General features: G+C 38.7%; 1 protein-coding gene across 1 annotated transcript; it reads right to left on the bottom strand.

Moving 5' to 3' along the window:
* Window positions 1–40,673: 40,673 nt before the first annotated feature.
* On the bottom strand, window positions 40,674–57,251 carry LOC308037372 (desmocollin-1-like; the record flags this gene model as incomplete). Its single annotated transcript, XM_080339103.1, has 13 exons — window positions 57,138–57,251; window positions 55,765–55,920; window positions 54,955–55,099; window positions 53,587–53,753; window positions 52,206–52,340; window positions 50,769–50,954; window positions 49,066–49,325; window positions 48,725–48,867; window positions 47,091–47,306; window positions 45,260–45,493; window positions 43,172–43,293; window positions 41,632–41,868; window positions 40,674–40,871 (listed from the first exon to the last, which is right to left on the bottom strand). Exons 1-13 carry the CDS (start codon window positions 57,180–57,182, stop codon window positions 40,674–40,676), a joined length of 2,244 nt encoding a protein of 747 aa, XP_080195229.1. The 5' UTR covers window positions 57,183–57,251.
* Window positions 57,252–72,089: the final 14,838 nt, after the last annotated feature.

Here is a 72,089-nt window from a genome sequence, read left to right as displayed (position 1 = left end):
AAACAGGAGTTCGCTGACAACTTCACAGGCCTTGCAAAGATAAAAATCCCTAGCTACATCATTGGGTGAACTAGATAAAGAATCTTGGGCACAGGACACAAGATATGCCAGTTCTAACCAACTCATCAGTTTGAGTCCCAGCCAACTCAGCACACAGGCCAGAGGTAAAAGTGTACAAAGATCTCATCCAGGAGACCCTGGCCCACGACCACCAGGTGGCATCGTGCAGGCGCAACCAGGAGGTGAAGACTATGGAGATGATTTCCCGGAACTCATTGTAATAAAAACTGCCTCCTCGGGGACAGGTTATGAACATGTATAGGCGTTCCTAGAACTGTCATGAATATATGATACTTTACAGCATTTAACCAAGCTCACAGCTGCTGGAAATTCACACGTCTTGGGCAGAGCTATCCCCCGTGTGTCCAGCGCTGAATAAACATACCTTCTTTATAACTTCACAGGTTGTAAAGTAATTTCTGTGCCTTAGTCTGACTCATCTTTCTACCAGTGACATGGCTGGGTGAGAGGCAGACTAAAGGCTAGGTTTACTCTGTGCATCTGATGGCTGGGCTGACATAGATAAAACACAAGTTTCTACTGACACTGATATTGTGATTAGGCCTATGTGCAGGGCTGATATCATCATCTCAGTCTATCAAAGTCTCCACCTAGGCTGATTATTCCATTATGTTTCTTATTTATTTGCAGTAACTTGAGTGTTGTCAAAGGCAAAATCTCTGGTATGTAATAGCATTCCTTACTTTCTCAGGGGAATCCATTCAAATAGTCCAGTGTCCTAGAAAACCTCTTGAATGTTGCTTCATTTTGAGTGATTTTGTCTCCACTTTCATAACTGATCATTGCTGGTGGTTTTAAAACTATTCCTGTAATAATTACCTGTACAACAAGGAATGTTTCCCTTGGGCTATTGCATGACACCATGCACTTAGTAGAAAGTGGAACAGGGGGATATAATTGCCCTATGATTGCTATGAGGCTTTATGTGGTATATCCCATCTTACTGTCTGGACAATTCATCTGGGCAAGTACCACTGCTCTTCATACACACGTGGTGCCTTGTGGACTAATAGGTTCAAGTCTCTGCTAATTTGGGCATCTCTGCAGTTTAACCCTTTGCAGAGTATCAAATCTATTGATAGAGCTAAGAGCTGTCAGATAACTGAAGAACAAGGCCTTACTTGTCATTCTCTAATGGGGACAGATCTTTGGAGGTGGTATATAAATGTCCATAAAACAAGTAGGCAAAATATGAAATGTGATGGGCTTCCCATTTAATTTGGAGCTAGCTTTCTTATCTGAAATGAATACTCTTCAGGTAAAGCTCTTCTTTCTGTACTGTTTTAAATACTACTAGCTCGGAACACCAGAGTCAGGCAACCTAATTACTGGGACATGATTGTGTTGCCTAAACTCAAGGGAAAAATCAAAAAAAAAAAAAAAAGTGTAATTTTTGGCAAAAGAATGATAGTGAGGTCAATGCATGCATGTTGTTCTCCACTCCGTGGCTGCTGAAAAGTACATGTCCCAGAATTTCTGTCCAGTAGACCAATATTGCTGTGTTTTCTGACTTGTTCAGTAGATTGAATTGGGTGACACTGATGAGTTCTTCCTATTATAACTGTGAGGCCTGCCTTTTATTTTTGTTAGCAAAATTGTTTAACAAGTAATAGAATGGAAGATCGAAAAAAATATATCCTCTTTAAAAGCATTGATTTTGTCTTTTCTTTGATAGTTTGCCTTTTCACCTCATTACTCTAAAACAAAACTCTCCTTTATTCTAAATTTAAGAGTATGCATATCCAGACATTTAGTCAACTGACCTCTACAGTGAAATAGAAGAGGCAAGAAAAGGTTCTTTATAGAAGAGGCATCTAAGTTCTGTTTTCACATCAGGATAGATTTATTTTACAATTTGGATGAATGTCAATAGAAATGTTTGTCTTTTCTGCAGAATTGTCTACATCTCTGTAAATAATTTAATTGAGCTGTGAATATGCAGTGATTGAAACCTAATTACTTTGTGGCTTAATTTGAGTACTGCCTGACTGCTCTGGAGTTGTGGGCAATTTAACAATGTAGATAGTACATGAACATAGAATGTTAAATAGTGACTGAGACAGTGTTAAAAATTAAAAAATAACTCCTACAGTTTAAAAGAATGCGACTGACTGGGCTGTTTATACCATCCAAGGGCTTTATGCAGACAGCTTTATGCACAGTGCTTTCTGAAATATATATGGGGATGTTTTTATACATCATTAAGTAATTGCTTTCCCCTCCCCATAGAATTTTGTAATCATTTTGCTCATAAAGATTAATGATGTAGCACAATGAATCGCATTCACTCCTGTGAGCTTCAGCTTTCAATTGTAATAGCAGGTTAGGCATCACGCAGTTATTTTTCCTATGAGTTTCTTTAAACATTTCCACCAACAGTCTCATTGTTTCTGGAGGGAATGTGAAGTCTGTGCTTTCCTTGAAGAGATATTTCAATCATATTAAATTGCAAAGCATGTAGTGCTTCTGCTTTGTGTGTTTCTGATACCTGTAAAATGCAGCCATCATTTCATATTTTTCCTATAGGACTTAAATCCCTATCTTCTGGGGTCACAACAAATCAAAACTGTTATTCCTCTTATGTATGATTCTATGCTTCTAGTTTTCATCTGACTTGTAATAGACTCCTAGTATGAATGCTTACTGTTAAATTATATATAGAGTTAATATTTAGCTGCCCAGAAAATAGTATACTTCTAAAGAACTCTGCATTTTAAATTGCATTCTCATTGTTTAGAAGTGATTGGGCAAAGTTCAGGGAATGTGTGAGAGAATTCATTTGCAAAAAAAATTGTGTACCATGGACTCTTCAGTGGAAAATATGGGAAACACCAATAACAGAAAAATGGAAGCACATGAATAAAGATGATGCACAATGCTTGTATTGTTCATCTATTCTATGAATCAGTCACCAATAGTGATGTAACCAATAATTTACTAGCAGTTTACTGAGACGAATAAATATGAATTCCCATTATTTTTTCAGCCTATTATCTAAGTTTCTGTTCTATGCCCATATATCCCAGGGAAAAAGTGTAAGAATAGTCAGAAGAATGGGTTTAAGAGCTATAAGGGTTTCATTACAATGACCTAAAAGAATTTAAAGACGCTACTCTACTGATGTAACTACTATCATGATAAAAATATTTGTTGAGTTTGGTTCACTTTCCCTAACTATGTGCTTACACGAGTCAAAAAAAAAAGTAGTTCTCATCTTCAGTAAATTAGCTAAAGGCATAAGGGGAAGCACCTTGCAGTTCAGGCAGGCCTTCAGAGTCAATATGTGTTAAGTATGTTAGATTACTGCATAGACGTTGCAAAACAAAACCTGTGAGCTTAGCCCGAGCAATTCCTGAAACAGGTCAGAGCCTGACTGTGCTCTTTTAAGAAGAGGCCTCTCTTTATTGGGCATCATATTACATCAGAGATGGGTCTTCTGCAATGCCAAACAGTGTTCAGTGCTGCCAGAGCATCAAGAGGTGTCCCTGTGGCGTAATAGGGTTAGTTCTTGGGAATGACTGTAACAATCATTATAGCCTGATGCAGAAATAGTCAACCAAGCTACAGGTGCAGCAGGGAATCCTTGATCTGTTAAAACAAACAAACAACCTCCACAGGCATTCTTGATTGACTGAGGTGTTTTGGTATTTTAATATTTGTTTTGTCCTATTTGCAAATCACTGCAATAACACTGCTTAGTTTACATTATTTCCTTACTTGGTTTTTAGTCTACCAAAAATGTTTCAGCAATATTAAGGAAAATTTCTCTTTCCTAGGTTTCTTGAAGCAGAAACTCAGGCATGCATTCTAGAAATTATTCTTAAATAAATAATTTGTTGGTAAGGAGCAACAAAGAGAGAAGTTTGAGCTGGGTGCCTTCAGAAGAGAGACCCAAGCAATTAAAACCCTAGGCAACTATCCATTTATGATCTAAGCTTCCCATCCATTGCATATTGGTTGGGGTCAATTGTAAAATCAGAGCCTGGGGTCTCCCTGTTTTTTGTTGGATCATTTCATTTTCATCAGATGGGGCATTTCTTATTTCTGTGGGTATTATTTTTTTTTCACCAACCGGACTAGGTGTTAATCTGAGTCCTGTCCCTCAGCTACTGTTTTGTACCTGCATCTGGGAAGAAAAATAAGACCTTGGCAACAGTCAAAACATTATTCTGCCTCTCATCTGCTTTAGACCTACCATTCTGCTTTTTTCACTTATTTCTAGGAATGCATCTCCTACTGATGATAGAAAGCTCCTTTATCTTCAAGCTTGTACCAAATCTAGGACCCTTCTAGGCAGAAAGTTCAGAAGTTCACAGCTTGTGGCCTAAGCAAACTTAGTTACTTATGCTAACTGGGTTATGCAAAGCAAGTTCTATATAAGCAGTTTCTGGCCATGTTCTATAAGAAGTATACTAAATAATTCAATAAGATAAGGCAGTCTGTATTTCCTAGCAGTGAGTATTCCCTAAATTTGTACCTTGGCTATATTTTTATTCTGCTCATACCTATGCAATCTGCAATCTGTCAAAATAAACTGTAAACTTTTTAATCTTTGTCACATTCCAAACAATTCACAGCATGTTTAGAAATTCATGTTCTCCCAGAAACTGCACTGCACAAAGGAGACCAGAGCAAAAGCTTGATCTTGGATCGAGGCTAGCTATTGTGACACTGCGCTTTGGCTAATACTCTCCTCTAAGAGTCCAAGCTTGTTTGGATAGATATGTACAGTTTAACTCCTGAACCAATGGCACTGCAGTGTATTGAAACAGCTTTGATAGTGTATCTTGCAGATTTTTCTGTTGTGATTTAGGTACTGTATAAGGGGTGGAGGATGGTGTGGTGTGGTGTGGTGTGGTGTGGTGTGGGTTGGTTTGGTTTGGTTTGGTTTGGTTTGGTTTGGTTTGGTTTGGTTTGGTTTGGTTTGGTTTGGTTGAGGCAGCCTACTTTGCCCCTGCTAAGAGAGGAGAAAGACCAGATTTTCTCTACTACTGTAGCTTGATGGGTGGAATTGGTGATTAAACTCACCTGGTGCAACAAAAGCTGGACCACTCTCCATCATCTTTGCCAAGTCTTGGGAGACAGAAGAGGTGCCTGAAGACTGGAGGAAAGCTAACATCACCCCAGTCTTCAAAAAGGGCAAGAAGGAAGACCCGGGTAATTATAGACTGGTCAGCCTCACCTCCATCCCTGGGGAAGTAATGGAATGACTTATCCTTGGTGCCATCTCAAGGCATATCAAGGATAAGAGGGTCATTAGGGGCAGTCAACATGGCTTCACCAAGGGGAAGTCGTGCTTGACCAACCTCATAGCCTTTTATGAAGATATAACGAGGTGGATGGATGATGGCAGGGTGGTGAATGTGGTCTACCTTGACTTCAGTAAAGCATTTGACACAGTCTCCTACAGCATTCTCATAGCTAAACTGAGGAAGTGTGGTCTGGACGATCAGGTAGTGGGGTGAACTGTGAACTGGCTGAAGGAAAGAAGCCAGAGAGTCGTGGTCAATGGGGCAGAGTCAGGTTGGAGGCCTAGAGTCAGGTTGGAGGCCTGTATCTAGTGGAGTGCCTCAAGGGTCGGTGCTGGGGCCAGTACTGTTCAATATATTCATTAATTACTTGGATGAGGGACTAGAGTGTACTACCAGCAAGTTTGCTGATGACACCAAGCTGGGAGGAGTGGCTGACATGCCAGAAGGCTGTGCTGCCTTCCAGTGTGACCTGGACAGGCTGGAGAGCTGGGTGGGGAAAAATTTAATGAAATATAACAAGGGCAAAAAGAGTCTTGCATCTGGCCAAGAACAACCCCAGGTTCCAGTATAAGTTGCGGAATGATCCATTAGAGAGCAGTGTAGGGGAAAGGGACCTGGGGATCCTGGTGGACAGCAAGATGACCATGAGTCAGCACTGTGCCCTTGTGGCCAAGAGGGCCAATGGCATCCTGGGGTGTGGTTAGTAGGTTGAGAGAGGTTCTCCTTCCTCTCTACTCTGCCCTGGTGAGACCACATCTGGAATATTGTGTCCGGTTCTGGGCGACTCAGTTCAAAAAGGACAGAGAACTGCTGGAGAGAGTCCAGTGTAGGGCAACAAAGATGATGGAGTGGAGCATCTCCCTTATGAGGAAAGGCTGAGGGAACTGGGGCTCTTTAGCTTGGAGAAGAGGAGACTGAGGGGTGACCTTATTAATGTTTACAAATATACAAAGGGTGAGTGTCACGAGGATGGAGCCAGGCTCTTCTCGGTGACAAACAATGGTAGGACAAAGGGTAATGGGTTTAAGCTGGAACATAAGAGGTTCCACTTAAACTTGAGAAGAAACTTCTTCTCAGTGAGAAACTTCTTCTCAGAGCACTGGAACAGACTTTCAGGGAAGTTGTAGAGTCTTCTACTCTAGAGACATTCAAAACCCACCTGGACACGTTCCTGTGTAACCTCATCTAAGTGTTCCTGCTCCGGCAGGGGGATTGGACTAGATGATCTTTCGAGGTCCCTTCCAATCCCTAGCATTCTATGATTCTATATGATTGTCTATTTGCAGCCTGATGGGATCCAGACCTCTAGTTGCTACTCCAGGCTGTGTCTACAGGGCAGTTCCCTAAAACCTCCTTCTGCTATAGAGCCCTGGAGGCATATTATAGCTTGTGGAACTGATTTTTACCAGAAAGGCTTCCTAGGAGCCTACATAGTCCTTCGGACAGTTGGATGTTACTCATCATCTCTCAAAGGGTGCAAAGCTCAGGGAAGGGGTCTAAGTGGGATAAGACTTCAATTGTGACTACCATTGCTTCTACTGAGAAGACAGGTTCACCATGTGCATCACCTTAAGGATTTGAACTGCATGAAAGAAGAGAGTTAAACTTATACTGATTCAGAGCAGTAACCACATTGGATGACAGGAAATAGAGTCAGTTATCAGAAACTGCTCCATGGAGTTTCTACAGTCTGTGCCTTCCAGCAAAGCTTTCTGGAGTTATTCTGTATGTCATAAAACAGGGACAGAGCACTCAACTCACCCATAATGCAGAGGAGAGAATAATTCATAACCTGAACAGTATCCTGAGGACTAATGTTTAAGCTCCCCAAGGAATGGTGATATTGCACTATCTTATTCAATAAAAAGCATGTAAGCTATTCCTGGATCAAGGATCTATCTATTTTTGTGGTATTCTTTTACTGCCCTATCTTATCAATCTTTCCAGTATGTCACAATATATATACAAAAAGCTCAGATTCTTTGAATCCTAAAACATTAATATCTGATCCCTGAAAATGTTCTGCACTCCAGAGGATGTGAATAGAATCTTTTTCTGCTTCTTCTCTCTTTCCTTCCTCCACAAAACTCGTTGTGGTGGTGTTCATGAGCAACATCTCTGGCATAAGGGGATCTGAACCTTTTCAGGGTATGCTTGCAAAAGTTTTAATCACTTAATGATGCAGTTTGCCACTTCAAAGAGAACCCAAGAAGTGCCTTTAATACAATTTATGATTCCAATTGTCTCTCCTGGGATTGTCTTCAATCTTGAGGATATTTTTCAGAAGTTGTGTATATCCAGAGGGTGGCCCCTTCAAACTTCCGAAATACTACAAAATGCAGTCCCTTTACTCCTGAAAACACTATTAAAACATCCTACTGGCCCAGCCACTTTTTCCTAAAAGTACTTTGCAACACTAGAGGTATACAGGGACCAGATTAAGTGTGGAGTTTTTTTAAACTGTAAAACTATGTAGGAACAAAATAACTTTCCAAATTCCATCGATGTAATGAACATTCTCTGGATTTTTTTTTTAAACACACGAGTGCTCTTACAATGGATACCAGTAAAGAAGGACTTCACAAATTCTACTTTTCAAGTAACCCATGAATTCAATCCAGATGAGGTGCCATAAGACAACTGTAAAACTTTATTGAAAAGTAGGACACGACAAAGGGTTTTGTTGTCCTATGTTTGAGAAGAAGGAAGGAAGAGGTTAGCCATGAAAAAAAAAAAAAAATCGCATATCTCAACTGCTTTTTGAGACAAGACATGATTATTTTCTAGTGCTGCTATTGCTGTTATTTAACTCCACCAGCAGCAGTAGGAAACGAGCTGCAACACTGGGAAGCACAGAGAATCCTGTGCATTCTGTGTCAGATGGATAACTGAGGAATGAGTCTGTGCCAGTGTGCTCTAAGTAATATGCTGCAAGTTATGCTGCAAAATGTAGAATTTTTGAGTGACTCAACAGATTTCTATACTCCCAATGAGCTAAAAGTTGAAGAACAAGATTATCCATCACTGTGGTTTACTTTGCTCTATGAAGAGCAAAGAGTTCAAGTGAAGTCCTAGTAGTGAATGGGAGCATCACAGTAGGTTTGCAGCAGTTGAAACATTTGTCACTACCAAAACAGGTTCAGTGACTCACCATAGCTTGAGTCCTTATACTGACTCTAGTCAGTAAATGCAGTGCAGGATACTTCAGACTTCCTTGTCAATTAGCACTTTTTTTCCACCCAATATTTTGTTCCTTAATTAAGTCAATCTTCTTAAAATGTGAAGTTAATAGTGGTATGTTGTCAAATGGAACAGGTGGAGAGAGAAACCATTTGTTTAATGGGAATGGTAACAGTGAAAGTGTGTGCTACAGGGTTCAGTGTTAATAGCATGTGATAAGAGGGAAAAGTATCATGAAATATGAAACTAACACTTTTATTGGAATCACAGAAAAAATAGGTTGGAAGGGACCTTCAGTCAAAGCAGGGGCAACTTTTAAGTGACATCAGACTGTTCATTCCAAACATAATTCAAAGTACCTCCTGGCAAGACAGTGTAGAAGATTCACATACGGATTTTTTTTTTGTTTCTTCCATGGCCCTGAGGAATCAGTCTATTGCATTCACAAGTTTCTTAAGGGTTTTGATCAATTGCTGTTTAAAAGTACAGGAGTAAAATGCAAGACACAGCTCCAAAATATTACATGCTGTGTTTCTACTCTCACTCTTCCCTGGGTCTTCTTTCCTTGATGCAATTCTACATAGCACAGGGTAGGTAACAAGAAAAGGTAGCAGAATTCATATAGGGAAACTACAGGTATCTGAAGTTAACCTGATCTCTTATGTTCTCCACAGAGAGGATTATGCAGAGCACCAGAGCTGAAATCCCATTCTGAGCTGTTCTTTGGAACTCTCTCTCTACTAAGTAGGAGACTAATCTAGGTCACTGTCAAAAGTATGAATGCCTCCTAGGGTGCAAGCTGGTGTCAAATAAGAATTCCAAAAGGCCTAGGTGGCCTTACTATCCAGGAGGTCAGATATTCATAGCCAACTTTTTGCAGGTTGTCAGTGTCTAATTGCTTACTTGTGTCTTATCTGGGTAATGCAAAGATTATTTGGGTGCCTATAAGCAATCTGGCCCAGTACTATAAAGATTATACAGTCCCTTCACACACAGTACACTGTTGACTTGAATTCAGTGGAAGGAATTATTTTTCTCCTGCAAAATCACCACTAGTTTCATTTTTTTTTCTGATTCTTCTAACTGTTATAATACTTAGTCATTCTAACGTGCTTCCCTGCTCTACTCACTTTTCAGCACCTGAGTAAGTGATAAGTGGAAATAGCCAATTAATAACTGTTTCTTAGTTGCATTTTTCTCATTTTAGGGAAGCATTCTCTTAGTCAATTTTGAAACAGATACTGCAGCTCCTCATATGACCTGACACTTGTATGAACCTGTCCCTCGTGTAAGAAGTGGTGTCCAAACTGGCTGCAAACTGGGAGCTTCACATCTACTGGTAACGGCAAACCTTCCTCTGGAAAGACTGATATGTTATTGTTTGCTCCCCTCTGTACTTTTGCATCCTCTCTAAAAGGAGCTTCCCAAAGTAATTGCTATTTAATGCAATTACTTGGATCACACACACATGCACACACACCCCAGCCATGAAGGAACAGTAATTACTTTGACTTAAAATTACTTTTTCCTCACTACTCTTAGACATTTTCATGATGACTCAGGTCTTCCTTAGACCTGTGTTGACCAGCAGAGATTCAGATGAGCTGTTTCTTACTCACATTGCTTCATGGACCACTTGTTGGGGAAGCAAGAAGCCTGGTTTCTTTTGTTCTCTACTCCTGAGCATGGCTTTCACAAGCATGCAAACACTCTTCTTTCCCATTGCCATAGCTGCAATGCAAACTTCTTTATAGATTTAAATTCCATCCATTTATTGTTTTTTCTTCTGTACTGTTACCTTCATGTAGAAGGGAGATTTTCTAGCTATCAGTAAATTTTGTAAAGACTTTTGAGCCAAGCTCTTGCAGTTTGAATAGCAAGTGATCACTTGTCAGATTTGATGTACGTTTGCTTTGAGTACAGATAGGCAATGGATAAAGCTAGGAATTTTTCTTGCTGTCTTGCACATTTGATCTACTCTTCCCACTCTTGCAGGAATAGTAGAGTAACACAAGTGCCTAACTACTGTTTCTTTCCAGTGTAATAAAGATCTGAAGGTCTCTCTTCACAGTTTCAAATACAACACCTTTACATAACACTAATTCTTCTTCCACTAGGATTAGAGAACTACAGTTATTCAATTTAATAAAAAAGTTGCTTAAATATGGCATCTTTTGACTTTAAACTGATGGACATTGATAAAAGAAATGTCCAAAAAAGGTCCTTGACACAGGCAAAAAAGAAAAGGAAATATATTCAGCTTACTCTAGGGGAACCTGCCTACAGGTTCAGTAATGGAGTTCCTTCCTGTCAGATGAAGGGAATTCAAACTGCTTTATTTCTCAAGGGGCTACTTCCCCGGCTAAGGACAAGAAAAAAATCCTGTTTGAACATGGAAACTACACTTAAGAAATGTTATATGATAGCATGTAGCACTGAGCTGACAAAGAAATGTTTTTCTTTAAACTTTAACTTTGCATGTGGTGAGACTGTACTTTTTACTCTCTTCATGCACTATATCTCATTCAATATTCCCTAAAGCCTTTGTTAATGCTTGAATGTATTCCAGCAGATGGATCAGCAGCAGTAATGGAGGTTTGCCAAACCTGGGTAGTCCAGTCTACCTTGAAAGTCCACTGAAGTTGTAGGGCCTTGGTTGGTCAGTCACTATCTCCAACAAAAATTCAAGTTTCAGATTATAGCACTGGTTCTGTTTATTCTGATCACTGTTCATTGTGATCACTGTCTATTAATCCTTCATAAACATATGGCAAACTATATTTTAATAGAAAACCTAATTTTCCTTATCACTGTTTTAGCATTAGAACTAACTTGAAACTCTGATATTACCAATGGATACTGTAGGGTAATATCTAGCATTTATAGTCACATTTATGCAATATTAAATGCAGTAATATTGCTTGATTAATCCAAACTGTGTGAAGCAACCGAAAATAAGCTTATTAACATACAGCTTGGTAAAATCACATAAGAGACCTTAAAGTATAAATTATTTTCTTCATATTAACCCTTCCAATAACATAAAATGCTAAGACATAAGTTTAGAACATTAAGTAAATTCAGAAAAGAGGGACGTTATTTATAGTATTTTTCAGTGCAGCTATTTCTGTTCTCAATTATTTTTTTATTTTCTTATTTGCCAGTCTGTAGTTAATCTCTAAGGCACTGCTGTATATTTTCATTTTCTATCTTTCAAGACATAGATACAATCAATTGTTTAGGTTCTGCACACAATGCCAGGGGAAAGAAATTTGAAACTTTATCCTTCTGAGTGCCATAAATAAATAGCATCAGATAATGAAAAAAAAGAACACCAATACTTTTGGGCATAAAAAAGAATTGAGAAAGCACATGCTATTACTTTTATTTTTAATGTGCTCCCTAGACTTTCCCTTTAACCTGATTATGCCTGAGATTGTTATGGAAAGCTAAGAATCTGACTACCTTTGGTTCTCACTGATGGTTTCTGTGAAAGCCTGCAAGCAGTAACAGTGCTCTGAAACACTACAGTGATTCTGAAATGGGAATTTCTCTCTCTGTCTTCATACATATTCCAAAGGATTGTTCAGGATCTCTTCTCAAGCTGTGTAAGAGATATCAGCTTTCCAGAACAGTCCAACATAACCAGTGATGGAATGCTATCTAGCATTAACAGTGTAATACTCTCACATACTATTTGACAATGTTTGGGATTAACATTTTTTGATTAATTCCTTTGAGCTTTAGTCTAATATTTCTTACCAATCAGAAGAGGAATAAGTCAGAAACAGTTTTATTTAGAGAAGAACTTTCTTAAAAGGAAAGGCACACATGCAATTTTCTGCTTTATTACTTATCACGTGTTTGGGTGGTTTTGTATGTTTTATAAGTAAACACATAGTATAGCAAATGCTCTAACAAAATATATTGAAAAATTTGTTAAAGAACAAATATGACAGTGACAAGATTATTCAAATGATCACCCTGTCAAAGAAGGAGACTGTTGGTTGTCCCATATATGCCACCTGATGGCACTCAGGATGATCTGCTCCACGACCTTACCCAGTACTGAGGTCAGACTGTCAGGCTTGTAGTTCCCGTATCTTCCTTCCAGCCTTTCTTGTAGATAGGTGTCAAATTTTTTAACTTCCAGTCAAAAGGGACCTCTCCGATTAGCCAGGACTTCTAATATAATAAATAATAGAAAGTGGCTTGGTGAACACCTCCACCAGCTCCCTTGGTACCCTTGGGTGGTTCCCACTTGAATGTGCTGAAGTGCCTAAGTGGTGTAGCAGGTCGTTAGCCAGCTCAGGGGGCTGGGTACCTGGAGAGCAACTGGTTTTACTATGAAAGGCTGAGACAAAAAAGGCATTAAGTACCTCAGCCTTTTCTTCATCCTTTGTCACTCTGCTTCTCATCACATCCAGTAAAAGATGGAGATTCTCCTTACCACTCTTTTTGTTACTAATGTATTTATAGAAACATTTTTATTGTATTTTACAGCAGTGGGCAAGCTCAGGTCTAGTTGGGTTTTGTCCCTTTTAATTTTCTCCCTGCATCACATGTTTGTAGTCTTCCTGAGTTGCCTACCCCTTCTTCCAATGTTCATAAACTCTTCTTTTCTTCCTCAGTTCAAGCCAAAGCTCTCTGTTCACTCCAGCCAGTCTTCTTACATAATGGCTCATCTTTCAGCACATGGGGACAGCCTGCTCCTGTGCTTTTAATATTTCTTTCTTGAAGAATGTCTGGCCTTCCTGGACTCCTTGACCCTTCAGAATTGCCTCCCAATAGCTTATTTTTAACAAAGACAAGCCTGAAGTATAAAAAACATCAGCTCCAACTTGTTTGTATTAGGTTGTTGCTGAATACATATTTGTTTAAACAGATTTCATAACCACAGAATAATTAGGTTTGAAGGAATATCTGAAGGCCATCTGTTCCAACCCCTGCTCAAAGCTCATCAAATAAGATCAGGTTGCTTAAGATGGTGTCCAGTTGCACCCTAAATACCTCTAAAATTATGAGCCTATCTAGGCATGCTTGTGTTTGACCACCCTAATGAGCTGGAATTTTTGTATATGTTTTGGATAATAATAATAAAAAATGATCAGAATTTCATGTTTTCTGAATTGTGTTCATTGGATCTTGTTTTATCACTGTACACTGCCAATAAAATCTCAAAGTCATCTTCAGTCTATCTTCTGATAAAGTAATTATAATACCCTTCCTCATAACTCCATGAAGTAAGGTTTCATGAAAACTAGCAATAATAATAGTATGTGTTGCTCATTTTTGAACCAATTTTTAAATAAATTGGTCATCCCTGAAAACAATACAGTGTAGGCAAAAATATATAGGCTGCAGAAGTTCCTATTATGTCATTAGCTGATTTATTCACCCTCTGACACTTTGTGGAAAAAAAATGTAAGAAATCTTACAGAATTCATAAAGCTTTCAAAGCGTTTTGAAAACTGAATTCATTAGATGATTTATTTCTAGGAAATAATTTAGCTACTTTGACTTATAATGGAGCCTGAAGTGGGGAAAACAGTATCCTCCTAACAAAAATCAGACAGATTGGTTTCTAATTACACTCTTATATGTTCCAGAGCCATGTAGTCTTCTGGGTTTTGTTTGTATTTTTCTCTGAGAAGAAACATCCATATAAAACAGCTGCAGCTCCAAAAGGACTTTCAGTGGTAAATTGATTTGATTGATTCAAATTTGATTACATACTGGAAACAAATTCAGTTCAAGTTAAGCACATTAGCACACATCAGCTAGAATAAAATTCCAATTGCTTCTTTGTTATTCATTAATGGAACTTAATCACTCCAACAAAACATTAATGAAGAAAAAAATACTGGCTTGCATAATTCATTTGGAAAAATTAATTAATTGTTGTATTAAGGGCAGCTTGTTCCATATAGTAATTACTGAAGCTTTGGTGGGGAATTGCTTCATGATATTTATTTTGCAAACTATTGTTTACTCCTTTCATTTCACATTGATTTCGTTATGAAGATATATTTTTCTTACAGAAAGGAATTAAACACACTTTGAAATGATCATAACTAAGTATTTACAATTGATATGATGACTGGATGTTTACACTCAAGCTGTTAACACGATGTTTACTACATTCAGCATCTGTTGGAAAGATAAGAAAATTTGTCTAGACATAATATATGAAGTCAGGAAAGACATTTGCAAGAACTAATTAACCAGTTCCAGTGGATAACAGAAATAGTCACTTTGGCTGAGCTGTACCTTTCTAACAAGTAGAAAATAACTTCTGGGGACATAGTTTCTTCTTGCTAAGTTCTGTTAAGAAATGTGTGAGGACTTTCCATAAGATCTTAATATTAAGGCATCTTCAAGAAACTTTTTTTTTTGTTCTTTTGTTCACAAGTTACTTGACAGCCACAAGCAGAAATTTATTTTAATGGATGTAAAACTTTAAGTAGAGCTAGACCTAAATTAAGTCCCTACACTAATCAGGTAGGAAGACTTGCAGTCCAATCCCCTTTCCCTCACACATGGTTTAATACTACATTTTTTTCGGGTCTAATGGAAGAATAAATCCAGTACAGGTGAGATTTTTACAGGTGAGAGTTTGCAGTGGAGTTTTTTTGGTGCGGGGTTTGTTTTTATTTGTTTATTTGTGGTTTTTGGGGGGGGTGGTTCGGTTTGGCTTGGTTTTTAGGCTCCTAGCACCCAGAACTAATGATCAATGAAGGCCTGGGTCTGCTACTTAGTCCGATCAGGTTTTGTTGAAAGTACTTTGCAGCTCTCACAGGTGCTATAGGTTGAAGTTTACTTAGCATGGAAACCAGATCAGTATGGAAAGACAGGGAGGGAGCAGACTGAAGTGTCAAGGGGACTGGAGTGTGCCCTAAACCCCAGAAAAGGGAGGTGTTGTGAGGTTCCCATATCCATCCATCTGTCTGTGGGTGGCTCCAGCTTACATCCCAAGCATTGTGATATATAAATAAAACACATCATAAGGAAGTCCGAAAATGTAAACTAGATTAAGCCAACAAAAGTGTTGCACATATATTTTTTCTCTCCTTTTTGTTCTAGGTTCATGGTTCAGCATGCTGCTCCTTTTACTTTATGTTAGTGTCAGATCACTTTCAGTGGAAGGGAAGCACGAGCAAATAAACACTTAAGAAGGGAGAATAGGTGCTCCTCTCAGGATCATGGCCCTATTCTGTAAATTAGGCAAACAGAAGCTCAGTATGTAATTCTCACTTTTAAAGGAGACTTAGTTCTTTACCAGAGCTAACCTTTAGCTGATTTTTAACTGAAACCTGACATGAGAGTGACTTTAGATTAAATAGCAGCCAGTGTCATTCAGTAGTATTGTTGACAGCAAAACCAAAGTTTGCCTGGAGGGATACAGTTGACTGGAGCCAAGTGTCACTTACCTAATAATGGACAACCAAAAAAGAAAAAAGAAAAAACAAAACCAAAAACAACACAGCACTTCTTTAAGTGTTTCCCCAAGGGCAGTAGGACTTTTGTTTTGTTTTGTTTCTGTCCCTGGAAAAGAAATGTTCTTTTATCAGTGTAAGGTGAAAGGGAAATATGTGAGTGAAAATATTGCAGGCTTCTATGCAGACTCCCAGAAGAGCCAGTTCACCAAACACTTGGAAGACTCTGCAGGCTCTAGATGTAACGTGGAACCATACATCATCATAATGATAAAACCGTACAAAATAAATCAGAAGTTTGTTTTGTAGTTGGCTTCTCATTGCTGCTTAGAAATGTGGGTGTTTCAATGAACAGTACTTGGCTACTTAACTACTGCTTGAATAGAAAAGTAAAAGTTGCTTATATATCTTTTGGCATTTTGATCACAGCCTATGTACCATATAAGGTTTGAGTTTCGTCTCTTGCCTGACCACAGGAGATATGAACCAAAGCTAACTGTAATTTATGTGATCTTCTTGCATTTAGTAGGATTTGCATTAAATTTTGTACTTAGAAATATGCATGGAACTTACTAGAATAGAAAACACATACTGGAGATGCATTAGTTTAGGTGGTCACGGTTGGAATGAATTGCTAAAATCCTCTAGAAATAGTTTCCTTAGGTGGCTATTTTTCTACAAGTACAAAGTCCTCTCATTTTATGACTAAGGCATGAGACAAAACAAACTAGGTAATTCTCTTTTATGGTTTTAAGGGATCAAGAGAGGACTTTTATCCAATTTCTCCTATGATAATGGTTAAAAGGACAAATTGTTTATGTAAACTAAGGTACAAAGTGAAATTCTACTACCAAATAAAGACAGAAGTTTCCTTCATCATAAGTGAAGAAGATATGATTAGTGGAAAATTTCAACATCATGGTCATTAGCTTCTGGTCACTGGTATGTAAGGCTCTTTCCAGTGAAGCTGAGAATGACCCACAATATCAAAGGCTCAGCAGGATTTGACCAGCATGACAGGCTGGATTTTCTGCTGCTTTTGCAAGTAAAGGACAAAACTAGGAAAGAATCTGAAGAAAACTCCAAGGCACTAACAGGGATTCAAGTCTTCAGTCTCTCTCCTGACAGATACTTCTGAGCCAGCAGCATATGAAAGGGGAAGAAAGAAATGGTGGAAAACAGATAAAATTTATTTTCTTTTAATTTTCAACAAATGAACACGCAACGTGCCACATGATGGCAGCACAGGCTGCAAAATGCAAAGGAGTTACTGTACGTGGTAATCCGGGCAAACAGAGAAGATAAACTAATGTTGGACCTCCGGTGTCGCAAATGCTTCTGAAGGGTAGGGTATCACGGAACACAACCAGCTGCAAAGTTCAAACCTGACCTTTTCCTGTACACTACTCACGTCTATTGAGAGCACTTCTCCAGTAAAGACCCTCTTCTTGAGTATTTCTGCTCAGAATGATAAGGAATTATCATCTCTAAAGACCTTCTTTTACTTTCACACCACCCCAAATTTTCTATGCTCTCTCTAAAGAGTAATTCCTTCAGCTCAAGATACACTTGCTACACTCTGGGACCTGTTCAACCTGCATAAAGTTAAGGTTACAGATTAGCAGGGCAGGAAACATTTCTAGCAGAAATCTCTGCTTTCCACATACAGCTGTCTCAGACACCATTTCAAAAAATTCAGGTTTCAAAGAAAAAGTAAAATGAACCACATTGATCACAGGAAGGAAAATAGGCTGCAATTTTGCTCCATAATTGAAGGTGGGCTTGGAATCTGTGGTGGAGAAGGGATCACTTTGACAGCTGAGTAAGATCAACACTTCTGGACTGCCTTTTAAATTTCTCTTTTCTTCTTTTTTGCTCCCTTTCTGTGCAAGCTTAATCCTGACCATTGGATACTGTGCTGCTTTTTCGTGTGTCAATAATTAAGTATATAGGAGATGAACATGCAGTAAATGAAACTATGAAAACCATAGCACTTACAAACAGAACTAGCAACCTAGAAACAAAAGCTAATAAATCACTTTAACTGGATATGGGGCAGTGGTGCCTTTTAATTCTATTTTATCCTAAACTGATTTGTGGAGGATTTTTGCCGTTTAAGAGTTACTGTAGTGTTTATTTTTCATTTTGCTTATTTGCAGCAAATCAGGATGCATATTGGGGTTGGAACAGGTATTTCAAACTCTCGCTTTACTACCATCGTATGCTGCCATCCTGAGGCCGATGCTTGCAGCGCATATTAAACCGAGCAAACTGCACAAAGGTTGTGCTTCACTGCCTAGTGAAATATAACTCCAGACCACCATTTGAGTCTATTTTAAATCATTGCCATTTCAGAGGTAGTACATGATACTTTTTAATTTTCATTTCAAGTAGGCAAATTAAATTTCATTTTTAATAATCACACAAGATTCTACTGCACTTTTGACATGTATTTTTAGTTTGAAACTGTGCTAATCACTATTTTTATGATTGAAGTCTAATTTTATGTTCTCCTTCACTAGATACATACAACTCTGCCTGATATAATTATTATTTGACTTTCGCAAATCATAGATTATCTGTCTAAAAGTGGTATATAACCTACAACTTCTTATCTTTGAGTTCTAAATGCTACCCTAGAATTTGAGGAGTGAATATGTTATCTTCGCAGCTGCATGCTATTTCTAATGTATGTTTTGGTCATAAGAAAAAAGGCCTCGAAATGAAACTTAATGTTAAAGTTAAGCAATGATGTATGGAGATAGGGAAACTAGGAAGTTATATTTTTATGATTACTCAGAAAGCTGAAATACTTAACTGAACTAGTAAGAAACTTTGTAGATTATTTCCTTTGTGAATGTATATGTAATATCTCCCTCATCTCTTTTCATTGACTGAGTCATAGAGAGTGCCGAACCTATTTTGTCACATCTTTTTAATCTAGGTACTCATTATTTCACCTGCTCTCCTTTCTTTTTTTTTTTTGCCCTGTTTCCCGAGGACGGAAATTAAGAATTTCCCTGAGGAGAAACAGAGTTCCACAAGTTTCTTCCACAACCCACCAAGGCAGAACTGGTGAAAGATTCAGTGTAAGATTCAATATGAGTTTATCTCATCTGTTTGCCCCAATGACTGTGTGCAGTAACTCCTGTGCAGGAGATTTGCTCCTCTGTTCAACTGTGGGTTGCTGTGTTCCAGGCAGAATGGGAATCGAAATATGAACCTAGTCATGTTATAGTAGCTAATGTAGTTCGGTATCATGTTTCACATTTTAAATGATGAAGCATAAAATCCCTAATTATTAGCAATGAAATTGCTTGTTTTCAACTAGTGTTGGTCTTACAGCCAGAAACATGATAGCTTTAACTGTTGTTTCTGCCATCCTCCCTAAAGTAATTGCAATGTTTTCTTCTTTGTATATAGTACTAACTGCTTTAGAACTAACTGTATTAGAGTTAGCCTATCTTCTGTGGCCAACTGCAATATTTAAGATCAGTCAACACATTCAGGATGGAGCTGCATTGACAAGAACCACAGGATAGAGCTTCAGGACATGCACTTTCTGCAGAAGGACTCAAGTTTCTCAGGCCCACTTTCAATCAATTTGAAATATCTGCTGTCAGAATCTTCAAGAAACAACAAAAAAAAAAGCTCAGCTAAACATCTTCCAAGGGGTTTGACATCTGGGAAGAGGGAAATGTAGGAGTAGGAAGTCATGGGACAGAAGACAGAAAACTTCCAAGCTCTCTGTACTTACCGTGGGAGAGAACATTGAGCTGTAAAACTGATTCAGTATCTTTATGCTGTGATTTTAAGTTAGACCAAGAATAGCCTGTAGCTAGATACCCTTTTCAGAGTGTCTACAAACACAAATACATGAAATACGGAACTCTAATGGTTTTCTGCAAGGGTTTTTTGGGTACACTTGAAGGGCTAGTTCCAATAAAAAGACAGTTCTGGAAATACTACTGGAAATTCATACTTTAAGTATGAATTGATATGAGTATTTATCTCTTTAACTGCATGTAGCTAGATTTGCTTTTTTTTTTTAAGCTAATTTGTGGTTTGATCAAATTCTTGCTTACGGAAGCGAGCTTGAAGAAAAACAGCTTGTAACATATTTGTGAGAATATTGTAATTAAAATATTAATGTCTTGTCAAAACTTGTATAATTATGAAAATTGATGCAGTAAAGACACTCAGTTATCATATATGAATATTAGGAAAAGAGGAAAAGTACAGATGAACTCAACTGAAATACAGAAAATTTCTGTCCCTTTACAGTAACGTGAAATAAATTAAGAAACATGAAGTTTGTGAATAAGTAATTGTTTTACAAAAATGATAATTATAATTTTAAGAAAAAAGGTCATGTTTTCCATTGTAATCTGAAAACAAATATTTGTATTCCTATGAGTACACAAGAGAAACAGCATAAACATAGCATCATATGATAAATGTCAGGTGGAATACTGCAGTGGTGTTACATCTGTTGACTGGAGAAATAGCCAACTATGTTAGGCAATGTTGTACATCTAATAATGCTGTCCGCCTTCATAACTTCCTCCCTCCTTCTTCCCCCAGCTTTTGTTGCTGAGCACCAGATGATACCATATGGAATATCCCTTTGGTCAGTTGAGGTCATCTATCCCAGCTGTGTCCCCTCCCAACTTCTTGTGCACCCCCAGCCCACTCACTGGCAGGGCAGCATAAGAAGGAGAAAAGGCCCCGATGCCGTGTAAGTTCTGTTCAGCAATAACTAAAACATCCCTAAGCTATTAACACTGTTTTCATCAAAAATCCTAACTGCAGCACAATACAAGCTACTATGAAGAAAATTAACTCTACCTCAGCCAAAACCAGTGCAACTTCTTTAGAATATACACTCTGTAGTGTGGTTTCTTTTCATTTGCTATCTCCTTTTATAGGTTGGGCACAGTGAATCTCTGACCTATGAGCTTTACTGTTAATTGGAGTGACTTAAGACACTTAAGTCTTTAGCTACAAGGCTGGTAGCAGCCCTCTTACAGAAATAAAGGATCGAGGTAAAGAAAAATATCTGCTGCAATCTAAAAAGCATAAGCAATTTCTTCAGCATTAAGCACCATCATACTTTTTTATTACCGACCTTCATTCCATTGTTGTTGGTTCCTTTCCTAATTTTTTGCATGCAACTGGAATAGTTTAGGCTAATACCTTGGCAAAAGAGGTTGTTTCAGCCAGAAAAACATAATAAACCAGTTACTAATTAGAATGTAGAAAGTTACACGATGTTAAAATGAGGAATTGGGCAAAAGTCTTCTTCTGTCTGTCTTAAAGTACTTCACTGTGTTATCAGAGACATATTTAGCTAGAGTTGAGCAACTTAGGTGGCTGAAGGAATACATAACTAACCCAGCATTTGTTGCCAGCTAAGTAAATGGGTTTATAAGAAAGGACCAGGATGTAAGCGTCACATAAATTATTTTAAGAAATGAGACCCAAAATCCCAAACCTCTAAGGAGAACAATCTTCCCATAGGTACTACTGACTGATTATACCAGGACGACAATTACAGTGTTTCTCTAATCTAAGTCCCTGAGTGTCTCTCCATGGAAATTCTCTGTCAGGACAGGTTTATCCCTGAGAATGAACTGAGAATTTGAATATTGAGGGTATCGATGGAAAACAGGGGATATGTCTGATAAGACTTATATTGTCTTCTATGTCTTGCAATGTGCAACTCTTTCAAGACCTGCGTAGTATGTTCTGCACTACATTAGTAGCACTACTATTTACAACACTAATTCTGTTTTATGTAGATACAGTCAGCACACTGGGCTGAAGTGACACGTAATACAAAGCTGCCTTTGGCTTTAACTAAAATCTTGCTTCCTTTCCAAAGTGTAAATGTTTTTTGTGTTTTTGCAGTGTTTCCCTTTCTTCATTTCAGAAGGTTTAAGTGTCTGTACCCCAGTAAAATATCTGCTCATGAGACACACTTTATATGTGCTCATACCACACAGCCACATGTGATTTCACCATTTAGGATGGGCATGTATTTGTGAAAAGGTGATTGGCCACTGTAAAACTGAACATCACTTACCACTAAATAAATGAAGCAGCTGTCATTCCAGTAATTTTAGGGCAAAACAACCCATGTTGTTTTGTCCTTGCAAAATGGTCTTCACTCACAGCCAACTGACATCTGCCCAGTCTGTGACAGGATAAATTCTCTGCAACTAGCAAAGTAGCTTTTGATGCTTTACCCTGCTGTTCTTACTGGTGCCAATTCATTGGGAATCAGCCCAAGAGATGAATACTGCAAGTGTGAAAGGACACAAAACTTAAAGAAATACTGCCAACTTGCTCTTTCTTGTATTTGTATCTTAGATGGCAGTGAAGTCTATGCACTCCATCCTGGTTCACTTCACCTGTGAACCTCAAGAGTTACTACTTATCCCCAAGAGGCATTTTTGCCACTGTTCCTTTTGCTTACAGTCTTAATTTCCTCTGACAGCTGGTATACTACAATATTATAGTAGAATACATATATATAATATATTGTATATATTATATATATAACATATATATTTTTTTATATAATATATAGTATAATATATTCCATCCCCATAGAGTGAAATCAGTGTGCTCAGCTTGCTCCCTGAAATGCCTGTACACCAATGCACGCAGCATGTGGAATAAGCAGGAGGACTTAGAAACCTGTGTTCAGTCAGCAGATTATGATCTGGTGGCAATTACAGGGACATGGTGGGACAGCTCACATGACTGGAATGTGGCCATGGGTGGCTACGTCCTTCTAAGGAAAGACAGGCCAGCCAGGCGAGGTGGTGGAGTTGCTCTTTACGTAAGAGTGCAACTACAATGTGTTGTGTAGTGTCCAGGGACGGATGAGAAGCAAGTTGCGAGTCTGTTGGTGAGAATTAAGGAGCAGGCTGGCAGGGGTGATACTGTTGTGGGTGTCTATTACAGGCCACCAGATCAGGGTGAGGAAGTTGATGAAGCCTTCTACAGACAGCTGAGAGCAGCCTCACAGTCACAGGCCTTGGTTGTTGTGGGGGATTTAAACTTCCCTGATGTTTGCTGGAAGGACCATTCAGCCAGCCAGCCACAGTCCAGGAGGTTCCTCCAGTGCATTGATGATAGCATGCTGATGCAAATGGTGGAGGAGCCAACTAGGAGAGGAGCACTGCTGGATCTCATCCTCACTAACCAGGAGGGTCTGGCTGAAGCAGTAGAGGTTGAGGGCTGCCTTGGCTACAGCGAACATGAAATGGTGGAGTTCAGGATCTCATGTGGCAGGATCAGAATATCAAGCAGAATTGCAGCCCTGGACTTCAGCAGGGCAAACTTTGGCCTTTTCAGGCAATTGCCAGGGGAAATCCTGTGGGTAAGGGTACTTGAAGGTAAAGGGGCCAAGATAGTTGGTTAGCATTCAGGGATTGCTTCTTTCAAGCTCAAGATCAGAGCATCCCGACATGTAGGAAGTCAAGGAAGAGAGTCAGGAGACCTGTGTGGTTAAAAGAGAACTGCTGGGCAAACTCAAGTGGAAGAGGAGCGTTTACAGATCATGGAAGGAGGGGCTGGCCACTTGGGAAGAATATAAGGCTGTTGTCAGAGCTTGTAGGGAGGCAATGAGGAAAGCTAAGGCTTCCTTAGAATTAAACCTTGCAAGAGTGCTCAAGGACAACAGAAAGAGCTTTTCAAATACATGGCAGATAAAACTAACATGAGAGGTAATGTAGGCCCACTGATGAATGGGGTGGGTGCCCTGGTGACAGAAGATACAGAGAAGGCAGAGTTACTGAATGCATTCTTTGTCTCTGTCTACTCTGCCAGAAGCTGTCCTGAGGAGCCCCTTACCCCTGAGGCCCCAGAGGAAGTCAGGACAATGGAAGAGTCTGCCTGGGTTGATGAGGACTGGGTTAGGGACCAATTAAGCAATCTGAATTTCCACAGATCCATGGGTCCAGATGGGATGCACCCATGGGTGCTGAGGGAGCTGTCTGAAGTCATTGCTAGACCACTCTTCATCATATTTGCCAAGTCATGGGAAATGGGAGAGGTGCCTGAGGACTGGAGGAAAGCAAATGTCACTCCAGTCTTCAAAAAGGGCAAGAAGGAGGACCCAGGTAACTATAGACCAGTCAGCCTCACCTCCATTCATGGAAAGGTGATGGAAAAGCTTCTCTTTGGTGCCATCTCAAGGCATATCAAGGATAAGAGTGTCATTAGGGGAAGTCAACGTGGCTTCACCAAGGGGAAGTCATGCTTGACCAACCCCATTGACTTTTATGAGGACATAACGAGGTGGATAGCTGATGGCAGATCAGTGGATGTGGTCTGTCTTGATTTCAAGTAAAGCATTTGACACAGTCTCCCACAGCATCCTTGCTGCTAAGCTGAGGAAGTGTGGTCTGGATGACTGGATAGTGAGGCGAACTGTGAACTGGCTGAAGAAAAGAAGCCAGAGTCGTGGTCAATGGGGCAGAGTTGAGTTGGAGGCCTGTATCTAGAGGAGTACCTCAAGGGTCGGTACTGGGACCAGTACTATTCAATATATTCATCAATGACTTGGATGAGGGAATATAGTGCACTGTCAGCAAGTTTGCTGATGATACAAGACTGGGAGGAGTGGCTGACATGCTAGAAGGTTGTGCTGCCATCCAGCGAGACCTGGACAGGCTGGAGAGTTGGGCAGGGAAAAATTTAATGAAATATAACAAGGGCAAATGTAGAGTCTTGCATCTGGGCAGGAACAACACCAGGTTCCAGTATAAGTTGCGGAACAACCTGTTAGAGACCAGGGTCGGGGAAAGGAACCTGGAGGTCCTGTCCACCTGGGTGGACAGCAGGATGACCATGAGCCAACACTGTGCCCTTGTGGCCAAGAAGGCAAATGGCATCCTGGAGTGAATTAGAAGGGGGGTGGTTAGTAGGTCAAGGGAGGTTCTCCTCCCCCTCTAACTCTGCCCTGATGAGACTGCATCTGGAATACTGTGTCCAGTTCTGGGCCCCTCAGTTCAAGAAGGACAGGGAACTGCTGGAGTGAGTCCACTGCAGAGCAACAAAGATGATGAAGGGAGTGGAGCATCTCTCTTATGAGGAAAGGCTGAGGGAGCTGGGGCTCTTTAGCTTGGAGAAGAGGAGACTGAGGGGTGACCTCATTAATGTTTATAAATATGTAAAGGGTGAGTGTCACAAGGATGGAGCCAGGCTCTTCCGGATCACAAGCAATTATAGGACAATGGGCAATGGGTGCAAACAAGAACACAGGAGGTTCCACTTAAATTTTAGAAGAAACTTCTTCTCAGTGAGGGTTACAGAGCCTGGAACTCACTGCCCAGGGAGGCTGTGGAGTCTCCTTCTCTAGAGACATTCAAAACCCACTTGAACGCCTTCCTGTGTAACCCCATCTAGGTGTTCCTTCTCCGGCAGGGAGATTGGACTAGATGATCATTTGAGGTCCCTTCCAATGCCTAACATTCTGTGATCCTGTGGTTATTGATTTAGATATGAACATCATAAAGCATTTGAGAACACGTTCGATACGAACAGCAGTGAAAAAAAAGAAAAAGTGATATAGCAGTTCCCTCTACATAGCACAGTGCAAATAGGAACGGATCTGTAGAGCAAACTAACAGATGTTGAGGAGCAGTGTCTGCACTGCATGTGTCTCAGGGGAATTTATACTCAACCATGGCTATAGTATATACGAGTTGGGTATACATGTCGATTCTGATCCCATGGGCTGTGTGTTCCTGTGTGTTTCACTCTTCAAGGTGAGAGCCAAAAACAGGACAATGGAAAAGAATATATAATGTAAAAACAAAGAATTTTCACAAGCAAGTAAAAGAGATTATGTTGATGACACGTACCTAAGCAAACTAAAAGAAAGATCCACACCCCAGCTTCTGAACTCCCGCTTCCAGGCCTTCACTGATCACGTTTGTAGATTGACGTTCTGTAACAGGTTATTCACTTTGAAGACTCTAATCTTCCTTATAGTTTAATCTTCCTTTCAAATATGATTTTCTGATGATTGCGTTGGCCCAGTTGCCTCACAGGGCATTGTATTTTAATATTACTTTTCAGGTGAGTAAACTACAGAGTATTTTGTCTTTTGGCAAACTTAGCTTTCCTGAGTGTCTCATGTAGCAGGAGTCAGTTTTAGTTGCTCAACATCTCTCTTTTTCTATTACATTTATGTTTGATCTTGTCCATGACTGAGTCATTGTTGCAGGAAATTTTGCAATCATTGCTCTTAGAGAATTTTTATTATCATAGTAATTTGATGAGAGCCAATTAAATCATGTTGGTAAGACATGTTTGGACAGTGAGAGGAGACTACCTTGTAGCGGAGAACAATAATCACTAACAGTGTCAAATCACATCAAGTAGCAAACCTCATGAACAGACATATGAATTTCAGCTTACTTTTTAAAGCAGGTTGCATGACCAAAATAAAGACTACCAAGTAAGCTGATATAGAATCATGGAATAGTTTGGGTTGGAAGGGACCTTCAAATGTCATCTAGTCCAAGCCCCTCTGCGATGAGCAGGGACATCTTCAACTAGATCAGATTGCTCAAAGCCCTGTCCAGCCTGGCCTGGAATGTCTCCAGGGATAGGGCATCTATCACCTCTCTGGGCAACATGTTCCCGTGATTTACCATCTCCATTGCAAAAAACTTCTTCCTAATGCCTAGTCTGAATCTCCCCTCTTTTAGTTTAAAATCATTACCCTTTGTCCTGTCATAACAAGCCCTGCTAAAAAGTCCATCTCCATCCTTCTTATAGGCTCCTTTTGAGTACTGAAAAGCCACAATAAGGTCTCCTTGGAGCCTTCTCTTCTCCAAGCTGAACAACCCCAACTCTGTCAGCCTGTTCTCATAGGAGAGGTGTTCCAGTCCTCTGATCATCTTGGTGGCCTCCTCTGGATCCTCTCCAACAAGCCCATGTCTTTCCTGTACTGAGGGCTTGAGAGCTGAATGCAGAATTCCAGGTGGGGCCTCAGCAGAGCAGAGAAGAGGGGCAGAATCACCTCCCTCGACCTGCTGGCCATGCTCCTTTTGGTGCAACCCAAGACATGATTTGCCTTCTGGGCTGCAAGAACACATTGCTGGTTCATGTCCAGTTTTTCATCCACCAGTACCCCCAAGTCCTTCTCTGCAGTGCTGCTCTCAATTCCTTCATCCTCCAGCCTGTATTGTTAGTGTTGGTTGCCCCAGCCCAGGTGCAGGACCTCATGCTTGTTGAACCTCATGAGATTCGTATGGGCTCACTTCTCCAGCTTGTCCAGGTCCCTCTGGATGTCATCCCATCCCTGAGGCATTTCAGCTGCACCACTAAGCTTGGTGTCATCTGCAAACTTGCTGAGGGTGCACTCAATCCCACTGTCTATGTCATTAATGAAGATATTAGACAGCAATGGTCCCAGTACCGACCCCTGAAGGACACCACTTGTTACCAGAGTCCATCCAGATATTGTGCCATTGATCACCACTCTCTGGGTGTGACCACCCAGCCAGTTCTTCATCCACCAAACAGTTCCCCCATCACATCCACACCTCTCCAGTTTAGATAGAAGGACGTTGTGGGAGACCATGTCAAAAGCTTTACAGAAGTCCAGGTAGTTGACATCCATTGCCCTTCCTTTGTCCACTGATGTAGTTACTTTATTGTAAAAGGCCACTAGGTTGGTCAGTCAGGACTTGCCTCTCTGGTGAAGCCATGCTGGCTGCCCAGAATCACTTCCTTGTCCTTCATGTGCCCTAGCATAGCATCCAGGAGGATCTGTTACATGTTCTTCCTAGGTACAGAGGTGAGGCTGACAGATCAGTAGTTCCCAAAGTCCTCCTTTCTACCCTTTAAAAATTAGGTGCAATGTTTCCCTTTTTCCAGTCACCAGGGACTTCACCTGACTGTCATGATTTCTCAGATGTCAAGGAGAGTGGCTTGACCACATCAGCCAGTTCCCTCAGGACTCTGGGATGCACCTCGTCAGGTTCCATGGACTTATGTATGTTCAGGTTTCATAAGTGTTCATGAACCAGATCCTCACAGTGGGAGGGACTTTGCTCCCAAAGTCCCTCTCTTGTGGTTCATTTTCCACTTGAGAAGTGTAGGAAGAGAGCTTGCCTGTGAAGACTGAGGCAAATAAGCTGTTGAGTACCTCAACCTTCTCCTCTGTTGTTACCAGTTTACCAGTCTTGCTCATCAGGGGGGCATGCTTTCTTTGGCCTTCCTCTTTTGGTTGACATACCTGTAGAAGCCCTTTTTGTTATTCTTTGCATTCCTTGCCAAATTCAGCTCCACCTGCACCTTGGCCTTCCTGATCCCATCTCTGCACAATCAGGCAGTGTCCATGCACTGTTCCCAGGACACCTGTTCCTGAGTCCACTACTGGTGCATTTCCTTCTTGCCCTTTAGTTTGACCAGCAGGTCTCGACTCAGCTACATAGGCCTCTTGCCCTTCTTACCCAATTTCTTACACCTGGTGATCGAGATCTCTTGTGCTTGATGGAAAGCATCCTTAAAGACCTGCAAGCTCTATTCTGCTCCCTTGTCCCTGAGGGCAGTTTCCCAGGGGATCCTGTTGACTAACTCCTTCGAACATCTGCTGATGGATGCATAGGTGGAAGCAATACTTTTAAATATAGTTATCATCTTCTCTCTTCAGTAATTTTATTCACTGAGCAACTAAGTATTTTAGCATTTTGAAGGGTTTGCTGGAATACACATTGTCTCTGCTCATTTCCTCTTATAGTCTTTCTCTTTCCTCTGTTTGCCTGGAAGGAAAAGGAGAATTTTATGCAAATTTCAAAGAAAAAAAAAATCGGAAGTACCATTTTGAGAAATAGAATATGTTCTTCTCAGAATATAAGGAGATTAAGGTGATATTCTTTCTGTAAATGTAAAGAATTACTTCAGTGCATTAAAGTTGTAATGATTTTTTTATATGAACTCAAATATGTCATTGGTATAAAACTTTTTTTTTTAAACTTGGCTTGAAAATTGTTTTTGACAACTCATATTCACACAGCCATTACTATACTTAAGTTAACTAGTTTTGATATGTGCTTTCTGCCTTGATCTTAACTACTTTTAATATTCTCTTCATTCTTGGTATAATGCTATCAGTTGTCCCAGATTCTGCACCTACTATGTCATCAAGGGTTTTCTATGCTGTGCTAGCAAGATGTTCACCAGTTTCTGCACAGCTATAGACTTACTAGTTGATCCAGACAAAAAACCCCTGTTTTCCTTGTGCACTTGAGTTTCATAGCCTGGGGTGCACATGATTGCAAATTTGTCAATTGATGTTTTTATAATATTAAACTTGTCTACTTTCTGCTTTTATTGCAATGAACCTGTCTTTCCATTTGCAATGCCAGAGACAAATATGGTAGCTGTAGCTGAAGGTAACTAGAAAAATATCATATACTCATGTATCTTTAGTGAAATTTGATATGAAGTCCATGATGAACCTCATGAAATATTAACTTAGAGATGTCTTCTTACTGTGTCAGAGGTTTATAGCAAATCTTAGATCTCACATTCCTTTGACAAGCTGCTGAATCGTATGATCTCTTCATTGGGCAAGAGTTCCCTAGTCATCAGAATGGTGTCTACATTGACATTTTACTCTACAGCATTTTGAAGTGAACGTCCCAGTCATCCTTATCTACTGCATGCCAGTGCAGTTCTCAGACCAGTTTTGGTACCAGAAATCTGGATTTGTTTAGGAGGAAACTCAATCAAAATTTCTGCTCTGTGTGTTCATCAAACACACTCATCACCTGTAATGAAAACATAAAGCTTCAGCCAGTGAACAGCCCTTTGAATAGCCTCTAATCGCAGGAAGAGGACATTCAGGTCAGGGAACCAGGCTAAATCTTGATTGAGGCCACCTGAAATTGCCCTAACCACCTTCAGTGTATGAGCAGAGGCCTTGGCAACATGTGCTTTAACCAACTGTTCCAGTATCGGTGTGCCAGAGTTTTTGTTAATGTAAAAGTAGCCTGAGACCCCTACAGCCCCTGCTGAACTAGTATTTGGGGCTCTGGTTGCCCTTCGTGTAGTGTGCAGGAAGATTCTGGAAAATCTATCTTGTGTTACCAATTTCCAGCACTGTCTTGCAATGGCCCAGCTGCTTGATTTTAAACAATATTTGAAAAGTGAGTTATTGCTCCCTTGTAACCAAACAGATCTATGCAGATGACATGTTATTTCCAAACTCAGTTTTTACTTTGTTTCAAGTCTTGCAATAGTTAACTTATTGCACATTTTACTCATTCAAAATGTTTCAGTTTACTTTCAATAAGAGTAAACCCTGGTTTCAAAGTTGTCTGTTCTCATGATATTTATTCATCAATGTCCTCTCTAACTCTCCCTAAACCAGATTGTATGTGGATGCTTATTAAGGCATAAATGTTGAATGATTTGCCTATTTTTTGTTGCAATGTTGATCACAGCACAAGCTACATATCCTGGGATGGACGTTCTGACTATCAGTCTGTTATTTTAATGTTGAAAAGAGTCAATTAATACTGCCTCTTTAAATCTGAATTTACATGTATCATAGTACATTTATACTCTATCATTCTACAAATAGCTAAATAATGCTCTGTTCCCATCTTCTAAACTTCCTTTCACAGTTTCTGTTTCTATTCTGCTCATGTTCCTATCACTAATGAAAACAACTTTCGGTCATAGCTGTGGTCCTTATTAACAACAGTGCAGCACTAATCGCTTCATGCACAAATGTCAGGGAAGGGAGCATTCTGTCAGTCAGTGCTGTTAGTCTCTGTACTTGCTTATCTTTATATACGTAAATGCATGTGAAACAGCCACTATCCAACACTTTGCTATGTCTGCAATAGCAAACATAACTGCCACTTCTGGGATCAGCTGATTACACAGGCTATCTCCTGCTTAAATCAAACCACACTTTTCAGCTGCAATAACAACTAATCAAACTGCAGTTTATTTTATTACAACACCTACCCTGCTCTGACCAATTAAACCATCTCTTATCATTCAAGCAGAAGTAACTGTCTTGGAACTGCAAAACTGTCTGACAGATTGCAAGGTTCATCCTCCCTGTTAAAATCACACCAAACAGATTCGTCATCTTATCTACATGTTTTCCTCTCTTTTGCATATATAGAGTCATGTGCATGTATATCTTCTCGAAAAAGAAAACGTCTTGATGTCTAGAAAATTAGTTCCAAAATTTGTATTTGTCAGAAGGGCAGCACTGCTGTTTACTCCAGCAAACTGCCACAGGAGAGGTTAGGGTTAAGTGATATTCAGGAATGAGTTCCAGTCTTCCTGTAACTGTATTAAATTTCAGAAAATTTATAGTGCTGCATTTATGACAGGCATGTATTACATCACTGTCTGGACTCTGGTCTTCCCCGCAAACTCATTTCCAGAAACACAAAGCACAGCACGCCTGGAATGTTGGCACATTCTCCTTGGCTTGGCATCTCCCACAATACCAGCAAGAGCTGCTTTCTTGGGAAGCAGAGATGAGAATGGTGTAGCAAGGTGCAGCCTTGCTACAAGGGAGGATGCAAGAAATGAGGCAGATATTGGTGCCATAAACCCTCATTCCTGCCAACAAGTCACCCTTTAGTAAGAGTTTCAAATGTCCTGTCCTCTCACGTTTCCTCTTTGAATGAGAGAATACTATAAAAGGAGTACTGAGAGCAGAAGTCACATTTTTTAAGCACTCAGGAGGGTACTTATAATAGAAAGAAATACATTTTCATCCAAAAGTGATGGCTCAGAGATCTTTCACATAGTGTTTTTTACCTCATTCTCATACATGAAAATGCAGTAGCAAAGGAGGGTGTCAATGCAAACACCTAACAGAAATCAGAAGAGACTTTGGCGAAATGCAATAATTTTAATAAGAATGGTGATGCAAATAGACTTTCATTGGTCAGTGTTTACACTTGACTTCATTCAATGCTAAGTGAGCCTTGTAGTGAATGGAGAGGACACAACTATTTCTAACATCTTCTTGTCACCATGTCATGCCTTAACACAGCACTAAAGCAGCTGCTAGAAAGAAAATCAACTCTATCCCAGCTGAAAACCAGGACACAGCATTTTTCTTATAAGAGTGGGCCAGGCTTTCTTTTTTCCCAATTATCATGTTTAAGACCAGTGGATCCATGCTATACTGTCGCCAGTACACAAACAAGACCATTATCCCAGGAAACAATGTTATTATTTAAAACATCAGTAGTTAAAGGAATTTTTTTTTACTTAATCTATACTGCATACTAGGCTTAATATTTTATCAAACATTTTTTTCCCCCATACAATTTCTGTAAGATAAATAAAAATAATAAAGCTAACACAGCAGAGGTTATGATTGTCTGTAGTGCTACCTTACATAATGGTATGATCTTTGAATTTTCATTTTGATATTGTTATTTCCTTCATCGTTTTTAAGTATAAAAGATAATACGTTGTGTAAATGCTTGCTAGTGTTTAAAAGCACTGTGACTCTGGAGTTCTAGCTATCATCTGGTTAATTCTGGTTGTGAGGTAACAATTAAAATTTTATTTTCAGTGACTTATTCAGCCATCCATCGTCAGCGAAGCCTCTTCTGTGTTACTACAGAATTCAGCAGTGTGAGAAAATCATGTATCCTTTGATTATTATCTAAAGGCTTCCTGTATTTGCTTTATGTTAGGGTTCTGTGTTTAACCTCTTCCCTTTAATTTTGTTACTGATGTAACAACTGTTTGAGCTGTGTACAAAACAAAATCCAGGTTATAAGATGATCTTAAAACCATGTGTTAGGGTGGCAGGGAAAAGGTGCCAACTGCTTTTGTGTTCGAGAGCACAGGTGGAGCATGAAACCTCATCATATACCCTTTGATCTGGTCAAATTATAGCCTCTTTAAAGTGGGAGGGAAGAGACGGGTCTTTACGGGTCTATTTATCTGTTTAAATATTTATGTGATAAGTTTGTAGTGGTTTGGTTGTAGTTGTGGGATGGCTTAATTATAGGTTGATCCAGAAAAGCTACCTGTATTTAAAGAGTTGCATAATGCTTCCTTGTTTGTCCAAAACTACTTTCAGTCACTCATAATGATTTCAACAGATGAAGATCATTTGCATTGAAAATGTAAGTTGTTTAGGATAAGCGGAGGCTGACTTTTTTCTCAACAGCCTATTTACCTTTAGCTCAAAACCATAATGTTTTCTTAGAAAGTGAGAACAAAAATAAAATAAAAAGCATTGCATACATATACACAAACTGCCTGTTCAAAAATTTCAGTGTCTCTAGCTTTTAAAAGAAAAGCTTTGCTATTTCCCAGGGATTACTCTACTGTCAGGTATATGTATATTGGTATCATGGCTGTCACACTTGATTAAATCATGAGTCTGATTTGCACTTTACAGACAAGTCATTAGTGTCTGTTGGCTCATATGCTAAGAATGACCTTTCTGAAGTGTGTTTCATCTAAGGATATTTGAGGCTGACCAAGGCTTTCCTTTTAGTTGTCACTGTAACCATAGGCCTCATAATTGAAATTAACTACACAGGTCAGATTTGCTTGACCAAAGTGAGACCTTTATCTCAGATTAAATGAATCATTATCCAAAATTCTGCTAACTATAAATTCACTGCAGGATGATTACCTTATTTGTAGTTATTTACATTTTAGATGCTTATGCTAAGTTATTTGCTTTTTCCTCACATACGCCAACTGCCTCTCATGGTGTGCAGATAGCCCACTCAGAAGCAGATGACAGAAGAGCTGAACTGGAAGAAGAGAGGGTAAATTGGAGCAAAGGTGTTCGAGGTATGAAAAAAAAAAAAAAAAAAAGAAAGAAAATAGGCCTTTTGGGATGTAAGAGATTATTCCAGTATTTAAAGAGAGATGTCCTGGGGCCATGGCTGAGAACAAAGAAGAGACAGCTAGGGTAAGAGAGGGATGTGGAGGCTAGAGCTAAAGTGGACAAGTCCTAAAATAGTATGAGGAGGCTGGGCTCAGAGAATAGAACAAATTGTTTTGGGAGTTGCTTGTATATTAATAATGTCAGTTCTCCAAACCATATAAAGCTAGCAGTTTGGGGTTGCATATTTCTTCAAGGTACCTGCTGGTGCAAAGCACTACATAGAGAGTTTTCAGTGTGCTCCAGACAAAACAAGACTCTAGATATTTTGAAAGCTGTGCAAAACAATGTATCACTTCTATAGATCTCCTTGCTTAGGTTTGCTTATCATCTGTATTACTTGAGCAACTTCCAACCAATTTTTATGCATAAACTCTTTTAATGTCACAGATTCATCTGAAAATATTACAGAGTTTCAAATGAATATCCATATTGTTCCACTTGAAGTGGATATATAGTGAAGGTTAATAATCAACGAATATTTCTGTAGTAATCAAAAATACTTGATGGGAAAACACACACAGTCCTCTAAGAGAGATAAACCTACTAATGTTCTTAGGCCAAACCAAAACCCATGGCAAACAATGATAGATCTCATAGTAGTCTATTTTCAATGTAAGTAACTATTAGACAAGCCAGTGCCCTTCTCGTCTCAGGTATATTTCTGTTCTAATAACACAGTTCTTTTAATCCAAACAGCTTGCCTAAAATGCATTCAGAAGGCTCTGAGGCAGATTAAAAGAGCGAGAACAGTGTCTTGTGTAATAGCCTTCTGAAAAAATAATGCTTTGCCCCCTTGCCTCCTCCTGGGAAAATACTTAAAACATGGAAAAAAGCAAGATTAATGGGAGATTTTGAATCCCATTTTCATCGTAGTGTTCAAGTATAGCCTCAGCTTGAGGTTGACTGAGGTTGTGGTGACTCAACTCAGTTTCAGGTCTTTTTTCTCTCCCCTCCCACCAGCTTCTTCACAGCTTAGCTGCCCCAGCACTCAGCACTGTGGATGTAAGAACTCTCCATCTCATGAACATGGCCCGCACACAAGTGCTGAGCTCAGCCCTCTGACACCTGCTGCTCAATGAGGCAGCAGGGAGTGCCAGGGCACACCGACTCCCTCCATGCTGCCTGTATGCCCACACTCCTCCTTGCCTTACAGGCTCCAGAGTATCAGGTCACACAGGTCTGGAAGAAGTGGCACCCTTCCTATGAACTGCAGCTGAAACTCATCAATTGCCTGAATATTGACAGTAGGTGAATACTGAAGCAGATCCACTGCCCTCAAAGCTGAGGAGGAACCAGGTGTACTGTCAAGAGAAGCATCTGGGCCGACTGACCCTGAACTATGCAGAAGCACCAGGAGGAAGCAGTGAGTGACAGTGATGGGCGAATCCCTGCTGCAAGGGATGGACACACCCATTTGCCAACCCAACCTGTTGTCTAGAGGAGTTTGCTGCTTGCCAACTGTGACCTTATGGGTAAGAATTAAAGAGCAGACCAATATGGGTGACAAGGTAGTGAGTGTCTGCTAATGGGCCTCCTGACCAGGAAGAACAACTGGATGAGGTCTTCCATGGACAGCTAGAAGCAGCCTGGTCCTGAAGAGGTATTTTAACCACTCTGATATCTGCTGGAGTGGCAATAGAGAAGGGCATAAGCAACTCAGGAGTTTCCTGGAGAGCATCGATGACAACTTCCTGACACAAATGATAGAGAAGTAAGGGAGGTGCTCTGCTGGACTTCATAATAACCAACAAGGAGGGGCTTGTCAGTTATGTGAAGGTCAAATTCAGTCTTGGATGCAGTGACCATAAAATGGTGGAACATAGCATCCTGGGTGACAGAGCAGGGCAAAAAGCAAGATCACAATGCTGGACTTCAGGAGAGCAGACTTCACTCTCTTCACATATCTGTTTGGTAGAGTTCCATGGGATAAGGACCTGAAGGAAAGCGGATCCTAGAAAGCTGAATAATATTTTTCTCTTCCAAGCTCAAGAGTTCCATCCCAAAGAATATTAAGTCAGGGAAAAATGGCAAGAGGCCTGCATGGATGAACAAGGAGCTCCTAGCCAAACTCAGACACAGAAAGCAAGCCTACAGAAGGTGAAAGCAAGGACAGGTAATGTGTGAGGAATAAAGAAACACTTTCCAAGCATTCAGGGATGCAGTTAGGAAAGCTAAAGCCCAAACAGAAATTATTTTGGCAAGACATGTCAAGGGCAACAATAAGTGTTTCTATATGTGCATAGGTGACAAAAAGAAGACCAGGGAAAATATGAACTCGTTGCTCAATGAGATCGGGGACCTGGTTACACAGGACATGGAAGAGGATGCAGTACTGAATGCCGTCTTTGCCTCTGTCTTTACTAGTAGGAGCAGCCTTCAGGTATCCCAGGTCCCAGAGATCAGCAAGAAAGGGTGGAATAAGGAAGATATACCCTTTGTGGAAAAATATTAGTTCAGTGAATATTTAAGCAAACTAGACGTACAGAAAGGGTACACTGCGAGTGCTGAGGGAGCTGGCAGATGTCTTTCCAAAGCCATGGCAACTGGGAGAACTGTCCAAGGATTGGAGGAAAGCAAATGTCACTCCTATCTTCAAGAAGGGCAAGAAAGAAGACCCAGGGACCTACTGGCTAGTCAGCCTCACCTCAGTCTCTGGGAAGGTGATGGATCAGCTGACCTGGCAACCATTTTTCAGGAACACAAACAACAAGAAAATCATCAGGAGTAGTCAAGTGCGGCTTCAACAAGAGGAAGTCCTGCTTGACCAACTTGATAAACTCCTACAATGAAATAACTGGCCTCAGGGGTGAGAAGAGGGCAGTGAACATTGTCTGCTGGGACCCTGGTAATGCCTTTCACACCATATTCCATACGATTGTCATAGAGAAGTTGCTGATGTATGGGTGGAGTAGTGCTGGGCTCAGTACAAGAGAGACATGGACATACTAGAGTACAATGAAGGGCCACAAAAATGACAAATGGGCAGGAGCATCTGTCCTAGGAGGAAAAATTGAGGCACACAGGACTGTTTAACCTTGAGAAGGTTCAGGGAGGATCTCATTAATGTACACAAATACCTGAAGGGAGGGCGCATAGAGGATGGAGCCAGGTTCTTTTAAATCGTGCTCAGTGACAGGGCTAAAGTCAATGGGCACAAACTGAAACACAGGAGGCACCACCTGAACACCAGGAAACATGTTTTTGCTGTGAAGGTGACTGAGCACTGGAACAGGCTTCCTAGAGAGACTGTAGAGTCTCCACCCTCAGACACACTAAAACGCCATCTGGTCCTAGACAACCAACTGCAGGTGGTTCTGCTTAAGCCAGCAAGTTGGACCAGACGACCTCCAGAAGTCTCTTCCATCCTCAGCCATCCTGTGAGCATATCTCTTCCCTTGAAGCCAGACAACCAAATCTTATATTCTGCTGGCCCCTTGATCATAGATTCACAGGGATTGCACAATCCCTAAAATACTAATATCCTGCAGCTTATGACTGCCAAATATGCGAAAGTTTGGTATCTGCTGCCATTGGTTTTCCTTGAGAGGTTTTGAAAATGGGCACTGTGTATTTTTTTGCAATTTATCAGTGAGATGACAGAGTAATACTTTGTACTTTTAAGATCCTGAATTCATCAAGTGTTCTGTGATCATTTTAGGAGGAACAAGGAAGCTCCAGACAACCGTCCAACTTGTGCTATAAAACTTCATCTAGAACTCAGCACTGCTCATGCTGCAAGGACAAGTACTACTAGCCTGACAACACTATAACCACACAAGAACACTTCAATTAAAATTTAAAAATCCAATCCCCTTCAGAAATAGATATGCTTATCTTCATAAACTAGTTGATGTACAATAAATGAACAGTTTTTATAGAAGATCCTTTTATTTTGAAAAAAAATTTATTACTCACTGTTGTACAAAATATACCTAAAACATGATGTTAAGATAATGTTGACACAACTAGATAGTTTGCAAATTATCTAGTTGAGAAGAACAAATCTTCACAATTTTTAAAGTGATTTGAGACAGTAACAACAAGTGAAATACACATTTTGAAATATTTCATTTTTCGGCTTCACCAAATGTTATTTGGTACTTATATTTGTAAACCTTAATGCTTTATACAAATTTTCATTCAGATTAGAGGATACAATGAAAATAATGATTTACAGTTCATTTTTTAAAGCATCTCAATTACCCTTCTACTCTTGGTTTTACAGAAATAGCTGGTTCAGTTCAGAACTTTAATTTTTAAAAGAGACAAACAAGTAGAAGTGCTCGCAAATTTGTGCTTTGTTTGAAAATGGACAAAAAATGCACATAATCAATTATCTATGTCTGTTGAAATGTAAAAGAAAAAATAAAAACATTTTTAAGGTAAATTAGACTAGAAAACATTATTTTGGTTTCAATAAGTTATTATTTTAACTCCAGAGTGGAAAGGGGACAACCATCTACTTAAAACAGCCAACATCAATTAAAACTCATACACATTTGGTCTATTCTTTTAGAACAGTACTAGTATTGTATTTCATGAGGAAAGAAAACATAGTTGCAGAGATTTGTCTATGCCATCCCTCAAGTAATTTTCAAGAGTGCATTCTGTTATTTATCCTAGGTCCTTCCGAACTATAGGATTTTTATATAATTTAAAAACCAAAAGAAAACACCAAACACTAAATGGAGGGAGGGGAAGACATTAACACTACCTTAACAAGTGTATAGCAAATAACTGAAGATAAAGATGAAAGACACAAAGGACATCACTGGGGACAGATCTTCACTTGGCATAAAGTCAGCACAGCCCCACTGGCATCAGCTGAGCCATCCTGCCCACGTCAGCCCCAGATCTGCCTGCCCATGTGCAGCAAAACTCATTCACGTTAGTGATAAAGAAGAGTAGTGTCCAGATGAGTACTGTTAGCATGCATTTTTAAAATCAAGTAAGTTCATAACATCTTGGTTCTCATCTGGTGTTTTGCTGCTGGTGACTGTTGCTCTTACCACTGTCAGTGTATCCAGTTCTGGATGAATTCATCACCACTTTCAAATGATGGAATATATATAACATTGGTCCACAAAGTTATTAACCACAACTAGTTCTTATCAGAAATAGTCTGAAGCCCATTTACAGTGTGAAATGGAAGGTTTCAAAAGTACTATTTTATAGCTTTGGGAAGTTTTTATACTGTTATAGGTTTTCACTGACCATAACCTGTGTGGAATGAACTGCAACTACTGGAAGTCAGCAGCAGATGCACACTGAAATTTAGAGCAGCGCGACTTTTTGTTGTTACTAATAGTTCCTTTTACAGATCATTAGCTATAGTAAATTTTTAAAAATATCTCCATAAAGCATATGTTTACAAAGCAACTCATAAAACCAGAATTATAACAACAGAAATAAGTAATTGCACAAGTTTCTCTTTCTGAGAGGCAGGAAGAAAATTCTTTTAAAGCACAAGAGAATTCCCAGATTGCAGAGGACAGGCTATTTAACCAGGAGTGCAAATATTAAAAACACAGGAAACCTGGGAAGCAGAGGCTGAATTCCAGAAATAGCTTATGGCAGTATTCAGGTCTCACTACTGTCATCTGCCAAAGGTATTTCAGACTTTCATATATATATATACTGTATATGTATGCTTAATCTAGTAAAATAACAAATGGGATTCAGATGATTTCTGCCAGAGATCTGTGTAAATGCATACCTCTACATTCACCACATAAACACTCACAATAGTTTAACCCTGTGTAGTTTTGCATCTCAAATAAAGCTATTTTTAAAACACATTACTAATGCAGTGTATGCTCAGTCCATTTGAGTTGTATTTTCTGTGAAGTTCTACTTACAGAAAGAAACATTTTAATGAAGTTGGTAACAAGGCAAGTAAAAAAGGTAGTCGTAGCTACACTGAACAAAACTCTTGGCAATGCTCATCATTTCTGCAACGATACTGTGTTAAAACTCACAAGAAACTGAGGTACAAACTTATGTGAAGTAAACATGAGATTTGTCTTGCACTCATTAGAATTACAATAGTCACCCCATTTCCTGATTTTGTTTTAAATCTTTTATTTCTTTAAAAGAAAAATATATACTCGCATACAATGCTGATACCCTATGTGGTGACACCATAATCCCTTAGGATAGCAAGTTTGATGGGTGGTAACCCATTAGGAGAAAAATATATTTTTGAATATTATTTTACATATATACAATACATATATATTTATTTTTCAATCAAAATATAAAATTTTCTAATGTATTCATCAGTATTTTTAATGTGAAAAATGAAGAAGTGTTTTGTATTTCAATTCATTTAAGTTAAAAATTAACAAGGTATTTGATATCCACCAGTAATGTTTTTTGGTTTATTTCTACAGCATTGAAAGAAAACAAAGAAACAGTGAGTTAAAAAGCTTTCCTTCTCCAAAGCCAAATACAACAAAATTTTGAAGCTGAATACTTAATTAAAAGGGCAACACCAAGTTTTGCATTTTGAGTAATCACAAAGAATAGGAAAGGTAATCTAAGTAGAAACTAGCTTCACTAAATTAACATAGTCTAAAGAAAAATCATTTTGAATCCCTTATTTTTGATGGAATGTGTCTAGCAGAGATAAAAAAATAGTTGTAAATTTTAAGTAAGAATTAGTTACACTCTCATCAGCCTATACTATTTTTGATAAACTTCTCTCTCCCTCTATTCCAAAATACCTAATATCTCAAAAGTATGACAGCCACTTATTTACAGGTCTTTTTTTCAGCACTGTGAAAGGCACATTTATCTTTTTACGCATGTTTCTGCTAATGTCCTAAACTTGGGTTCCAGCTGATCTAAGAAGTCAAGTGCCTCTTCTTCATGCTGATCACTGCAGCAGCCTACAGAGCCAGCCAAGGATCCTTTTCCTTCATAGTGATACGAAAGAAGATAATCTTCAGAATGCTTCTGTTCTTCATCCTGTCTGCATAGGTGCACCTTCTGCATAGGAACAGAACACACCGTATTATTTTCTTAAATTGATTATCCTAAGCATATTGCATAAAAATAATTTCTTTTGATTTACCTTTCATTGATTAATTTTTAATCAGAGTGTGTCCTCTAATGGATTCCTACATACAAAAAATGCACATGATTGGTCTATATCATTAAGACTACAAAATATAAGTATTTAATAAAAAAATCATTTCTATTAACCATGTAGGTAACAATAAAAGAGGAAGAGCCTGTTTAAATAACCTGTCAAGCAACTAAAATTCACTCAGTATTAAAAGTCTGATTTACACATACCTAGTCAGGCAACTAGTGAGAGTTTTTGATCTCCAAAGCATGGAGCAACTACATTTCTAATGCTGTGCATTCTCTCCCGCACCATTGCTAAGTATCAGGTTTAAATTAGTACAAAGCAAGCAGTTAGGATAAAAGCAAACAGACATTCTCAGAAAAAATATCAAAAAAGCTTGAGTAATTATTCTAAAGAAGTAAATATTCTACATGAAAAATAGCATACTGTCTATAGTTTAAGCCAAGAAAAGTGATTTACACTGATGTCTAAATATGAGAAGTGTGACTTTTTGAAAGGGCAATATTCCAAAGGGGATGCAGGGGAGCAAAGGAGAGGATAAACAAAACCAAAACCAGAAAGCCACCTTTCTAGCACAAACACTTGTCTTCCTTCAAAAGTCTGTATATACTGACCACAACCTACACTCAAAAAAAAAAAAAGTTTCAGAATACTTACTTCACCTAAACGAGGATGTGTGAAATTATGCCATTCTGAGTAGGAGTATCTACACGTATCCATCATAGTCTGTCCTCCTCCTTCTTTAACTGATCCCAGAGTCTGATGTCCGCCTCCTTTGACCGATTCCAAGGTATGCCCTCTTCCTTTTACTGATTCAAATGTTTGCTGATCTCCTGTTTTTATTCCATATCCTCCTTGATCAGTTGTAGTTTGTAGAGGAATTATATTATGATCCTAAAAAGAAAAAGAAAAAGTGGGGATACCATTACTTTTCTTTGTTTCTCTCCATCCCCCCCACCCCCCACCCATTTTTTTTTTAATTCAAAAGATGAAACAGCAATCAGGAAATGTCGAGACTGAAAACTAGAAAGCCTCCAGCTTTGCACTGTGATATCTTGAACAAAAAGCTGTCCTTAGTAATTAGTGTAAAAAGATCAATAAGTGGTCTTTGGAAAGGATACTATGACAAGTGGGGGAGGAAAATCTGCCTTTACATATGATATGAGATACAAAAACTGAATCTTTATCCCAATGAAAGCTGTACTATAATCCATATACTAGTTTCTTAAATTGTCATGTAAAAATAACATTTGGTTTTCAAAGTCAACAACCTGTAACCCATTAGGTGTGGTATATAGTCATATGCATCAGTTTCATTCTGTTTCTTCACACATTAAGTCTGCTTACCGCGTGAAATATGGAAAAACTAGTATGGGATCACAAATGAAAAACTACATTATCAGTTTTTAACAGCACTGCATTACGATTCATAGACAACAAGAAATTTAACACTTGTCACCATTAGGATTTCTTGGTTTTCAAGGTGAAGTAAACTCAATGGGCTATAAACTAATCTCCTTTTCTTGCAGAAGGCAAAGTCAGAGGGTGGAGGGTAGAGGAGAAGGGGAAGAGTCTGAAGAGCTTAGTCTTTGTGTATAAATGCAGTCCCAGGCTAGAATATGATCATGGTAGACTGAATCTTAAAGTTTAGATGCCAAAAGCAATTACATATTTCACAAACATGGACTAATCAATTATATTTTTTCCACTGGCTCAAAAAAATCAACTGTATTTGGGGTCTTTTTTCAGGGGAAGGGCAGAAATTGCACCTGATTTTACAACAGCTATCTGCTAAATTTAAAAATCCTTCTCCAAGGAAAAGCAATAACATTTTTCTATAAATATACATTCAACATGGACAAAATAGTAAATTTCCATCTGATCTCATTGTTGAAAATGACTGACATGACTAAAATAGACATCTGAAAGTTCCAACCAAACAGTTGAAGTCTGGAAAAACTATAAGCAGCTGGGCTAATAACTACAGGATATGTTTAAATATATATGGTACTACCAACTGTGCCAAAAATACCAATTTTCAAATTCTTGTTAAATAGAAAGCATATCCAATAATACCTGCATTTATTGCTTATTCCCTTTACTAAATCACTTACTTGCAGGGGGTCCTGTTTTCAGACTAAAATGGTATGGATATCTTAATTATATGCTTCTATATTGAAGTAAATAGGTGACTTACCATCACTTCTTCTCCTGGAGCTTCTGTATTCGAAATTATTAAATTGTGATTGGCACAATCATCAGTCACATGCCTGTGCATTACACCAGTGCCACAGCAGCCACAAATTGTGATCAGGATTACTATGGAAAGGAAATCAGTGAGGAAGATACTATTACCTCATAATGGTATCTACTTATGTTAGATAACTACTCTTGTTGTATTAGCTTTTTTAAACGCCCAAGCATCAAATATGGTTTAAAAAATTTTTTTTTTTCCAAAAATGCCCATACTCAAACTGTACATATGTACATTTTTTTCAAACAGTATTCGGAGTTTTCACTAAACTGTTGAACTAATTCATTCTTCTAAAATTCATCTTGGTTTCCCTGAAAGAAATGCAAGCATCCTTTATGAAAACACTGTGACTGCAAAATTTCACAGTAAAAAAAAAAGATTAGACCAAATCCACATGAAAAATCATGTCTTATGTACAACATTGTTGTAAGCATAAGACATTTTTCATCTATGAATATGCAGACATCAAATTATATCATAAGGAACTAATATGCAAGCTAAAGGTCCCAATACCAGAAACTTCTGTTTCCCAGAAAAGGTCAGCAGAACCCTGGAGGATTTCAAGCATTATGTTACAGCACAATCTTATTTAATTCCTTGTATTCAGCTTATTCCTCCTACAATACTACTTCATGTTGTCATGGAGACTCAGCCAGAAATGACTTTGTATAAAAGAATCATGAGCAACTAATACCTCTCCTAAACAAAGGACTAAACATTTCATTCAGAGAACCACTCTTTCCTTCTCTTTTCAAGTTGACAGCTTAAAAATAAAGAAGCCCAGGAGGAACAGAAGAGTTCTGCCTAACTGCCCACCGAGCAATCTGATCTCTGAACATATAGACTTCTGTGGAAATTGGCCAAGAGCCACTTTCAAATTTATTTAGCTTCTGCAGCTATCAGCCAGATCTGCATCAGTGGTTCCAGCAGGTCACTGGCAGATGGGAAGAAGACATCCATGACAGCATTGAGCAGAGGATACACACAGTAAAACCTAGCCACAATAAAATAGTGGCTCTATCTGGAAGGGGTGCACTCAAAGACGCAGTGACAAAAAGGTAGCTGACATTTCATACAGTCCCCACATCTGAATGTTCCACCTCCAGGCTGTATCACAAACTTAGGTACCTGTGCTGCTTAGATAAAACATGGCTCTATCTAATCTTCAGAACATGTGCAGGTCTCAGTGTTCTATCTGCCTGAATAAGAACAGTTAGCTGAGACTGAACAGGGGCAAGATAGGTTGATCATTCCAGATAAAATTGAAAAGAAAGAAAAAAAAAGAAAAACAAAAACAAACTCTGAAGGATTTATTGCTGTAGTATAACCTCTGGTAATTAGTCAGACTATGTCTGATTCTGGTAAAAAAAAAATGATCTGACTTTGCTATTTCATATCATTGTTACCACCTCACTGGTTAACAGCAATATTAAGCTGCTAAGAATCTGTTTAGTCTTTGGGCAACTCCAGTAATACAACATGTATTCAAGGCTTCGGTTTGTTGTGGAAGTCTCCAACCTGTCCTTCAACATCATGCTGGCTCTTATAAAATCCCTTGTGAAATCCTGTGTCTCAGTCCATGTTTTAACCCATGACATAAGAAAGGCCACAAAAAGCTCTAGGAAACTGATGTCAGCATTCCCACAAACAAAAACGTGCATCCTAAAACCAGCACTAACCTCACAAAAAACTTTTGCTATCCTCACCTCAAGATGAGATCTGATAAGCACTACAAATCCTATCTTCTTTCCGTTCAAGTGCTGAATGCAGGTTTTTTTGGCCTTGCTAACATGAACACACAGAACATCTCACATAAAAGATACTTAAAAGAATAAACAAAAATCCACACACAGTAACTACAAGACAAGATGAGAGCGAGAAGCCTGTGACACTGATACAAACAGAGCAGATACATGAGGGCTACGCAACTGCTTGAATAAAAAAGAAACATTTGAATCAAGTTTTAATCAGGTCCTCTCAATTTTAAAATTAAGTGGTTTGCATTTTATGTTAAAAAACAAGTCTACTTACACAGCAGCAACAGTGATCCTAAGATCATTGCAAGGATGGCCCATATACCAAGAGTAACGCTTCCTTCACTAAGCTGTCGGGTACTACCATTGCATTCAGTTGGAGTCATGCAATCGCAGTAGTTAACTTTTACATGGGTCTCTCCTACCTTTCCTCCATTATCAGTCACACTTACAGGAATATCATATACTCCAAATGGAATGTCACCCTTTGGTGAAAGATACACAGAATTATCTGTAAAAAAAGGAAGACAAAACCAGATCTAGTGTTAACAATACCTGAAACTCTGCTGTCACAAATGCAACTGTAATCACCATCTTCCCTTCTTTCACAGCTATACTGCTACCAGATCCACATTAGCTAGTTTAAAGCTAGCTTAAGTGTGTTGACAAAAAACTACATCTAGGAAGGATTTATACTATCCGCACTTTTTAAATGTTAGAACTGAAAAAGCAAACCTTATACATACTTCTGACAACATGTGATGTGAAACTCTGAAGTTGATTCGGTTCATTGTATGAAATTACACTATTTGGGCTTACTAGTAAAGAACCATCAGCTGAACTGACATGTACTAAAAGGACTTCTAGCAGTGTGATTGGAATAATTAATCATAAACTTAATAGATCTAACGAGTGAAAGAGCTATAAATTGCTATAGTCACTGAGAACATCTATATCCAGTAGGAAGTAAAATTCATTTAGTTAGCTGCCCTGCTTAGTGGCAATGATTAGTGGCCATTAAAGGGTGAAAATATGTACAAGATAGACACTGATGTACATAATGGTTGCTTCATGATGAGGTATATGAAACTGCATGTGCCATCTAAAATGTTTTTTCAATTCGCCCAATATAAACCTTAAAACTCTCAGATGTCTTTGCTCTCAGACTGCTGTCTTCTGCCTTTCATTGGTGAACGTTTGATGGAACACTTCGGAATCAGATTCTTTTCAGGCTAATTCATGACAACACAGTATCAAATGCACTTGCTGTTCTTATTGCTATCATCTGGCACCCACCAGGAAACCACCATCAGCTGTAACTTTTTATATAGGAACCTTCATGAAACAATTATTCCTATTGTAATAAATAGTTTATCTACTTCTACCAAAATTATAAAAGTTAACGTAAACATATATTAAGGGAAATAGTAAAGTTTTCTTTCACCCAGCTCAGCTTTACCAAAAACGTGCTGGCTGATTGCAGTACTAAGAAAAAAAAAAAAAATACAAAACATCAGGATATTTTTAGTCAGCTTCAAATCAATTTTAAGTTTCAGTTTCCAGTCCTTGACCATATCAGCCTAAGAAAAGTTGTATTTTTCTTTGGAGTATTACCAATTTCACTCTTATGAATTATGAGTGTATACTTCCTTTTCCAGAGGGTTTGATGCAATGTATTACACCAGTTCTTGTTTTCCAGCTAATCTTTTTATACCATAATTTCAGACAGCAGCTGATTGCTGACCCAATGATGCTAGGACAGATTCTTGTTCAGGCTTTAAAAGGCAGAATATCATATCCTTCTCCTTGTCTTTGTGATGCCAACAGTGCCACCTTCTTATCTTCTGCAAATTGTTTCAAACCCAGGATGGTCAAGGTAAAGAATACTTTCACTGTTGCCCTTTATTCCTGGCATACTCTTATCTCCTGTGTGGGAAATGAAACTGAGGAACCACTAGAGATCATCAAGGCTACCTTGTAAGTCCCACTAACTACACTGATTCCCAACATACTTTCATCTAATTTATCCTTACAGCCCACCCAGGGCAGAGGTGGCAAAGCCTCCTCTGGCAACCAACAGTCAAGTGAGGAGGAGGAAGTCAACATACCATTGTGTCGAGTTATCTTCCACGAGGAAGCCAAGTTACGGTCAGTTATGCGATATACGAAGGGGGTGCTGTAAGGAGATGCGTCACCATCCTGTGCAGTAAGGCAGATGGGTTTTCTGTCCCTGCACATTATATAGTCAGTTTTCAAGATTCGTGGGTAATTCTTGTTCCCAGGCTGGATGACAACCTGAATTGTTCCAGTGCCTGTTTTGCCATCTATGCGACAAAAAATAACTCCTTTTAGCACTTACTTTTAACATTCACATATTTATTTATAGTCCAAACTTTCACAATGAAATATCATCAACTGTAGTATCCAAGTTTAGAAGTAAGTTGGAAAGCAGCTACTGATTTAGCCAAAAAGAGAGAAGGACTTCCTGCAGTCTCTCTTGGCTGCTTCTCTTTGCTTGGCTGGCTGTGGAATGCATCAACAGCTCCCAGAGCTCCATATTCTGCATGTGCAGACATTGTATTTTGTTGAGCATGTGTATCTGTGTAGAGACAGATACTGTTCTAACAGGAGGATAAGAGAAGAAAGAGCCCATAAATCAGGGGCAAAGGATGCTAAGCCAAAATGAGAGTCAAAAGCAGAAGGTCTCCAGCCTTTCCACTTCTGGAAGCAGAAAATAAATTATGCTTTCCCTTGGGAACACAAACACTTTCAGAAACAGTGGGCTTCTTTCTGTCCTCTTCCCTCTGAGTCGCCATGCAGTAGCATGATTCAGTAGTGACACATACTATGTCACCGAAGTCTACATGCAAGAATTGAATGAGCTCTCCCTCTTAATTACATTTTTTCCAATAAAGGCATGGGAAATGCTTGTATATGCATTCCAATGAAATTACATCAAGTCTAATTTTCAAATTTCTCTAGAGATACCTGACTGCAAATGAACATATCATGTTTACTAAGTGATAAACAATTTAAATTCATTTTATTTACATTTAATTTTAATATGCGAGATTTGGATGGAGTCAGAATTTTTAGCTGTAAACCAGCTTCCAAAGGTCTGCTCTTCACTCCCATTGGTATTTAAGCACATAAGGGCTCAAACTAAATCCTGCCATTGGATTTATAAAAACAGACCATTTTTCCTTTTTAATGTAAGACATATTTTGGAATTAAAAGTGTAATCTATAAGCCTGACATTTTTCTTTGTTAATCCATTTGCTAAATTTAGTATTTGGGAAGTGAAAGGCATATTAAATCTTCTTAGCCACATGTTGTTGAGGCAAAACTATGTATTTTCCTACAATAAATACATATACCCAAATTAATCAAAAATAATAGATGATCGTTCACATTAAATCAGAACAAAAAACTGTTTCAGAATGAGAATCTGAGTGTACAACCCTTCCTTAACAATCAGAGCAATTTGTAAGAGCTTGTCACCTGAGCAGCATATAGTGTGACCAGTCACAGAACCTGGATGACTCAGAATAAGAGCCTCGATTTCTTAAATGCTTTCCCTGCTGTATAAAATTCCCTCAGCATTTGACAGAGCTATTCCAAAGACAAGACAATGGACTATGTAGGCCTATGGTCTAAAACAGTATACCTGTGCCCACACAAAACTTGCTCATAAACATCTTGTTATAGATCACAAAGAACACTGACAACATTTAGTACTCACTTCTGTCTATTGCGAGGACTGTGATATTGCATTGACCTTGCCTCATTTCTGCTACATCTCGGTCCAAGACTCTAACGGTTCTGACTTCACCAGATTTTTCATCTATGCTGATCCAATTACATTGGCCAGGTGCTATCCGGTAGCTGTCAAGAATAATTTGTTTGTTTAAAGATATCAAATAAACATGTATACATACATACATGTACATATATAGATACATGTATTCATATACACTCACATGTGCACACACACATATATATATAATCAACAACTATTTCCCTCTTCCCACATCCCATCCATGCTCCACTCCAAAAAAACTAGCAGATAGTGTTGTTTCATACCATATGCCTTCACTATTTCCTGTCTCTGGATCTTCTGCTACGTATCTCCCAATACTTGTCCCAATGTCTTCACATTCTTTAACGTCTATGCGTAAGAGACAGGGTTTAAACACCGGCCCCTCATCCACATCCATGACATGCACAGTAACGGAGCTGGTGCTCTGGGAAACTTGTTGTGAATGTGGTGCCAGCATGTAAGGTGCCTCATTGTTGACTGCAATCACCAGGACCCTTTGCTTGGCAGTTTCATAGTCCAGTCCCTGTAACAGAGGTGGGGTGTTGGGTTTTTTTCTTCAAACTAATACCAAAATTGGTATTGTTTTCACTGCTCAATTATTAAATAGATACAACTGTACCACATTTATTTACAAAAGAAGTCAACTATCCTTCTAGAACATCCAGGTAGAGACACAAGAAAGGGGCATAATTAAAAAAAAGAAAACAAAAACAAAAATCACGTTAAGTTCTAAGTAAAAAAAAGAACCTGAGGAACTAACCCTAATAAAGTAAGCAGCAACACTGTAAAATTTTACGTGAATACTCTGACAGTCAATTATTAATAGAACTGAGATAAGAATTACATGTAGTGGGGGATTTTCTCTGTCTGTACCTAGTTGGCCATTATTTTTTGTTACAACTATTTTCTTTTCAGCACAAGTCAATCACACTTCCCACTAGCACCTACATTTACTTCCTAGTAAGACTTCACCTATGGCAAACACATCTGAACTTGTGGTGCTGGTGACTATCTATCACTTAGTCTTTTGAAACCTTCTCCAACATTGTCATATGCCTTTAAAAGAGCTATTTATATCCTAAAGTCATAATACTCTCTAGCCTACTACAGCATAATACTAAATATTAGAAATTTCAACTGGGTTACTATACCAGGGACACAGCTTTACAAAAAACTCTAATGATTACCAGCAACAAAAAAAAAACAAACAAACAAAAACAAAACAAAAAAATGGACTGGCACATCTACCCTTACAATTTACATCTTCAAATTTTAATATTAATCTTCTCTGCTCCTTAGAAGGTACCTGTTATTGCAGTTTTAATAGATAATGAAAAAGAGGCATGAAGAGGCAAAAGGACATGCTGAAGTAGAGCTACAGTGGTCTTTTTACCTCACATCTGTAAAGTATGGCATATAACAAGTAACTAATCTAACAGAAACTCACATGTGTATGTGGATTCCCCCACACCTCAGACAAGCAAACCTGAAGTCACTACCCTGCAAAATAAAACCTGGAGAGTTTTATGCTGAGTCAGTAAGTTAAATCAACTCCTGAAGAGAACAAGACTGGAGGAGGTGCTCACCCTTCCCCCCGCTGTGACACACTCCTGTTTCTGTTAAAAAGCCAGCCATGACGCATTCCTCAGTTACATCCCTAACTCTGAACAACTTCAAAAGCTTCAAGTTCTTCTGGAATGACAAACCAAAGGGAATTCCTTGAATTCTGTACACACAAAACTGAAGAGTAGTCTGGAATACGAGTTTTGTAGGTTATGTATCACATGAGCCTCATTGGCATTATGCAATCTGCTCTAGAAGAGAGTTCAGATCAGGAAGAAAGCATGATTCGCATGATAGTCACAGATATTCTTTGAAAAAAAGAGATAGGCTTCTAGATTATTGGTTTTAAAAGCAACACCTGAAGACAAACAAATTTTCCTCTAGCAGTTCTATTTCTACTTACCTTAACAACACACAGTACTCCTTCATTTGTGTTTCTATCTGTTGTAATTTCAAAGGAACGATCGTCATTTCCTCTTATAATTTCAAACACTGCTCCTGAGGCAGCCGAACGAGGTTCATCGAGATCAACAACAGGGATTCTCAATATTTCTACATTCACTCTGTTTTCCTCCACTCGTACCTCATACTTGGAGTGTGCAAAAAAACCAATAAATTTAAATCAGAGAATACTGTTCCATGATGCCGGACTGAAGAACACTGTATTTAAATACGACTATTTAAATCCAAAGAGTCAATCTACCAAGCTACTGTAACCATTTATTTTGTTTTCACGCATTATCATATTTTCCCCACTCCTCCCTCACATCTTAAGTGAAAAAGTAAACCTTTCCTCTCAGCACAGTTGGAATCTCAGCTCCTTTGTACACTCAAACTATCACCGATTTAATTAAGTCTGGAATTCTTCTTCCAGGAAAGGTAAATTAGCATAGTTTCCCCCAGTTAAATCAGCTATAGATGCTAATTCACATACAATATGATCAAGCTGAGCATTAGAAAAGGTATTGAGGTAACTTAAACAAATAAATAAATAAATAAAGACACACAAGAATTTGAAGAAAAGCCAAAAAGAGTGAAATACATGTCTATGAAGATGGCAAAGGATGAAAGGATTTTTCTTATTCTTTAATATTTTTAAAGAGCTGTGCTATTCTGTACAATCTCGATAAGCACAGATAAGACTGAATCTGAATTAATATTACCAACAATATTCTACAGTAGTGAGTGGAAAGGATAAGGTACATGTATTCCTCATGGATAATGAATTATCTTTCATAAATTTCATATTACAAAATCTCCTGTAGTATTTGAGCTCTATATATGCTTATTGAGACATACTCTGCCCTGAATAATTCAGATGGCTGCAACAAGCATAACCTTAAAGCTGAGTTATTGGTGAACCAGAAGTGGTTTAAATAATACTTCTGTAGAAGAAAAAAAAGCTGGAAAAGCACTGAAAATCTCAGTGAAAATCCTTGCATCTACTCACTGACACTAACACTTTATTTTGCAATACATAGTAGCCAAAAGCTGGTGAATGGTAACAAGATCATGACAATGCGTAGGAGTGTCCCTTCCCTGAAAATGGTTATACTATGGGATTTCTAGGACTATGCATTGCAGCAGAGGTGAATGAGTGAGTCATGTCAGCTCTCTCCCAATGGACCCAAGGCAAATGACTCAAAATATCTAATATACCAACAGCTCTCATTACCAAATAGCACAAGCAACAGAGCATTCTCAAATGTCTATTTTTGTATTAACTGTCTCAGGCTTCATATTTGAGAGACTGCCCATGAAGAAATCAGAAAGAGGTTAAAAATAGTCATCTTTTTTTGTTTTTTACCTTTTTACAGACATTTAACTTATGAAGACTTACTTGTGTCTGTCTAAAGGACGGTGCGTTGTCATTTGTATCTTCAATTCTAATGGTAACTGTTCCTGTAGTGCACAAACCAAAAGGCTGACCTGCCATATCTCTTGCTTCTATTAACAAAAGGTATCCAGATTCCACCTGAAAAGATTAATAAAACCATACAGAAGTTTGACATACTCAGGTTTTTTTTTTTAACCACATAGTTACACACAAGAGTAGAACTAAATATTTTATTCCCATTCCCCCAACTCTGCTCTAAATTCAACACTTCCCTACAAAATGTGTCAACTAGCTTTGGGGCCTTTTCCCCTATAGTTCCAAAAGGAAAACAAGCAAAATATTTTTCAGCAGCTAAGCAACACCGAATTCAGCATCTGTTAGTAAATGTGTACACCATGTCCTGCATCAAATAAAGCTTCTCACAATGTCAGCTTTATTTTCCAATACTTGAAGTTTTGGAAAACACATATTTTGCGTGACAGTGCGTGTCTCTTATTTCAGTGAGGATGGTCAAAAACAGTGCTGCCATCTGCCTTTGTCAGGACTATAGGTGACAAGGCAGTAGCTGCCATTCCCCAGGGTCTGGCACAGGAGTCACTGCCCTTATCAGTTTCAAGGCAATCACTGATAAGCAGCCCACTTAAATCCCTGACTTGATTCACAACATCAGAAGGCTTTTTTAGCCTTATTAATACCTAAACAATCCAGGGATAGGGGAAATGGACACAAAATGAGGGAGTTTGTAAATCAAGACAGTAACTCCCATTCTGGATGCCTGGAAGTAGCATTACATTTCTCAGGTGAAGGATATAAATGTTCTGTTCAGCTTGGTAAATTTGTCTTTAAAAGATAGGTAGTGGACTCCTTTTTGAAGCTTTTCTTCCCTCAGTAGTTACTGTTTCCTTAGTAGTCATGGAGATGCTCATAGTCACTGATAAGAATAATGGTTTGTGCTTTAATTTTAGGAAATGTTATACTGCTGTTTAGGTTTCAGATATCAGAGATATTTCTGTTGAGTACAGGATGACAGACTACTTCCAGAAAAGTTGGCTCATATTTCCTGTAAGGAAGCAAGAAGCACCTCAAATGGAACTTGATTAGGTGGCTCATGGGATTCATGAACAGACAAAGAATAAAAATCTGTAGGATTTTTGACCCATAGGTCAAATAGGAGAGCAGATGGAGGGCCCCTGCCAAGATTAGCTAGAATATGGTAATCTATGCAGAAACTCTTTGGACCAATTACAGGACATTGCAAAGCTTCAGAAGCTCCTTAGGGAAATAAAACCAGAAATTATTTATCTGGTGATTTCCATGCCAGCAATTCAGAGTTAAGAGGCTATGTGCCCTAGATGACAGGTAAAGATGCTTCAGGAAAGATCACCTCTCTATCCAGCTGCGGTGATGCTACAGAAATGACACCTGTGTCACCATGTAAAGAAAACACTGGGGGTACTGGTGGATTTTGTGACACAATGCGGTATTTCAAAGCAGTATGCAGAGTATAAGGCTCATCTTTGTCCTCTGCAGTCACTTTTCCAACAATTATACCTGTGAACACAATACAGCAACTTTTAGTTCCAGAAAAAATGTAAATAATCAAACATTACTTGAATGGGCATTTCTACTTTAGATACATGAAAATAGCTATTCAATCATTTAGCTCCAAATTAACATAATATTGATAACAGTAAATAGTAGTGAAAAATGATCAGTAGCAGTGTAAAATTGTCTGTTTTAATCCTCTGGCTATTATTTCTCCCTCTTAGACAAAGCTGTAATTATTGCAGCTGTGACAAAGTATAACCAAAAGAAATACTAAAAGTTTAGATTTCAGTGGTTTTGACAGTGACTTCTAATTGAGCATCCCAAACACAGCTGAAGAGGAGTTGCTGGGGGGGATGAGGTGGAGTTTCGGCACCTTCTGACACAGTTTGAGGTGCAGTACCACCTCTCAGGAACCACTGCTGTCCTTCATCCCTATAGCCCAAGTGGTTTTGAAACTTCACTCTAAATCAGCAGCTCACCCAGTAAGAAGTAGAACAGCTCAGAGAAAGAAATGCAACTGGTGTTTTGGGGCAAAGGGGAAGATGTTTTGCTTCCTTTTTTTGTGAATCAAGCGAGATTTTACCCACGGTGATGCTCCTAGCCTAGGAGATGAGTGAGGAAGGGCAAACCAGGGCTTTGGCATTCCTTATTCTCTGGGGTCCATCCTTCTCCCTGCTTTAGTCTTCTCTTACACAGATACGTGAAGGCAGTAATGCTCAAACCCCTGCCTTTTACAGGTATGCGCCGAAAAAGAAGACCTTCTCCCTGCCACCCCAGGAAAAATCCTACCCTTAGTTTATCAGCTTAAACACTGTAAGCTTAATCAAAGGCTTTTTATACCTTAGAAAACCACTGATTTAGTTGTTTAGGAATCTAATTTGTTAGAAACCGCCATTCTCTCAATGAAAACATTTTATGGAAACAGGTGATTTTGGATAAAGCTATAAGAATAATGTTCTGAAGCTCTTCCACATTTTTAGGAACACTAAATCATCTCAAATTTTAAAAACTTTTTTACACAATACTTTTCACTATGATTGAGATGGTATTTTGAAATTTCTAATCATTAAGAAATCTTCAGCTGCTCTTTGCAAATCCAGCCTTTGCTGTAAACAAACACTCATTAGGAAATCCTACTGAAATTTATTAAAAGGCAAGCTTATGCCTAGTCATACTGGTATGTAACTGAGTTCACAAGCCTTACCAGGTTTGGAATTTTCTGGGACAGAAAACTCAAAAAGGTCTTGTGTAAAATACGGAGCATTATCATTATCATCCTCTATCCTGATTGTATGCACAAGTGGTACCTCTGGTGAATAACCATCAGGAGTGGTTGCAAAGCAAATGATCTGTAAAACATAAATTAAGTAATTTGCTTCACGCTTAAGCAACACAAAGTATTATTACACTTTTAGTTCAATAGAGGAATCAATAAAAATAAATACAGCATGCTAAGTATGCTCTTCTCAAAACCAGGCTCTTCAGACACATGGAAGGAGAAGTGACTGGTGTCTTATGAGGACGGCAACACAAAACCTTAAAAAGCTTCCCAGTCTTTCCCCTTTCTATTCCTCACACTACAGGTATTTGAATCACTTTTTTTTTCCCCCTAATTCTGTCAAACACTTTTACCAAGTCTCTTGAATGCATTTTTCCAGGTGTCTAGGAGACAATCTCAGCCTTACCAAAAATCCAGATGTAAATATTGCTATTTAAAAGAAAATCAAGAACAACAGCAAAACTATTTACCCATTCCAACATAACGTAATAAAATGTAGTAACAGGTATTGCAAATTACCTAACTATTTAGAATCTGTTTCTACTAACTGTCTTCTTACACTTCTCAGCCAGTAGAGAGAGCAGTGTACCTTATTAACAAAATACCAAAGCTGAACAGCCTAAAAGCTGATTCCAGATCTTGTCTGCTCCTGGTTTCGCCTGTAATCCAGCTTTCAAATACATGCATGACAGAAATAAAAAGATCTAATTATATTTACATAATTTAGGCCTGTACCTGAAAGCTTGGATATTGTTCACGGTCTACTGCACGAGTAGCAAAGATATTTCCAGTTTCTCTTTCTATGTAAAACAAACCCTTTGGATCTTGATCAATTCCCGGTCCACTTGCAGAATAATAAATGGTGTAGTTCTGGGCTGTGTCTGACTGGACCTATAAGGAACACATTTTTAAGCTCAAGAAAAAACAGCAGCATAATTCTAATACATTTTTGAATTTTTCATGATTATATCTTGCACAAGCAGAAATTCTTCAAAAAACAAACCTCAAACTTCATCTACTTCTTTAGCAGCTTAAACTTCACAGGATAAGAGAAGAGCTTGCCATGTAACTGTCATCCTTTATAATGTGTTTGCATGAGAAGGGGTAGTTAATCCAAACTCAGAAGTGTTTAGGACTATGGAACAATTAAAAAATAACGGTGTGCATAAAAAATTATTTTGAAATCTATTTTCTCTAGGATGCTGCACATACAAGGCACATTCAGATACAGATGGCTTATTATTTCTGTCCCTGTTCAAGAGATTTTGGTTTTAGTTCACTCATTGAGAATTTGGTTTGCAACTGGAGAAGAAAAAGCAAAGCAGAGAGAAAGAGACCACCTAGACTACAGTCCAGAGATAAGCCAATTCAGATACCCTCTCTCTACCTCATTACAAACACCAAGGAGGTAACATCAGCAGTTACCTATTTATAAACACTCTCCTCCCCAAATACTTGCTTTACCTACTGAATGCTAGAAATGAGGAAGGTAAGATTAGTAGAAGAATGATTGCTCTGCACAGACTGTTATTACACTTGTCTCTACACATCTGCTACCAGCCACTCTCTAATCTAGAGAGGGCTAGATGGATCTATGATAACTTTAGTTCTTGCTTTTCTCTTTCATGCCTACTTGTTTTCTTACAGTAAGTACTTTTCCTAATAATATAGGCCACATTCAGTCTTCAGTGGTAGAGGAATATACCTCGAGCTCCAGAAAGGATGTAGATGTGTGGGTAAGGTTGCCCCCACTCTGTGTCTATAAAAGCTTTTTCTAGGCAAGGCTTCATATGGGGTTGTTTGTTTTGTTTGTTTGTTTTCTATTACACACCACTGATTTGCAGGCCAAAGAGCTCTCTTCTGATAGTATGTCACTCTCCTTTTTACAATTCTTTCACATCTCCAGTTCACCCCAATAACTATGACCCCAAGTTATTTCAGTTACAAGATCACAGATATACAATGAACAGGACAGAATAAGACAGAGGAATAATAGCAGGAATGGCATCAGTAGGAAATACCAGAGTTCACTTTTGTTCCTCTCTTATTATAAAAGTCACATACAAAACTACCTTGTGTCATAAAATTAGGATCCATATAAAATATACCTGCTGAATTTGTAGCGGAAAAGGTCCCAGTGAGTTCTCTATCATAACGGATGGAATAGGGCCCCACCTTCTTTTGGTTCGCTTGAGAACTGTATCTCTAGCATGCCTGGTCCTCTCTGTCTGGGTCTAGAAGATAAAAAGACAGGTAAGAATATAGCCAGCTATATTCTTAACTGTGTATATTTTTGTTTAACTACTGTCCTGCATTACCATCTTTTTTTCCCTCTGCTCCAGTTTTCTCATTGACCTTTTTTTTTCCCCAAGGTCTCCATTTCTGATTATACCTCTGATAGTATTCCAAGAGTTTTTTCGTTTATTATAATTTCCACACATAAAATCTGCTTTGATTTCTCAAACATGGCTTTTAAGGTTCTTGATATACCTGATTAAGTTCCTTGCTATCAGTTCCCGTTTCAGAAGGGTCGTCTGCTGACTTAAGCAACAGAGTAATCAACAATAAAAATACACTCTACATCAGAGTGCTTTGCTTGATTATTTGAATTCCAAAATTCGGCTACAACTACCCAGCATGAAGCTGTACTCTGTAAAACAGTATGTCAAATAAGTATGGTTGATATTAGAGGCTCACCTTTTTTTCTTCTTTCACCAAGCTAACATGTATTTTCTTTTGTACATGTTCTTGAATGTCATTAAGTAATATGGTAAAATTCTTTCTCTCAGCAGACAAAGATATAGTTGATGTTGTGTACACAGAACCATCCTCTAGAATTTTGAAGTTCCCATCAGTGGAACTGATGAACTCTGCAGACGGAAGGCATTCTTTCAAATCAACTGTAAGAAAAAGCATTCAGACAATAACTCAAACAGCGAAAAAATAACATCCCTCACAAATCAAAAACCATGTTCCCTAAGTAAAAATTATATTTACTGACACATGGAGTCTTCAAACATTTGTTCTTTCCGTATTTAAGTATCACAAATACAGACTCTAGAACCCATTTGTCCACTCAAATTTACAGAGTCTACGTGAATTGCCTCTTTGGTGTTCATAAGCATTTCATAAAGGACACAGGTGCATCATGTATATCTTTCAAGACATTATTACACTAGTAAAATAATTGAAGTATCAGAGATGAACTAATACATTTAAATGCAAAAAAAATTGTAGACATGCTCATTATTGGATCAGTAGCTATTACATTTGCCTTGTGCTCCATGCCCCACAAAATCAGTGAAGATGATGAATTAATGCAAATGCCCAATGGAGATAGTACATCTGGAAGTTTTGCCCTCAGGAGGAAAGCAGTGACTGGTACTATGTGATTTAATAGTCTTAGGAGGACAAAGACCTTTAAATTATGAGGCAGACAGATGGGAGAGATAAAGACTAACTCTAGAACAAACGATTGGCAGGTTTTTAATATGTACATGATAGAAACCTATGCAGTTTATAGAAGTACCAGGTAAGTTCAGCATACTCCTCAAGTTTGGTTTGGTTTGGTTTGGTTTTTTTACTGCATTTGCTATGACTTGTGGCTAAAATAAACTTAAATACACTTCACTAAACATGGTTCATCGGTAGTAATTCATCACTCTGTAAAATCAGGGTAAGCATAATGATCTGCAATAGGACCACAGCACTAAGCAAGAATGACCTGACACCCTGAAAAAGATGAGGGCCAGGGACCTAAACTCTAGACAAATGACCCTTGCAGAGTACAAGAGGTGTCAGTGTAATGTTCCCAAAATCAAAACTCTTCAGTACTTCTTCCATGTTACCACAGTGGATAGGGGATTGCTTTATGAAAGCTGATGGCAAAATTCCCAGAGTAGATTCAGAATTTTACCCCATATATGTAGATGATATTTTCAATAAACTAAATTTCACTTCTCTTTCAAGAACACAGGAACTGATGGGAAGGATAACTTTAAATATCATGCAATTTCTTCTTTCCTCTTGTTAAGACTTTCTTTTAACTGCTCAATTAGACGTTTCCTAGACTTTCTGTAGCACTGCAGCAGTCACTACTCTCTCTTGTCAATTTGTACAATGAAAATTTAGTATTAAAGAGAATATCATTGCCTCACTTAAAAGTGTCTCATACTGCTGCATATTACAGCACTGCATTTCCTAAAATACCAGACTGGAGATTTTGTTTCTGGTGGTTATGTGAGTCAACATTATGCTCAGTTAGCCATAGCTTTGTGGGATCTTTTTTTTCTTTACAGCCTCTCATATACAATGCACAAGTCAGAAATATAAAAATATCTTAAAACAACCAGAAAAATTCTCACTTATTTTATTGTCAAGGTATGGACCTTGCATAACTGCAAAATATAACATGCTTTCTCAAAAAAATGTTTAAGTAATGTCATTCAAGCTATAAAGGTTTTGTTAAATGTTTGAAAAAAAAATAAGTTCAATGTTCTGCAATTTCTTTCATAGCACTGTAATAACATGGAATTTTGTTTTTATATAAATCAAGTTTATTTACACAGGGAAATGCTAACATCTCTGAGAACATGCTAAATACTTAAAACAGCTGTAGCAACCTTTCATTTTAAAATTTAATAGTAAGGTCAATTAATTTTCATTTTTAAAGCTAGATTTTCTGAGCACTTGTATTGTCAGGAACTACTAAGCCACTTTATTTGTTCCTTCTATAGGAACACTGAGTAGGATTTCAGATTTGGAATACACTCCTCTTTGTCCTAGAACACATACAGGGCAGCTCTGAATCCTCAAATTCAGTCTCAGGCAGCACAGAACCCTGTAGCAGCTCCTACACCACACCCTTAAAAGCCGCCTTTCAAAGACTGGTCTGAAAAAAAAAAGGAGTGGGATGTTTTCTGGTCTGCACGATTCCTTCTGTCCCTGCGTGTTCTGAGTGCCCCAGCACTGCTGAGAAATCACAGCCATGTTTCATGTTTCAGCTTCTGGGTGATTGGTTGTGTGGGTTTTCTCTTCTTTTATTTTCCATTATCCGAATGACTTCTTTGTATGACTCTGAGGGTTATGGGCGTGTTTTGGAATATTAAGCCACTTATTTCAGTACTAAGCCCTAGACTCCGAATTTTGAAAATGTTGAACTCTGCCGTTCTAGTTTTAAAATAAATAGTGAAAGCTGACAATTGCTGCTTGCGCAAAAGTCAAATGGATGCACGGTGCCAGTGTTCAAATCCGTAACAAGCGCAGGGTGTATCCTTCATAAAAAGGCTGATCCAGCTGTTTAACTGGCTGTCCAGTCATCCATTCATTTAAAAAAAAAAAAAAAACCAAAAAACCAGTCTCCTTCACTGTTAACAGCATCTCCAGCAAAGGTGCAATGTTGTATTGTTAACATAGGGATCTCATAGTTTCTCACCTCTGCCAACTAATGTGTCAGCCTCTAGTTCAGAAGGAACATGAAAAATTACTTTCTTGCAAGCTTCACAGCACAAACTCAGTACCTAGAAAACAAATTAGAAATCAGGAAAAAGAAAAAAATTACATGGCATTTTGAATAACATCATCACTCATTGAAGCTACCCTTGGTTTGTTTAAGACAAGCCAGTTAGACAACACAGAAAGCACAATTCAGCTAAAAATTCAGGTAGTAGGCAGCACAGCATGTAAAATTCCAAACTGAGAACAAGATCTGACTACAGTCTCTGGATCTGTCCATGGTTTGTGTTTTTTTTCCTAAATTACTGCAGCACCGACACGAACAGCAGGATTTCCCTTTCACTAAAGATTTGACCTACACTATTACTTTAGTAGTGTAAAGATAAAATACAGCTTTGCCATGCCCTCCCTTCAACAAAACTCTTGGCCAATTTAAATCCGTCTCTGAATATTAAGGTTCAATCCATCAACACCCAGTTCAGCAGAACTGTGGTGATGCTCAACATTAAAGGGACAAGTGTCTTATTAGAACCACATGACGACACTTGCACTTACATAGCACTTTACATGTTCAAAGTACATTCTCAACAAACTAATTACATCTAGCTTCGGCAATTAGATATGACATAAATAAAGCATTGTGTATCACAGCAGTCCACTCCCATATAACCAGTTACAAAATGGGGTCCTCCTCAAAATTCAAATGAGTAGTAGATAACCAGTCCTTTTCATCAAAAGTATCATACGGAGGTACAAAGACTTTCCTTAGCACAGAGCAATTTAGTCCTGACTTTGCCTCGTTTCTATCCTGATGTTTAAAATTGTAATCCAAAACTCACATAGCCAATTAAAAAAGAGAAAGAGAGAAATGAAATTAAATGTATTCACCTTTTTAAGGATTAAAGTCTAGCAAAAAGAAAGTAATTTTTATTTTGTACATACCTGTAGGATTAAAGGTATAAAAAAGCAAATAGCTAATGGAAAATCTGAAAAATACTTGTGATGCCTATTAAGAAAATATTTAAACAAAAATACTTTAAAATCTTCAAGGAGTTAGGAACCTACAGAAAAACTATTATCAGCTAAAAAAATTAAGTTGAAATGTGGAATTTGATCTTGTATTAAAGCAATTTACATGCTGTGTTTGCACCACATGAATAAAAGGTCTTCACGGTGTTTTTACATATATACAGAGACATAAAAAATGTTGTCTATAAAACAATTTAAACACCCTTGCTTATATATTAGTAGACACTTTTCTTATTAAGAGATACTTAATAAAACACTCTCTCCTGACAGACATTGTATTAATTTTAAGTTATTAAAATCACACCATCTTATTGCATTGTTCTCAGATATTTTAAGAATCAATGACTTCTAAGTTTGAAATAGTAATGCCAAGCCAGTCTGATGTCAGCATGAAGAACTATTGAGGAGTTAAATGTAAATGGTTATTTGCACATATAACGATATAAGGAAACACCAGGCAAAAATAAGCTGTGATGTCCTTTCACATCATACAAAGAAGACACTTTAGCAGTTTTTTTGGGTTTGGGTGTTTTTGGTTTTTTCCTACTTGACAGGAGAATTTCTTTTTTTTTTAGTTCTTTTTTTTTTTTGGTATGTGTGTGTGTGTTTAATTAAATGTATGAGTAAACTCGCTTGGGTTTCTTCAGGTTCCATTATTAATATCCTAGCAAAGGCAGGCATGCATAGAGTCTGGAATGGTAACACTTTCATTAAAATGTACATATATAATTAATATAAAATTAATAAATTCAGTGCTTCAACACTACCGAGTTTTTTTCTGTCAGCCTAAAACAACCATCGGCCCTCTTTTTGTGAACGCAATAGGGAAGAAAGGGGGTAAGAAACAGAAGACAAATCACTTTCACTCATCCACTAAAAACGAAAAAAAAAAAGAAATAACTCCTCCGCTTTCCCCAACAATGGCCTTTCTGTAGCTAATAATTATGTACAAATACAGCAAAATGAAGGTAAAGGAAATCGCTGACATTGTCTAAGACACAGCTAACTCTTCCAGAGGAGCTTAAGACGCTCCACACCATACGCACAATGCTTCCCATGGAAAAGGGACAGCCGTCGGGGGGAAATTTAAATGAAATTAACTGCTGTTTAATTTTTCCTGTGAATAACCAGAAACAGTAGCAACGACCAGAGCATGTGCCCACCGCGTAACCTCACGGCACACTCCAAAATCCACCCGACCGCCAGTCCGAAAGCTGACCGAACCACCAACTGGTGCTCTTCCTTTTCTGAACCACCACCCCCCCACAACCTCTCTCGGCTCCGGCAACCGGAGATGCGCCCCAGGGCCGCGCAGCCACCGCGCTCCCCTGCGCGGAGCACGGGCTGCCAGCCGCTCTTGCGCCCGCAACCCCAGCGCGCCCCTCGCGAAAGCTTATTGGGAATAAAGAGCCGCAGATCAATTCCCCCAGAGTTTCTCCTCTGCGCTGCGCACCCGCGGAAAAGCAAATAACAGCGCAGAAGAAAAGCGCCGCGGCCGCGCACCACCACCTGACCGCTCCGCACCCCTCACTCACTCACCAGAAGGCCAAGGACGAGGCGGGGGGCTGCGGGGACCATGGTGCGCGGGGGTACGCGGAACAGGGGGAGCCGCCGCCGTCTGTGCTGCCGCGGCGAGTGAACGAGTGCGCGGTGGCGGTGCCGGAGGTGACGCGTCTCCGCGGCAGGGCCGTCTCCCTCTGTCCCCTCCCGTCAGCCAGAGGAGCCGGCCCGTGGGGAGGGTGGAACCGCCCGCAGCAGCGGCGACTTTAATTACTTTTTTTTTTTTTTTTTTTTCCTCCTTTTGAGAAATGCCTGTCCCGGGCACGGCGCTGGGACACCCCGCCTGCTTTGCCCCGCCCGCCCACCTTCCCGGCGGGGCACCGCCCGTCCCCTCCCCTCACTGCCCCTCCCCGCCCCGCCCCGCCCCGCCCCGCCCCGCCCCGCCGCGGCGCCAGCTCTGCGCGGAGGCGCGCCCGCGGAGACTCAGCCCCACCCCGCGCCCGGCCTGCCCGGCCCCGGCGCGTCCCGATATGCTGCGCTTCGCGGGGCGCAACGCGGCGCGCAACGCGGCGCGAAGTGCGCAGGTACCGCGCACGAGGGTCCCGTCCCCGCGGGACGGTGTCAGCCCACGGCCGGGTCGGGAGGGCAAGATGCCCCCGGCCGGTTGGAGGGGTGCAGGTGATTATCGCGAGCGAAACCTTCGGGTTTTCGGTCGGATTTCTTTTCAGGGGTTTTGTTTTCTTTTGTTTCAGGCTGTATGTGCTCACCTGTGGCTCCTCGCCTTGTGGATTGCAGAGTGACTTCAGATTAATAAAACCAGAAATAATAATAATAATAACAATAATAATAATAAACAGAAATTTGGTCGCACACACAAGAGATGGGGCTTTCCACAGAAACACTTTGCAACTGAAGACTTTTCAGCATGAGTGAGGAATGATGTTTCTATTGCAAGCTAGTAGATACAGGGATTTTTATTTCATTCTTTGCTTCAGAAACTGTTATGACTGATTTGTAACTTTTTTATCTGCCAATCATAAAGCACATCAAAAAGGACATCAAGTGGATTGGTAGATACCTTTCAATATTTGTTTACATTCAAATGCACAATTAAGAAGCAAAATATATTGAAAAAAACCTTCAATTTTCTCTCTGTATCAAGTTAATAAGGGGGATCAATGACCTTGTTGCATCTGAAAGCGTAAGACATTCACTTCTTGAGGTCACTGATATTGTAGGTGGCAAGGAGGTAGGGAGAGGTGTAACCATCAGACAGTTGCAATTGGACACTTGCACATTTGTGTGGGCATGAAAAGTGCTGGAATGGCTGAAACCACAGCCATGGTCACCACTAGTCATGTGTGCAATCTACAGAGGTGTGCGCCCTATGGACTGGTTGCAAATGAGTGCACCCTGGGCCCAGTGTGCTAGGAAAGCAAGAGGTGGATTGAAAGAGTTCCTCGGGCCTAGGGCACTGTGGTAACCTGTGATAACCCATGATAACCTATGATAACATACACAACTGTGTGCTGCAGAATTCCATTGCATGTTGGTGTTGCAGACTGACTCTGTTGATGGTTGCACCGTAAATATAAACATTGCACCAGGTTCCAGCATACAGACTCAGTAGCGGAAATATAGCTGCAACATTCCCTTTTGTTTGTTTGTTTGAACCAGTAAGGCCAAGTTTGTCTTGAGAAGCAACCTCATATCCCTGGTTTCATATCAGTTAGATTCACCTGGCATGAAGTTCATGTGAGCAGACAGCAAGAGCCAGCACCCTCCGGAGTCCCCTTCAGCTGTGCCCAACCCTTCACTTTGCCATAGTGGGTTTCGCAGCTAGGTGGGAAGCACAGGGCCTAATTTCTGAATATTTTAATTCATTATGCTCTCTTCAAGTAATTGTGGACATGGAAAGGGAATGGATTTGTTTGGACCAGCAATAATTTCCAAACATAATAGCTCAGAACACTAACTTTGTAGTCAGAACTTCATTTTTTGAGCTTTTTAATTCTTTGTTTAGTGTCAGTGTGGGACAAATCCACCTCTGTCAGAATAGATACCTAGAGTTGGTTGACTTCAACTGTCTATTCCAAAGCCCTAATTAACAGACTTAAAGCTCTGGCCTGACTTCGTATCAATCATGTTTTCCTCCTCCTACATGCCATTCAGTACTTGCAGTAACACACTGGACCCCTACACTGAATGTGAAGCTCCTTCTGTGGTTGTGAGAAGTCTGTAGGAGTTCAAAGATGGGCAAATACTGGCAAAAGACATATAGACAGGAATAGCAATGGGATGGGGTTGTGGTACCTGCAGCCCAGGACTGTTGGAAATGTCATAGCTGGCAGCCTTGTTCCTGCTTTTCCTGGGCATCAGCTTATGGCCAAAGCTGCAGAAAGCACACTGGGCTGGGTAGGCTTTGGATCTGATGCAACATGGTTGGTTGCTCATGTGCCCCTGTGCTGCCATGAGCTTCTCCCAGAAACTCTGGAGCCTACTGTAGTGTCAGAAGTGTCAAAGTTGCTCTGCTGTTCAAAAATCGGATTGGAAATTCCACCTGAGTGAGTAAATGCCTTTTTGTTGCAGCACTTTTTAGAGTCATTCACGCCTTCTTCATCACCAGGAAGCATTTGTGCAGCAGAGAGTTATTTGAAAATGGGCTGTCCTGCCCATCGAGAGAGTGGTGTTGTGTAACTGCAGTAAATCACTGCCCTGTTTGCTACATATCCATGAGCCTATGAATGCATTTCAGGGCTTTTCTTTGAACATGAGGAATCTTTCATAGCTAGAGCTCTGAATTAACTTTAGAATCAATCATAGAATCATAGAATCGTTTGGGTTAGAAGGGACCTTCAAAGGGCACCTAGTCCAACCCCCTGCAATGAGCAGGGATATCTTCAACTAGATCACGTTGCTCAGAGCCCCATCCAGCCTGGCATGGAATGTCCCCAGGGATGGGGCATCTACCACCTCTCTGGGCAACCTGCACCAGTGTTTCACCACCTTCATTGTAAAAAATTTCTTCTTCATGTCTACCCTGAATCTCTTCTATTTTAAAACCATTACCCTTTGTTCTGTCATAACACACCCTTCTAAAAAGTCTATCCTCATCCTTCTTACAGGCTCCTTTATAGTAGTGAGAGGCTGCAATAAGGTCTCCTCAGAGCCTTCTCTTCTCCAAATTTTCTTCCTTTGCAGTGCTTTTGACCATGGGTATGTATGGATGTGCTTATATTTAAAGTTTCTTTGAGGGAAGTAGGGGCTAGAGTCAAGGAACAAGAATGTGAGGGGAAAAGCAATCCTTTATTTCATGCTACTTTGGGCACAGAGAGTCTAGAAATGTCAACAACAGAGTCACATTATTGCAGAATGAATCCTCCAACAGTGTTAAGTCTAAATTTGATAACAAGATGTATCATAGAGTTGGAAAAAAAAAAAAGTTATTTGTAACTTTCTTAGCTTGGAGCCCACTTAGTATATGAGAATACTAAAGGCTCAGTGACCACATGAATACCTGTATAATATTGGAGATGAATTAGCATGACTTTTGTATAGGGAAGTTATTTCTCATGAATCAAATGCAAGGTAATGCTGGACTCAGTAGGTGTATTGCTAACTTACACCTAATCAGTGCAGAAAAGTTCAAAAAATTTTCTAAAGCCCATAAAAAAAAATCCTAGTGAAAACTGCAATAGGAGGAGAGGTTTTACTGTGATCGTAGGTGATTTAAAATGGAGAAAAGAAGAATTACACAAGTTCTGCATTAGGGGAGGTTGACAGCTGGAGCATGTCCATATATCCATATAAGATGTGGGAAGGGAGATTAATAGTAACAAAATAACAGTGGAGGATGTCATATTCATGACAGGCAAATCTAAAGCTGACTACCTGAAGTTACACAAGGATATTACCATATTAAGTGAATGGGTGATAAATTGATAACTGAAATTTTAAATTAGCATCATCATGGAAAGGTTAACTAAAGTGATAAGAACAGAGTAATAGGCTCTAGCCTTTCTGTTACTTCACTGAGAACAGATTTGGGATAGTTCTCTGGGAATATCGTGGGCTCAGTGACCAATGTCAATCAAAGGGAAATAAACCAGCAGGAATTATTTGGAAAGAAATAGCATAAACCTCTTTATGTTTAATTTTATGTATTCTCTGTAATCACAGGTGCCTTCATATATTAAATACAGTTTGCAATTCTATTAACCCTTTATATATTAAATACAGTTTGCAATTCTATTAACTATTCTGTTTCATAAAAGGAGTAGTAAAAGAAAAAAATGGTACAAAAAAAACAACAGGAAAAGATTGTGGTTATGAACACTAAGTGGAGCAGAATTCTTGAGCTTGGAATAAATAAGTTGGTGTGGTATTGTAGAGGTCTACACAGTTGGTTATGATACAGAGATGTGTTGTGAAGGACTGCTTACTGTTTCTCATAGTCCAAGTACCAGAATAATTAGACCACAGATATTAAAAGCAGTGCCACCTTTGGTTCAGAAAGTTGTAAAATGCTTATTGCTGGAAGCTAGCAGGGTATATGACAGAAAGTAAATCCAATATTTTCTGATTTCTATTCTTTTTCTGTAAAACTCAGCAACTTTTTACTGCTGAGGGCCACAGACTGTTGAGGTAGAAGAGCAAACCAGTTCTTACTGCTTCCTTAGGTAGCTCAGAGTACGTTCCTGGCTGGCTGTGCTCAGCTCCTCACAATACACAGTGCAACGTAAAACCAACAAAGGAGTGGGAAAACATGGAGGCCACTTTTCCATGTGCAGTGGGACAGTATAAACTTTATTAGTTGAGTAACCAAGAAAGCTACAGCCAGATGTTTATGTTGGAAGCATCCTCAGATGTGAAACTTGCTTCCTTGGTAGGCCAACTCAGAAGGCAGAGGCCCAGAACATATTTTGGCCAAGGGTTTCTGTTACTGTGCATTGCTAATAAAACATGCTAAATGTTCTTAATTTAGGTCAGGCATACTAATTACGTTAAGGGTGCCTGAACAATAAACAGCAATGACCCTAACTGAGAAACTAATTAGCTTTGAAAATTTGGCTTTCTTCATCATCAAAGAAGATCCGATAAAGCTCATCTTTAATTTAGAGAATAATTATTATCAGTGCTCTGAAGCTTTATACATTACTCATTCCCGCACAAGGGTTGGATTGAATAAGGCTCTGGAGCCTGTAGCCTTGTGCTTTTGTACTACTCTTTCTCTCAACATAAAAGGCAAGCATACTCTGAAATTTAAGATAAAATCTCAGATTTTTAAATTGCTTTAAATTAAATGTTTGTCTAAATTTTAAGTTATATCATTTTTACATCACAGAATAATAAAATGCACCTTCTGTACTTCAGCCAGCTTTTCTTGTTTGCTTTGTCTTTTGCCTAGCAAAAGGTGCACTTTTCATGATCCAAGTGTACCTGTTGTCACAGCAGATATTGATTTTCACGTGCTTTTTTAGAAACAGGAAATAATCAGATATTTCATGTGCTATTTCAGAAAAATGCTAGATAATTTCTTTCTTTGCCATTTAAAAATGTATACCTCCAGATATTTATATAAAAATATATTTTTAGAAATTGATACATTTTATTAAATATTTTTTGTTTAAATAAAATACATTTTAATACTGATGATTAATGTCTAAATTAAATGGAAAATAATTTATTTAATATTGTATGGGCATATTTGATACTTGGATTTTAAAAAAGTATCTTTAGGTGAAATGCCAGGAAAATAGTGGCTGCTGTGTCAGTTTATTTGGTCTGTTTATTTGTAAATGAGGAACTAGAATATTCTACCTCTAAGAAGTGACAATGAAGGAAACATTAGGGTTTTTCTTGCCATGTTCAGGCCAAACCCAAAACCAAAAGGAAACAAAGAGCTCACATTAAAAGTAGCTTTGTCAGAATTAGAACAAAAACTTGGTCCAAAACAGAAGAATTTAGAAGGAGGTGGCTGGTGATGAAGTATCATAAATTAACCTAATGCAGAAAATACAGTGGTAGGAGTTAAAATATGTCTTGTCAATAAGAAATTCAGTGCAGCTTTTTTGTGTGTTTAACAAGTTCCTCTAAATGCTGCTTTGTCCTCTTTTCTTTTGATATGAGAAATGACAAAGATCTGCCATAGGTGATATGATCTAGACAGTCAAATGGTAGCTATGATAAGAACTAATGGTATTTATAAGCAAATAGTTTTCACTATTACCCAAGTGTAAGTATTTGCTTTCTAGAAGTGCACATACTTGGTCTTGAATTACAGGAAAAAGCCTAAGTAGCTTGCAGTGCAGAAACCCCTCACAGTAAAGGTTAAGGTTGTTTCTCAGAAAATCTAAAGTAATTACTCAGGGGCATTTGAAAAGCAAGAGGAATCTTAAAAAATATTAGGAAAAGAAGAGAGGATGCAAAATCTAAAACACAATCATGCCACAGTGTAAATCCACAGACTTATACTTTGAATACTGCGTGCTGGTCCAGTCATCTCAGAAAACACCTATGAGAGGCAGAGAAGCTATCAAGAATAGAAATTAAAATGAGTGGCTTTCATATAATGAAACTAAATGTAGTATCGGCAATGGAAGACAGTAGGTGGAAGTACAAAAGTGTGAGGAAAAGAACCATGACAGGGATTTGCAATGTAACAAGTGACATATAGAGAAAAATTGGAAATGTTCAGTCAGTTTCTTGCAAGCTGAGAATTTAGAATGTATCAAAGGAAATGGTCTGGCAGTAGAGATGAAACAAATAAAAGTAGGCACATGTATTTGTACAGTAAATCAAATGGTACCACTCAGTTCTGTCACATTATGAAGGATAAAAGCATAAATATGTCAGAAAAAGGACAAGAGAAAAATAACACAAGATGTTCTCATCATTGGTTGCTAGAGATGCAGGTCTGAACCCTTGACTTTGGAAGTCCCTAAATATTGATTGGTAGAGTTGGACTGTATACGAGGAAAAGACCACACTACACATGCTTTACTTCTTATACTTTCTCTCTAAACATCAGTTAATATTTGCTGCGAGAGACGGGATTAATTTAATGGACCTTCAATAAGATGTAGTAAAGCAGTTGGATTTTTTTCTCCTCTCATAAAGTCTGTCTATTGAATTTTCTTAGAGATCTGACAAAGGTGAGGGTGTTAAGCAAATGTGATTTCCTGCTTTTTAAAAAGCTCATAAAGCACATTTAAAGTCTAGATTTAGTTCTGTATCGTGCTTTTTTCTCTATTTTTCTAGTTACATTTAAAGAAAATTATTTAAGAAAGTAATGTATCTAAATGGAAAAAAAATAACTAAATGAAAATGACTTGTTGAATATTTTTAAACAGGAAGTATTTGTTCTGCACAGCTTTATTTTTCTTACGTCAAAGACAGGTAATAAAATTGCATAAGAGAGGCTGATATGGGAGTTGCTTGAGTATTATTCATCAAACATCTTTTTCATGTACTATCTTCACTAATCCTATGACTCCTTTTTCGTCATGCGAAGTATCAAAACTGAAACTTTTTATATCCATATTCCTTGTGTGAAAGAGAACAATAGGTAGAAATCATTCAAAGAAGAGGTTATTTTAAAATAACAAGATCACTTCTCTAACACATTGGAGGGTTTTTATAGTCTGCAGAACAGAGTTGGATATGGGCTAGAAAACTCTTTGAAACTGTGATACAAACTAGTCAGAGTTACAGAAAACTTTACATTTTCTAGACACAGTTTCGACAAGAAATGCTTACAGGTTACAGCAGTAACCAATACCATGATAGCAGCTCAAGTATTCTTGGAGACTGTACCAGACAGATTTCATTACTAAGGTATCACTGAACTATAAATAACTGCCATGTTATATTTACTTTAAAAACAATGAATCTTAATTTAAGAGTGGGGACTGAGAAGTGAGAAAAGTTGTTTGAGAAAGTAATGAGTGAGCACAGATAGATTTAAAACTGCCATGTTAGGTTCAAGTGCAGGATAGACAAACAGGTCGGTAATAATCAAAGCCTCCTATTTCTGGAGACCAAATGTTGAGGCTATAAAGCAACCAAGAGGCACCCATGGACTGAAATGTGAAAGATACATGGAATCACATAAAGATAAAATTCCAACAGTCTGCATTTGAGTTTTGAGCAGGAGAAATGCGTAGATAGGAAGAATTATGGACCTGTGTGGACCACTAAACAGCTAACATGGGACATTGTAAGTAATCAGGGAATTTACTGAAATGAGAAGCTTATCAGTCAGGAGGTGCAAAAATATAGTGAGAATAGCAAAATATGCATCTGAGCTGGATCCTTCAAAGAAACTAAGAAGGTTTCTACCCACAGTACCATAGAGATAATATAAAGGGGACAAGTAGGGCCATGTCCTGAGGACCAGGTGCTGAATAAGGAACATCAAATGTCAAATCTTAATACTTTGCCCCAGTATTAACAGAAGAAATTATGTATGCAATTAAAGTAAGATTATCGAACTAGGATAGGAAATGGAAATGATCACATCCATAGTGGATACAAAAACAAGCATGTATTATGCGAAATCTGAACAGTCTGGATAATTTTCAGTAACAGTGAGTTTAAAAGAACCTGCAGTTTTGGGAGTGTTACTTTATTTATTCCCATGAGAAAACAGTAAGTGTGATAGATGTATCTGAAAAGGCAAAGTAGGTTATCCAAAAGAATTTTCCATTTATCCATAATACAATATGCTATTACAGATTTTGAAAGGAAGAGTAACCAAGAATGTGGAGTTTAAATAAGATAAATTCAAAATGATCTTGGTAAAGTTAGATTGTGTCATGTTATAGTATATCTTTCTTTGATATTGTTATAGATAGGATCAGTGCAGTCAATTTAATAATCTAGATTTAAGTAAAGCATTGATTCAAATGAATTAAAATGGATATCAAAGGAAATTAACTGAAAGTGTGAATTAAAATCAGTACTATGGAATTATTAACATGCTACTTGAAGGGAAGACTACATTGATAAGAGAGTTGTCCAGATGGATAGAGGCCGGAAATTATGTTTTCCATGAACCAATCTTGGAACAAGTTCTG

Source organism: Nesoenas mayeri (genome assembly GCF_963082525.1).
Source record: "Nesoenas mayeri genome assembly, chromosome: 2".
NCBI classification, from domain to species: Eukaryota; Metazoa; Chordata; class Aves; order Columbiformes; family Columbidae; genus Nesoenas; species Nesoenas mayeri.
The sequence above is the reverse complement of the archived record's forward strand: the minus strand, read 5'-3'. Positions and strand labels throughout refer to the sequence as shown.